A 72089-nucleotide genomic window follows, 5' to 3' on the forward strand; every position below is an offset into this window, starting at 1 on the left:
TACTGACCCTGACCTGTGATCTTTCTTTCCTTGACTTCATCTCAGCAATTGAAATTCTGCATTCTCTGCTATGCATTGCTTAAGAAAGAACCATCTGAAAGCTCTGCAAATTTGGAACATCTGATCTAGATTTGAAATACAATTCATCTTCGGCACTCCATGCAGAGGATTTATATGATACACACACACTTCGGTGTACCCACTTTGTGACAAGACAGAATCTCCAATTTCCGAAATCGAACTTAGATTGGCGGTTAATTTCACTCCGACACGCTTTTAGTGTGACATAGGCTACTAGGTAGTTTTCAGAGCTTTTTAGGACAAATGACCCGTGGTCGATTTTTTTTTAGCCACGATGAACCCACTCAACACATTGGCGACTCTCAAGTGTCGTGAAAATCTCGATGATTCAAATACGGACACAGGATACCAAAACGACAGTAAAATCAAATTAGTATCAGTGGACGAGAGTTTTCCAATTTAGTGGAGTCACCCACGATCGGTCATTCCTCTTAGTCGAACCGACCTATCTTTGATCTTAATTCGATTTTTAACTATGCCGTAATGATCTCTAAAGATGAGCACGATCGAGAAGTCGATTTTTGGTCGAATTCTCAAGTCTATTTGCCTTAAAGTCCTTAATAACTCACCCAACTAGTCTAGTTACCTCGTAAGTGGCCAACTCAGAGAAAAACACTGTAATCGCGTCGATGAAATGCCCAATTTAACCAATCGAAATCAGAGTCTAAAAATCAGGATGTCACACACTCAAAACAAGGTCTATTCGTACTGTCTAGTCAACACTGAAATTGCTATGATGAGCTTCCCATAAGATATCTTCTTTAATCTCTGCATCATCAATTACACACAATCATCCTCAGAACCTTAGCGTTCTGTCTTCAAAAATCTGAAAATCAACCTCTCTCTCATCTGCATTCTCTTATAAAGTCTCCTGAATTTCTGAATCTGTCCACTGAAGCGCTTTGATTCTGATCTGTACTCTCGGCTTAATTCGGAGGGTGGTCATAAGATTCAAAAGGTGGCCTACCTTAGATTTGAAAACCGAGTTTCGAACTTTCTCAAATAAGATCCAACCCTTGAGTACCAACTGTGCAACTAAGGACTCTCGACTCAGTGCATCTACGACCTTACTCACCTTTCCAGAGTGATACGAAATATCATAGTCATAATCCTTAAGGAGTTCCATCCAGCGATGCTGTCTCATTTTCAACTCCTTATGAAAGAATACTTACTTTAGACTTTGATAGTCATTGACGATATGAAATATTCCTCTGTACCGATAGTGCCTCTAAAATTCCAAACGAACATAACTACTGCAAGTTCTACGATGTGCGTTGAATAATTTAACTCACAAGATCTCAATTGACGGGACGCGTATGCAATAACTCTATCCTGCTGCATCAACAAGCAACCAAATCCTTTAAACGACGCATCACTACGGATCTCATAACTTCTAGGACCAGATGGAATGGTCAGCACAGGTACGGTAGTCAGCTTTTGCTTAAGCTCTTGAAAACTACACTCGCACTTACCTGTCCACACGAACTTTTCTTCCTTTTTCAGAAGTCTTGTCAACGGCGATGCTAACACTGAAAACCTTCCCACCAACCGTCTGTAATACCCTGCTAAATCCAGAAAACTTCTGATCTCTGTCACTGCAGTCAATCTCAGCTAACTAATCGCTGCTTCAATCTTGGACGGGGTCTACGGAGATTCATTTTCCTGAAATCACATGACCTAAGAGCGCAACATGAGTCATCCAAAACTCACACTTGCTAAACTTAGCATAAAATTAAGGAGTCCTCAAGGTCTGATGTACCATCCCTAACTGTCTCTTGTGCTCCTCAGCACTCTTTGAACACACTAGGATAACTTCAATGAAAATGATCACAACTGATTTAAGTACCATTAAACATTCTGCTCATTAGACCTGAACAAACATCTAAGGTGTCCATCAAACCACACGGCATTACAGTGAACTCATAATTGCTGTATCGAGTGCAAGATGCTAACTTCGGTATGTCTTTTTTCCTGATCCTCAACTGATGATACCCTGATCTCAAGTCGATCTTGGAGAATATAGACGTACAAATACAACGAATCAACTTTGTTCCTCACGAATAGAACGGGTGCTCCCCAAGGTGATGCACTGGAACGTATGAATCCCCTATCCAACACTTCCTGCATCTACACCTTCAGTTCTTTTAACTCAGGTAACGCCATCTGGTAAGGAGTCTTAGGGACTGGCTCTGTTCCGGGTACTAATTTCATCACGAACTCCATTTCTCTTTCTGATAGCAAACCTGACAGTTCTAGGCAGCCTTTGATCATCGTTTTCCAGCAAATTGCATCTCTCACGGGCATTTTGTAGAACAGTTTCAGGGCATTGTCATGGCGGCCGGTTCACATGCGACCCACGATCATCTTCGTGAATGAACGAACATCTGGGCATTGAAATTTGTCCAAAAATTCCCGAGTTTTATCTAGGTTTTCATTCCTAAGGTGTCCAGAGACTGTGGGACCGTCACGGGTCGCATGACTCGCACGTCTGAAGAAGTGCTTGGAGAGATGGGTGCAGGTTTCGGATGAACCAAGCCATGAAGAAGGGAACGAACGTGTGCAGGACCATATGAGATTTGGGAAAATGGCGCGAAATCTCATCATGACAACACACGCGGGACTTTATCTCGTGAAATAGTAAAATTATTGGATGATCAAGGCTGGCATGATGAAGGCATTTAATTCCGTAAAATTGGAATTTTCGGCTTGCTGTTTTGAGGAGCATAAATGTGCCTGAACAATTTGCAGATGACTATGATTTTCTTCAAAGTCAATAAACAAAAACCCTAAACTATTACACTAGTTATAAATTATCATAAACCAAGTTTTTTACCATAAAAAATTCCAAATTGATATACATATGATAAATTTACACTTAGTTAATTTTCATGAAATTTTACCATCAAGTTACTAAGTTGGATAACATGTAACAATTGATAGATGTACCAATTTAGAATTTTATCCTCAATTTATCACAAACGTACCAATTTGTGATTTTTCTTGATATTAACTCAATTCAATGGAAATTAATGAAGGACAATTGACTTTGTTTAGAGTTTTTTATGATAAAAAAATTAGTTTAAGATATATCATAGTTGTATCAATTTGAAATTTTTGGTGGTCAAAAACTTGATTTATGATAAATTTATCATAGGTATACCAAAATTTGAAGTTTTTCGTAATATTAACCTTATAATTTAAAGCATCTCTAGATTGAAACTAAATCTTGAAAGGTAGAGTTTTATTTATTTATTGGATACGAGGATGGAGACAATGCTAAGTTGCTTCAATCTGGTGGTTTTAAAAGGGTGAAATTGTCTATAAAGTTTCAAGGTCTTCCTCCATCCTTGGTGAACTAAGCGACAAAGAATGTAGGCCCTTGATCGAGAACATTACAATTAGAATAATTCTGTGACATCCCATATTTTCGGTCATGTTTTCTATTGAATAAATTTGGTATTTCATTGACGCATCTATAGGGCTATTCTCAGAACTGATCATTCTAGAGATAACTAGATTATCTGGGGAAACTATTGAGAATTTTAAGGCAAATAGACTTGAGAATTCGACTAGGAATCGGCTTCTCAACCGTGCTCATCTGTCGAAATCATTACGGCACAAATATAAATCGATTTGAGATCAGATATAGGTTGGTTTGACTGAGATGTGTGGCTAATTATGGGTGACACCATTAAATTGGAAAATTCTCGTCGACCAACACTAGATTGATTTTCTTATCATTTTGGTGCCTTGTGTCCGTATTTGAATCCTTGAAATTTACACGACAATCGAAAGTCGTCATTGAGTCGAGTGGGTTCATTGTGGCTTGAAGAAAATTGACCACGGGTCATTTGCACTGAAAAGTTTTGAAAGTTACCTAGTAGTCTAGGTCACGCTAAAAACGCGTCGAATGGAAATTAACCGTGAATTTGAGTCCGATTTCAGAAATTGAAGATTATGTCATGTCATAATAAATTCTAGGAACGTCGACTCAGTCTCAGAAGATTTTTCAGAGATTCCGAGATTTTACGGAAAACCATTCAAACGTCGTGAAAAATTAACAGAAATTCGAATTGGCAAAATTGAAGAGATTTTTTACTGTCAAGCCAAGCTATTTGATGATGGGGACTTGTAGAAATGTTATGGGCTTTTTCTTCGACGAAATTGGACGCCAAATTGGGGAATTTGGTAAGGAAATTAAGGTCCAAATTAGTGAAATTCGGAGCAATGGAAGAGAGCTGCATTTTTGGCTTCAATTTGGATTATTGGTGGGATTAAATGTTGAGAAAGTATTAGGGGACATGAAGATAATCTTGGGGGCTGGTGGGGACCAAATTAATGATGAAATGAGATATTTATTTTGGTTTTTGGCTTCAAGCTTCCCGTGCACGCTACCGCCAGTCCATATCTTCGTCGAGCGATCTCTCGCTTCAACAAAAAAAAAAAAAAGACGGGCCTCTTCTTCTCTTCTTTGAGACGAACCGCACGCTCAATCCCCACCGCATCCGCCGCTTCCTCACCCATCGAAGACTCCACCGAAGCCTCCAAATTGAATCCCAATGCGGACCTCACTCCACTGATACGTCTCCACGTTGAAGACTCCACCGAAGCCAGCTCACATCTCCCCTCTCCACCATGTTTATTTTCCTCCCAAGCCATGCGAACTTCACCCCACGTCCGGAGAAGAAGACTCAACGCGTCCTCAACGGTCAACTAGTGGAGTCTCTCCACCGGTTGGTTGACCCAACAAAGCCACCGAGCAAATCCACCGAATCAACCTCTTCATCCACGCGGCAGTCCATCACCACCGAAGTCCCTTTGCTCGATTTCTTCAGCCCATTAACGCCGTGGACTTCATCCGCTCGAAGACTCCACCGCTAGCTGCTTCTTCGTCCGTTTGTTCGCGGCCGCACGCGCTTGTAGCAACGCCCGAAGCAAGCTGCCAGCAATTCCGCAGCCCAAGCCCCGCATTCGAGTAGCTCAATTCAGTAGCCCATCTCGCGGGCCCAGCATCCACGCAAAGTGTTCAGCCTAGCTCGCATTGGTACAGCCCGTTCTCAGCACCTGAAGCCCAAGAAGACAGCCCTTGTTCAACCCAGTAAAGCCCAAGTAATTCCAGCTCAGCCCATTGGATCTCGGCCCAATTTAAGCCCATCTTGGGCCCGCAAAGCAGGCCCAAGCCCACAACCAGTAGCTCTGCAGAAGCCCAAGACCAAAGCTCAGCCTTGCCGAGTTGTGTTTTGCCGGTTCTAGGCCCAGCCCGAGTGTCCGTCGACGCCGCCGAAAATTCGAATTCGGCCGCCGTCGCGGTGTCCTAGTCCCCGCTTTTAATCAAGTGAGTAATCTCACTAATCATTGCTTAGTAGACTAATGATGCTTAAAGGTTAATTAGATTTAATTAAGTGCAATTAGGTGGTTAGATTAGAATGGATTAGTGATTATTAGTTAATTGCATTGCATATTAGTTAGGTGGTTAGTGTACTTAGCTAGAGAACTGCCTATACTATTTATTGAATGCATCTCGGGACTTTTCCCGACCCTTATCATGCTTCAATTAGGCATTACGGGCCTAAATTGATTTTTTAGTATTTATTTATTAAATTTTCGAAATTAATTATTTAATTATTTATTTTTCAGAAATTAGGCAAGGATAGCCGATGACCAAAATTTCGTGCTAATTGTCGTGGTGTAGTCCGTTTATTTATTTGAGCTCTACGTTGTGCTGAATTGAATTAATTGTGTAATTTGAGGAATTATTCCTACATTGATTAAGATTGAGTAATTGAGTTGCGGATGGCCTAGTATGATTATTTAGCGTCAATAATGCTTTGATGGGCTATTAAGTTGAGAAGTTTGTGAGAGTGAATTGAATATACTCTTGGCTAAGATCCATCGGGTACGTTAATATCGTGTGAAAATTGAGTGAGTTGATGAGTATGTGGGGATTTATCCCAAAATTGATTAGTGTCGGTATTCAATTAGAATTTGACTGTGAGAGGTTGTGAGTTGAATCTCGAAAGTTGCCCAAAGTATGGCTGTGCCAGTAGGGCTGAGTTCTGCGACTGAATTTGGAGTCGGTCGCGTTGGGCCGTAATCTGCCACCTGATATGGGTCGCGCCTGATAAGACCGTAATCTGCCACCTGATATGGGTTGCGCCTGATAAGGCTGTAATCTGCCACCTATTAAAGGTCGCGCCCATTGGGCCATAATTTGTCACCTAAAGATAGGTCGTGTCCTGTGGACTGTAATTTGTTGCCAAGAAATTTGATAGACTGTGCTCGTGAAGCCGTGAATAAGATTTGAGACTGAATAAGGGAGATGACCGGGGAATGGTCGGACTAACATGTAATCGACTAGGTCGATTGATCGAGATATCGATCTGTGATGTGATTACTATGGTGCGTATTGAATTGTGCTAATATGCAGGTGGAATTTGAGGCCAAGGTAAGTCCTCTAACCCATGCGTGTATAGGCAGCCCGGTTAGCGTATTGGTTTCCTAATCGAGTCTTAGTGGGGTAGAACTTGCTGAGACGTAGTCTTATCCAGGTTGTGGGACAACATTTCAGGACCCTAATGAGGAGCCTGAGGAGAAAGAACCCGAAGAGGAGCACCTAGAGGAGAACCCCGATGATGATTCGAGTATGACCCATATGAGGACTATGATCCCATCCTCTTTGTGAACCCTGTTTATAGGTGGTTGAGTGTGAGACTAGACCTTGGTGAATAGTATGGTAAAATACTATGAGGTGCTTATATAAAAGTGTGGTTGTGAATTTCAGTATGAAAATTATGGCCCTGCTTTTCTATCCCAATGTTTTATTGTCTGGGGATTTTTAATTGCTTCCGCATGTGCATATGAAAATGAAAGGGTCAGCGATATGTGCTGGGATATCGCAAATTTTTTTTATCGACCAAAGTGAGGGATGGGCGTGTGCCCGAGGATCAGGGAGTGACAAATTCCAACTGATCAAGTTTGTTATTATTTACAACTTGATAAACTCTTATTGTCAAAATTTTACTATGCCAAAGAAGTTGATATTAAGGAGATGCATAACAAACCAAAATTTATGTTCCAAAAATAATTTTTCTATTCCAGACTTATTTTTAGAATAAAAATCTGTTAGATAAAATTATTTCATTTTTCTATTTCTGAAATAGATTTTTGTTCCACAAATAAGTTTGGAACAGAAATTAGAAGTAAAATTTTTTTACTTTTATATTTCTAGAACAGAAATGAGAAACAAAAATTATTCTCATCGTTTGTTCTTACTATAAATCGGTCATCCATCTATCACCGTTGACTACCGTCCGCCGATCGCCACCACTTATTGCTCGCGCCAGCCGTAGGCCGCCATCAATCGCCCGCCATCACGTCGCCGCCACCACCGCCACCGTCATTGGTCGGTTGTCGATTGCTGCCGACCACCACCGGTCGCCGCCGTCCGAAAGAAAGAAATTTTATGTTATTATCAAACGAATTTTTATTTTGAAAGTATAAATTATATATTGTTATTAAACGAGTAATTTTGCTTAGAAATTCATCTATAAATAAATAAATAAATAAATCTATTTCTCTTCCAAAAATTAATTTTCTTGCCGTATGGTTATCATTCGCGCCTAAATGCTCGGAATTTGTATAGAGGATCAAAGCATACTCATAGGGCCAAGGTTGCTTGGAAGAGGTTCTTTTGGATTGGAGTATTGTCTCTTAGAATATAACATGTACGAGGATATTATTGTGGTGGGGCACAAGATAGACCAACATGCTTGGCCCTGTGGCTAGGCACCAGGCCATTAGGGGGTGAATGATAACCATTCTTGCTAGAAATTGATTTCTGTAGAGAAATAGATTTTTCTATTTCTATTTCTAGAAGAGTTTTTAAGGAAAAATAACCGTTTGATAACTACACAAAATTTCTTTCTTTTGGACGATGGTGATTGGCGACGACCGGCAACTGGTGGCGGCGGTGGCGGCGACGCCCAACGACCGGCGGCAATCGGCGTCCGGCGCCCGGCGTCGACTGGCAGTGGTGTGACATCCTGAATTTCCAATACTGTTTTCAACTGAATAAATTGGGCCTTTCATCGATACGTCTATAGTACTATTCTCAGAGCTAATCACTCATGAGATAACTAGACTATCTGGGAAAGTCACTAAGAGATTTTAATGCAATGGACTTGAGAATTCGACCAAAAGTCGACTATTCGACCGTGCTAGTCTGCAAGGGTCCTTACGGCATTGTCAAAATCGAGAAGAGATTAGGGATAGGTCGATTCGATTGAGATTTGTAATCAGAGTGTGGGTGATTCCACCTGATTTGCAAAATTCTCATCGATCGCACTAAATCGATTTTCGTCGTTTTGGGTACCCTATGCCCGTAATTGAAACCTTGAGATTTTCATGACCATCGAGCGTCACCAATGTGTCGAGTGGGTTCATAATGGCTCGAAGAAAATCGACCACGAGTCATTTGCACTAAAAATATCTGAAAACTACCCGGTAGTCTAGGTTACGCTAAAAACGCGCCTAAGTGAAATTAACCATGAATTCAGACCCGATTTCAGAAATTGAAAGTTCTGTGATATCACGATCTATTTTAGGAACGTTAACTCAGTCTCAGAAGATTTTTCGTAGATTCCAAGATTTTTACGGAAAATCGATTTGGACGTCGTGGAAATTAACGGAAATTCGTACGGGCCGAATTTAAGCGAATTTTGACTTGCAAGCCGAGCTATTTGATGAGGGGCACTTGTAGAAATCATGTGGAATTTTTCTACATCAAATTTGGACATCAAATTGAAGTATTTGGATGGAAATTAAAGCTTAAATTGAAGAATTCGGAATAAGGCATGGACAGCAACTTTGGCTTCAAAAATGGGATAATTGGTGGTTTATTTTATGGTATTATTGAGCAAGAAAGTATTAGGGGACATACAAGATATTATTGAAGACTTTTGGGAGCAAGCATTTATGGAATTTGAATCATCTTCTTGATTTTTCTTTATCCTTACCCCGCCGGTCTCCCTTGTGCGTGGATGACAACAGCTCATCCACACGCCCCAAAGTCCCACGGTCTGCCCTGCTTTTCTTTCATTTTTCCTCACTGAAGCTGTCCCAACTCTTTCTCTCTCTGTTTACAATCCACGAAGCCAGCAAAACCATCTCACCTACAGCTCCTCTGCCACTAAATTGCTTCAATTTCAGTAGCTCCATGGCCTGTGTTACCATCGTCCACGACACCCTCTCCCCTGCTTTGTCCGAATTCCTCATGTCAGCACACCCACCGACCCACTCAGCTTCTCCACACATCCAAGCTCGGCTCCTTCAGTCAACAATAGCAACAAGCGAAGCCTTTGGTTGACCGAGCAGCCTTGCCTTGCTTCCATTTGGCAGCGTCTGCTCTTTGTTCGGTCAACAAAGCCGAGTTGAAGACCACCGAGCGAAGCTGCTTCTCCTCTTTGCCGCGCCAATTGAAGCCAGCGAAGCCCCATGCGGATCCAGTAACTTCCACCGGTTCTGCTCCACCATCTCTTGTTTCTTCGGTCAATCTCCAGCCAGCGAAGCCCAAGCAGTTGACTAAAGCTGCTGCCCGTGTATCGCCCAGCGAAGCAATTGAAACGAGCCGCAGTTGACCGCTCATCTCTCCACGTCCACGCGTCTCCGCAGAAGCTCCCAACTCCCATCTCCACGGGTTTTCCCCTGCAGCCTAAACCACCGATCCTTCTGCGAAGCAACTGCCAGCATCGTCGCCCTTAGTCAAACCACAGCAACTTCTCCAACGCCAGCCTTCGATTGTTGACTCCTCACATGGGCTCATCTCCACGAAGCAGCGGCCACTCGTCCGCATGAGCTCCCCCAAGCGAAGCAGCACCTCCAGCGAATTCGGCCCAGCACGTTCGCACGTCTTCAGCCCAACGTCTTCTGACCCAGCAGCTCCTTTGAGCCTATCTACAGCTCGGCCCATAAGAAATCAGCCCATTTCAGCAGCTCCATTGAAGTCCAGCAAGCCCGGTGTTTAAGGCCCAATCCCAGCTCACTTGAAGTTCAGCCCAAGAGTTCAGCAACCCAAGCCCATGAAGCAACTAAACCCAAGCTCAGGCCCAAGTTCAGTCTAAGGCCAGAAATTTCTGTGGGCTTGCGAGGCTTGTAAGCCCGGCCCAAGTGTCCGTCGACGCCACCGAAAGTTCGGGTTTCAGCCGCCGTCGCGTCGCCGTCACGGTGATCCGGTCCCCGCTTTTAATCAAGTGAGTAATCTCACTAATCCTTACTTAGTAGACTAATGATGCTTAAGGGTTGATTAGATTTAACTAAGTGCAATTAGGTGGTTAGATTAGAGTAGATTAGTGATTATTAGATAATTGTGATGCATGTTAGGCAATTGAATTGTGCAATTAGCAAGTAGAGACATACTACTATTTATTGAATGCATTTCGAGATTTTTCCCGACCCTTATCGGGCTTCAATTACGCATTACGGGCCTAAATTGGATTTTTAGTATTTATTTATTAATTTTCAAAATTAATTATTTAATTATTTATTTTTCGGAAATTAGGTAAGGATAGCCGACGACTGAAATTTCATGCGATCGTCGTGGTGCGATCTGTTTATTTATTTGAGCTCTACGTTGTGCTCAATTGAATTAATTGTGCAATTTGAGGAATTATTCCTTAATTGAGTGAAATTGAATGATTGATCGGCAGATATTCGAGTATGGTTATTTAGCATTTATAATGCTTTGATGAGTTGTAAATCGGAAGGAATCGGGAGATTGAACTAAGAATACTCTTGGCTAAGACCGATCAGGTACGAGGTATAGACATACGTGGTTCGGTGATAAGGAAATCACTGGTGAAAATGGCGCCTTAAAGAACGCACGAGTGCTATCTATTACCTGCATCAATAAAGGCATACGTGGTTCGGTAATAAGGGAATCACTGGTGAAAACAGCGCCTTAAAAAACGCATGACTGCTCTGCTGTCTACTGTATGCCTCATTACAGACATGCGTGGTTCGGTGATTAAAAATATCACTCGTGAAAACGGCGCCTTAAAGAACGCACGAGTGCTGTCCAGTACATACGTCACCTTGGCGAAAACGACGCCCGAGAGCATTACTGTAACTCTGTGACTGAGAATGCAAATGGGAGGTTTTATATTGAGAAGTGATTGACTTGGAAATGGTCTAACTGACATGTAAATGATTTGATCCGTTGTCGTGAATTGACTGATAGAGTGAAAGTGACTTTGAATAGTCCGATTGACATGTAATCAACTAGGTCGATTGATCAAGATATCGATCTGTGATATGATTGCTAGGGTGCCTATTGAATTGTGCTAATATGTAGGTGGAATCTGAGACCAAGGTAAGTCCTTTGACCCATGCGTGTATAGGCAGCCCAGTTAGCGTATTGGTTTTCTAATCGAGTCTTAGTGAGATAGAACTTGTTGAGACGTAGTCTCATCCCGGTTGTGAGACAACATTTCAAGCTTGTAGATGAGCCAAGGAGGAAGAGCCGCAAGAGGATAATGAGCCAGCAAAAGATGAAGAGTTTGAGGGAAATAAGCTTAGTGAAGAAGAGTCAGAAGAGAATCAGGATGATCCTGAGTACAACCAGGATGATGACTGAGATCCCATACTCTTTTGTGAATCCTGTCTAAATGTGAATATAGTGAGACCATAATGTTATGAATAGTCTTGTGAATAGACTTTGAGTTATGCCACGTATAAAGGTTTGGTTGTGGATTTCAATATGAAAAATATAGCCTTACTATTCTATCTCATTGTTTTATTGTCTGGAGATTTATAACTACTTCCGCGTGTGCATATTAAAATGAAAAGGGTTGGCGATACTTAATTTTTGGATATCACATTATAAAATCGACTAAGGTAAGGGATATGTGTGTGCCTGAGGATCGAGGCGTGACAAGCGGCGTACGCGGATGATAGTCGGCGGCAACGAACAATGAGAAAAAAATTTTATTTCTGATTTCTATTCCAAAATTAGAGAAGTAGAAAAATCTTACTTCTGATTTCTATTCCAAACCTATTTCTAGAACCAAAATCTATTTCAGAAATAAAAAAATGAAATAATTTTATCAAACAATTTCTATTCCGAAACAAGTCGGAATAGAAAAATTGTTTCTAGAACAGAAATCGAGATTGTCATGCACCCCTAGGTCGCTAACCATTAGGGATCACACATGATATAGACTAGAATTAAAAAGTTTAGACACATAAATAAAATGCCTAGAATTACCTCAAAGCTCGAAAGCTCATAAAAATAATAATAATAATCAAGCTTGATTACATGATAGGTTGATGACAAAAATTAGCATAAAAAAAGTTATGCTACATAGGATTTTTCCATAAATTATCTTACAATATGATGATCAAGTTAAAGCATAAAATGGAAGATCACAGCTGCAACCCTCAATAAACATATGAACATCGGGGCAAAAACTGATCTGGACGTTCACGCTTTCTTTATCATGTCCTTGATGAAATCCTGTAATTGGAAAAGCAATAAATGGCGCATGCATTGTCAGTCAGAGTGCGCCAAATCATTTGAAGACAATAGAATTCTAGATGTTTAACTACATCCTCATACCATATATAGAACGTTAATTATCGTAAATACTATTCACAGGGATCTCTTCACTTAAAGAGCTCTCTAAACACACTATGATTATGCAACTTTTTAAGGTCCTGAGACAAAATAATAACCATTAACTTTTCGAGATTACACACAAACAACAAGAGAATCTTACTATGCCGAATCTGCAACAATGATCTCACATCCAGATTTGTACTTTAATGTAGAATACAAAGAGTCACAAAACTATAGTTTGAAAGTAATTTTTCCATGAGTTCACCTTAAGAATAGGAACTACCTTGAACTGCAAGTTTGACTTTAGGTTTTAGTCAAATGAAGAGATGGCGACAGGATTAAGAACAATGAACAAAATAATCAAAATAAACCAACAATCAGGAACAAAGAACAAGTATGTTGTCTAACTTCATCTCTAAGACCTTAATAGTGCCTCATCGTCATTGGCAAACACCATACAAGCGAATTTATAGCTGTAGGTATACTCAAAAGTCGCATGAGCATCATATCATACAGCCACAGCAAGAAACATTGCCACAGCACCCTAATCCATGCCATTCTGTTGCTAAAAGGCTAAAATACAGCAAGGTCACGCCATGCGCTACACTTGTTATACGCACAAGTAACCAATAATCGTTCCATCTGAGATAGCTAGTATAAACACCTAGAGGGGGGTGAATAGGTGCACAAACAATTTATCGAAATACGGAAGCGATTCTTAGCATATGATAGAAAGGAAATTCTCTCTTGATTAACAAAATGAAATACGATCGAGGTAGAGAGAGTGAGGAAGAGAAAATTGAACACAGGATTTATAGTGGTTCGGCTTATTCCAAGCCTACGTCCACTCTTCCGCACTGACAGCCCACCGGCTGGATTTTACTATGATCAAAAGAGAAGTTACAGCACAGCTTTGCCTTGATTCCACAGTGTAGATGTTCTACCACACCTCCTCAAGGTTTCTCACAAATATAGACTGTCTTTTGTATACAAGTATTCACTCAAAGGATTTTTCTAAACAAAAATGAGCTTCAGACTTTGGAATTCTTCTATCGCGCACTCCTTGAACAACTAAGACAATCTTCCTTATATACTCCTTTATGCCATCATACCCGTTGGCACTTACCAAAGGAATTCCTCCAATCTACCCGTTTGACGGAATCAATTAGGAAGATTGTTCAAGCTATTAAAGGAACGTGTTGATAGCCCATCAATCCTGTTCGTCCATACAATCAGGATCTCGGTTTCCATAAGCAGAACCTTCCAATAATATTTAGGCAATCACCGGATCTTCATTTATCGAATCAATCTTCGATCAATCAAAGGACTCCGTTTATGTCTTCTCCAGCCACGAGATCTTCTCCAGTTGATAAGGTTAAATCCTTAACGAAACATCCAGATTCGGGATAACCTTTCTTCAACGGATTAGAGACTGTCAATGAGGATAGACTTTGAGTCTTGAGTCCGGGCTGTCCGGAGATCTTCAGACTTTAAATAGCGTAGTCCGCAAGCCTTGAGACTAGATCGATGTAGAAACGTTTTGTCAACTTCAAAACACTTCAAGAAGATTTCTCCAACAATCTCCCCCTTTTTGATGGTGACAAAACTTTCCGCAGATTGGGATATCTTTGACCCGCAAAACATTTCTCAAACACATATGCATATCTTATAGAGATAAATGGCTAATGAGAATAACACTAGAATGCAACCACAGAAAATAGGTTAGTCAAGATATGATGAAGCCATTCATAAGATATCAATATTGGTTAATAGAAGTAGTCAAGTCCAAGTCTAGTTCAGTTCTCATCCAGACACAAACCAAAGTCAAACAGATTCAAACCACAAAACAATCCAACAAAAAAGTTTAATGAATGAAAAGTTTTTGATCAAATCTTGCATCTCTCCCCCTTTTTGTCATCATTAAAAAGGATGAGATGAAGTCAAGATTGCTTGGGAACGCGGACAAGCCGGAAATCTTCCATAGGCGGACGATGCCTTCCAGCCTTTTAAAGTCTTCCTTTAGCTGTGCAATCTCCTCACTCTTGGCATTGGCCTGATTCTGAACAGAGAGGGCTTGCATCTAATCATTCAATGAATAGGAAGAAGCTTGACCTTCATTCTTCAAGCTTTGAACTTCGCATCCCAAGGCATAAATCTGACCTCGCATCTCCAAAAGAATATCCATGATTCCGTGAAAATCTGCTCCATTATCGTTTGAGTACTTGCTTCGGCTCGATCTCGATGGAGTAAATGCAGACGATGGTAGATCAGCATAATCTTGCAGGTTTGACGATGAAACTTCATGACCTTCCTCTGGAAACTGAGATGCATAAACATCCTCTAGGTCTGCTGGTGATCGACTGACTCCTTCACTTGCATCAGGACATGAAGACTTCACACCTTTCTCCCGATCTCCCCCGTTTCCATGCCTACGGGTGGAGAAGAGTGTTCTTCAGTTCTCCTTCTTCTCTTCTTTCTTCTTTAGGTCTTTCCTCCTCTGTTTCTTTTTCAGCTTCTATTTCTTCTTCTTCCTTCTCCTCTCGCTTCTTTCGTCATTTGCTCCGATTCTTTCGTGGAACAGACGACTTAAATTCTTCAAAGCCAATGCAGAGATTGTGATGTCTTCCTCATCATCTTCATCCTCAACAAGGAGAGCTCTTCTTCTCTTGGATGGAGCAACCATGGGCTCCTTCCCTTTTCTTTTAGCCGCGGAAGATATTTGATGAGATTTTGCGGGAGTCTTCTCCTTGAATTTCTCCAACTCCTTGCTCAGTTCCTTCATACGCATTTTGGTCACCATTTTCAGACCTACCACCATATGATCGCATGATCGAACACAAAAGATTTGTGGAGGCTGAATATTCAGATGTCTGAATAACTTCGTAACAAGGCTTGGGTAAGGTTGTTGACCTCTGTCCTTCATCATTGCTCTATACATGTGAAACATCACAAAGTGTGAGGGAGAGAAAACCTTTTCTAAAGAGAATGGCATACATCGCTTGGCCTCGAACTTGAAACATCGGTCTTGGAAGTTGATTTCGGTCGGAGGCAATTAATCACAATCTTGTGAAGCAAGATGTTGAATGCACCCATCCTTAAGTAGGTGATCTTTTCATCCGTTCTCCCGTCCTTCACCGGTTCAAGTGTGGCCCGAGCAATGGAAACTTTGATTGGCTGATATCTTCTCTTTCTACTTCTAACACATCCGGCAAAGATATTCATATCCACAACATAGTCTTGGTCTTTAACGCTGAAAGAGAATCTATTCGCATCTAAAAAGCTTAGATTTGAATAGAAATATGCAGTTAATTCAGCATATGCCTCTGTAGAGTCAGAGCATAACTTTTCAAGTTGAAGATAATCTGAACTTTTCCTCAAGTTCATATTCACTTTGCATCCAGAAAATCAAAATCCACACTCCTAGGTTTATTACCCCACGCTTCAGCAATTTCGAGTATAGATCCTTTTGCTCCTTTGATCCGAACAAATCTCCCTTTTTCCTTGATTTTCAACCGCAACACCCATTTTCGGTTGAAATTGACTCGTATAATTTATCATCATCATTCCCATCTACAGATTCGGCCCCAAATACCACAAGGATCACTTGGGATATTTGCAAGGGTTTCCTCAGCCACCCATTTTCGAGCAATTCCCAAACTTTCCATTTTTCGCAGAAAGATATATTCGTTCCCATGTCCTTTGTCTTTAAGAAAATCATCAATGTAGTTCAAAGGAGTACGAATTCCTTTTAGGGCACGATATAACCGGTAAATATAAGTGGGCTTTTGAACTCTTACTGGGGTCTACATCCTCGATGATTTCTTCCGTTGTTCATGATCAACGCCTTGAGGACTAGATGGAGGAGAATAACACTGTTGAGAATGTTGTGGGCTCGCTTGCCGGGAGTCACTTCATCTTCGTAAGATCGAAGTGCGTAGGCCCCTCACTCATCCGCCGTGGTCCCCCGCTTGCGATTCTTGAGGACTTTCTTGAAGATGACATCTTTCTCGTTTTTGGAAGATTCCTTGCTTGACTTTCCCAGGAAAGATGACAACTTTTTGAGGATTAAACGAAGAAGACAAACGGGAATGGAGGATTGATGCTTTCTAGGGTTTTTTTTTTTGAGAGAAAAGTGAAGAGGGATCGACAGTGAACGATCGTTTAAAAAGAGGGATAAACGAACCGTCACAAAGGAAATAAAAGAATGCCTTTTCAAAATAACTGTTTTTTCCGCAAAAATAGCCATTTCAAAATAACTTCCTTTTTGAAAATGAAACGATGCAATATTTACGTCAATTAAATATAGCAACAATTTAAACACAGCCTGACAATCGTACCTTTTCAAGATGAGATTCAAGGGAGAAAGACTTACAGTCTGACGGACGTACCAAGACTGTCTTTCAGATAAAGTCTTGTAAGTCTGAGTCGGGAAGTCTTTAGACTTTGATATCCTCATACCTCAAAATGTTGAGTGGGAACGTATAGACTCAAATTGATTTTTTCTCCAAAGGCTTTGTGAATATATCTGCTAGTTGATTCTTTGAGTCAACAAATTGAATTGAAACATCTCCATTTTGAACATGGTCTCTAATAAAGTGATGTCGAATCTCTATATGCTTTGCTCTTGAGTGGAGAATTGGATTTTTGGTGAGGTTGATAGCGCTGGTATTGTCGCAATTAATCTCCGTGCATGAGTCTTCAATTTCAAAGTCTCTTAGCTGTTGTTTTATCCATAGAATTTGCGAACAGCAGCTTCCTGGCTACATACTCGCTTCGTTGTTGAAAGGGACACAAGTGCTTTGTTTCCTTGAAAACCAAGACACCGTCCCGCTTCCAAGCAACCGGCAAGTTCCCGAAGTGCTCTTTCTATCAACTCGCAACCGGCCAGATCTGCGTCTCGAATATCCTGGAAGATTAAAGTCTCCTTCTTAGGATACTAAAGACCGATGCTTGATGATGAAGCAACGTATTTAATGATGCGTTTCGCAGCACCGAGATGGGATTCTCTAGGATCCGATTGAAACCTAGCACGAGATGCAAACACTCAACAAGATGTCGTCTAGAGGCAGTAAGATAAAGGAGTGAACCAATGATGCTCTGTACAGCTTTTGATCAACTTTCTTCCATTCTTCATCTTTGTCTATCTTCAAAGAACTTGACATCGGTATGTCGGTCTTTTTGCACTTTTCCAGTCCAAATCTTTTGACAAGATCATTAACATATTTTTCTTGATAAATAAAAGTTCATTCCTTCAATTGTTTTATTTGAAGACCAAGAAAGAATGTTAACTCTCCCATCATACTCATTTCAAATTCATCCCGCATAGACTTAGAAAATTTCTTGCACATATTTTCATTAGAAGATCCAAAAATAATGTCATCCACATATATTTGAACAAGTAAGAAACTTTTGATCTCCTTTTTGATAAATAAAGTCATATCTATTTTACCTTTTACAAAACCATTTTGTATTAAAAACTTACTTAATCTGTCGTACCAAGCTCGAGGTGCTTGCTTTAAACCATACAAAGCATTTTTCAGTCGAAGACCGAAGTCCGGCTTCTTTGGGTCTTCAAACCCCGGTGGTTGTTCCACATAAACTTCCTCATGAATAAATCCATTTAGGAAGGTGCTTTTGACGTCCATTTGGAATAACTTGAAATTCTTATAACAAGCAAACGCAAGTAATAGTCGAATAGCTTCTAACCTTGCTACTGGAGCGTAAGTCTTATCATAGTCTATTCCTTCTTCTTGCGTATATCCCTTGGCCACGAGTCTTGCTTTGTTTCGTACAACTTTTCCTTTCTCATTCATCTTGTTTCGAACACCCATTTAGCTCCAATAACAGTTTTACCTTTTGGTTTGGATGTCAATTCCCGACATCATTAATGCTGAACTGTTCGAGCTCTTCTTGCATAGCTTCAATCCAGCTTTCATCGATAAAGCTTCTTCTATGCTTTTTGGTTCAATTTCAGAAACAAGAGCCACAAAGACTAGACTCTTCTCGCCTTTTGGATCTGGTGCGAATTCCTTCATTAATTTCGCCGATTATAAGATCTTTGGGATGACTGGACTTATGCTTCCAGTTACTTGTTGATTTTTCTGGATGATGATCTCTTTCTTTGTTTGGATCTTCACGAACATCCCGACGCTGGTTTTCCAGTCCGAGATGCTTCTTGAGTTGTAAGCTTTGGAAGATGGAGCGGGTTCGAGACTCTTCTTGATGAGTCGACTTGATTCATCTTGCGTTGAGTCTTGAAATTTGACATTCATTGACTCCTCCACAGATCGGCTCTTCTTGTTATAGACTCAAGGCTTTGCTTGATGTAGAATATCCAAGGAAGATACCTTCATCTGATCTTTCTTCAAACTTACCAACTCGATCTTTTGCATATTTCAATATAAAACATTTGCAACCGAATACATGAAAGTATGAAACAATAGGCTTCTTATCTTTGAACAATTCGTAAGAGGTTTTCTAAAATAGGTCTTAAGAAGACTCTATTGATGATATAACATGCTGTTGAAACAGCTTCAGCCCAAAATCGTGAAGAAATCTTGCTTTCAATTAAAAGAGTTCTAGCCATTTCTGAAGAGATCTGTTCTTTCTTTCCACAACTCCATTTTGCTTTGAGGAATATATGGAGAGGAGAACACATGATTAAAGCCAGATTCATCACAAAATTTTGTAAAATCTTGATTTTCAAATTCACCTCCATGATCTGTTCTTATACTTGAGATAACACATCCTTTTTTATTTTGAACCTTTTTAGCAAACTTTTCAAAATACGAGAAGGTTTCGGACTTACTTGCAAGGAAATATACCCAAGTAAAACGGGAGTAATCGTCCACAATTACTAGGCAATATTTCTTACCTCCAATATTCTATGTTCTGGTTGGTCTGAAGAGATCCATATGCAGCAACTGTAGTATATGATTAGTAGAGACATGATTTATTGGCTTAAATGAATTTCTTACCTGTTTTCCCAGAATACATGGAGTGCATGGATCAGTCTTTTGATAAGGTAATTTGGGTAGTCCTCGAACAAGCTGTTTTGATGAGATTTTGGCTAATTGCTTCATGTTGACATGACCAAGCTTTCTATGCCATAAGCTTGCTTCGTCTTGAATTGAGATAAAACATTGCGATTCATTTGGTTTCACATCCAGAAGATAGATGTTTCCATGTCTTCGACCCATGAAAGATCGAGTAGAGTCTTTACCGATTCCGTAACATATTCCTTCTTGAAAGAAGATCTTGAAACCAAGTATCACAAAGTTGACTAATGCTTTGAGAAGATTGTAATTGAGTCCTTCCACTAAGGAAACATTACTTATTGTGAGATTTCCAATTTTCATAGTTCCAAATCCCACAATACTTCCTTTGTTGTTTCCTCCAAATGAAACTTTTCCACCATTTACTTGAGCAAGCTTTATAAAACAATTTGAGTCTCCTGTCATGTGTCTTGAGCATCCCTTTGTCAAGATACCACTTTACCTTTTTCTTGACGGTGACCTGCATTTAAAAAAAAGAGTCTCAAGCTTTCTTTGGTACCCAAACTTTCTTGGGTCCTTTGGTGTTAGTAACATAAGTATTAGCCCATAATTTCTTAACGGGTTTCCAAACCATAGGACACTCTTTTTCAAAGTGATCCGGACTGTTGCATTTTGAACATCTGAGAGCATTTCTACCTACAGATTTTACAAAAACTTTCTTGAAGTGATTTTTGTAAACCTCTCTCGAGAGTCTTTTCTTAATTCTTTCTTTTACTTTAGGAAAATCAATCAAGGGAATTGTTTCTGCTGTCATACCTAGACCGGACTTATTGAAGTAAGGTCTTTGTGTTGAAAGAATTTTCTCAAGTTTTTCAGACCCTATTGAAAATTTCTTTGAGATATTTGATAAGTCTGTTTTTAAAAGAGCATTTTCTTTTAAAAGATTATCTTCATTTTCTTTAAGAGTGGAAACAAATCAAGTCTAGACTTTTAACTCTTTCTACTAAAACATTTTCCTTTTGCTTTAGAGCCGAGTTTTCCTTTTCGTTCGGAAATTCTTTTGAGATAAGTCTTAAGACTAAAACACGGTTCATCAATGTATTTAGAAACTTTGACAAGAATTTTAAAATTACTTGCCTCAAATTCACCGTCGAATCGAGTCCGATCCAGTCCGAGTCCGATTGTCGCCATCGACATAGATTGGCATATTCATTATCACTTTCTTCACACTCGTGTCATTCCGTGTTTCGGCTTTGAGAGCTTTTCGAAATTTTTCAGCCTTTCCTTTCTTCTTCTTCGAAGAGGACAGTTGGGTCCGATGTGTCCCTTTTCTTACATTCAAAGCAGACTATGTCTTTGTTTGGTTCCTCATCATCAACGGACTTGGTCCGCTGTCTTTGAAAGCTTTGATTCTTTGAGTTGAACCTTCTTCCTTTTCTATTCAGTTTTCTGAATCTTCTTATCATGAGAGCAAGCTCCTCATCGTCCATATCTTCTTCGTAATCTGTATCATCGAATCATCATTTGATTTTAATGCAATGGATTTCTTACCTTTTGGATCTTCATCTTCATTGATCCGTTCCACTTCATAAGATCGAAGAGTTCCAATTAGCTCGTCGACGAGATAGTGGCATAATTCTTTGCGTCTCTCTTATCGAAATCTTTATGTGATTCCAATCCTCGGAGAGTCCACGCAGCAGCTTGTTTACCTTCATGGGATCGAAGTTGGTTGACCTTGATTTTCAAGACCATTCACAATATCTCGAAACGACTAAACATGTCGATATAGATTCTCCGGTTTCATTCTCAAGGCTTCGTATTGACCGAGAAGAATGTTGATTCTTGTTTCCTTCACTCGACCTGTTCCTTCATAGGTGATATGCAATCGTCCCAAACTTCTTTTGCTGTACCACAAGAAGATATTCTATTATATTCAGTTGGTGATAAAGCACAATATAAGGAGTAAATTGCTTTTGCATCGAGTGCTTGTCTCTTGATTATTTCTTCCGAGACATTCCGCCGGTCTCATCAGTTTCTTTTCCTCTTTCGAGACTCGATGCAAAGTGGTAGGAGTAATTCCTTTTTCTACAACGTCCCATTCCAGAGGATCCTTTGATCGAAGGAAAGTTTTCATCTTGTTCTTCCAGATGTTGTAATCCTTTCCATCAAAGTAGGGTGGTCCGGGTATTGCTTTGCCCTTCCATTAGCCCCGGTGCTAGCATACTAGCCATGGATCTTTTACTACGAAGTAAAACACTTCAAATAAAGTAAGTACAATGTGCTCGATACCAATTGAGATAGCTAGTATAAACACCTAGAGGGGGTGAATAGGTGCACAAACAATTTATCGAAATACGGAAGCGATTCTTAGCATATGATAGAAAGGAAATTCTCTCTTGATTAACAAAATGAAATACGATCGAGGTAGAGAGAGTGAGGAAGAGAAAATTGAACACAGGATTTATAGTGGTTCGGCTTATTCCAAGCCTACGTCCACTCTTCCGCACTGACAGCCCACCGGCTGGATTTTACTATGATCAAAAGAGAAGTTACAGCACAGCTTTGCCTTGATTCCACAAAGTGTAGATGTTCTACCACACCTCCTCAAGGTTTCTCACAAATATAGACTCTCTTTTGTATACAAGTATTCGCTCAAAGGATTTGTCTAAACAAAAAGGAGCTTCGACTTTGGAATTCTTCTATCGCGCACTCCTTGAACAACTAAGACAGTCTTCCTTATATACTCATTTATGCCATCATACCCGTTGGCACTTACCAAAGGAATTCCTCCAATCTACCTGTTGGACGGAATCAATTAGGAAGATTGTTCAAGCTATTAAAGGAACGTGTTGATAGTCCATCAATCATGTTCGCCCATACAATCGGGATCTCGGTTTCCATAAGCGTAACCTTCCAATAATATTTAGGCAATCACCGGATCTTCATTTATCGAATCAATCTTCGATCAATCAAAGGACTCCGTTTATGTCTTCTCCAGCCACGAGATCTTCTCCAGTTGATAAGGTTAAATCCTTAACGAAACATCCAGTTCTGGATAACCTTTCTTCAACGGATTAGAGACTATCAATGAGGATAGACTTTGAGTCTTGAGTCTAGCTGTCCGGAGGTCTTCAGACTTTAAATAGCAAAGTCTGCAAGCCTTCAGACTAGACTGATAGAAACGTTTTGTCAACTTCAAAACATTTCAAGAAGATTTCTCAAACACCATCTCTACATGATGTACATGATTTTCAGAAAAGCAAGGAATCATAAGTTCAAAGTTTTCACCTAGTAGTGCAAAGGCATGAGAAGATTCAACAGGAAGAATCAATGCACGCAGATCTAATTTTAAGCCTGAGTAACCCGTGACCTGTGAGGCTTTGGAGCTGAAAATCAAATATTAGCATTCAGCATACATATATATGAACTAATCATAGATTCCACAATGTCATAAATAGATAATGAATGGAAAAGGAGGGGAAAAAAGGAGGAGAGAAATGATACTTCATGCAACAAGGTTCAACAAAACAAAGAAAAACATGAACCAACTAGATTTTATCATTGCAAAGAAAATTTATTTAACCATTTTTTCTATATATAATCACTTTCCAAAGCATACTAATTATCGCAGAGAGATGAAAAGGTTATGGTCCAATCAGTCTTTTGAAATATATGCAATTGAAGAGCACAAATTGGACAGTTGCTCGACCAAAGAACTATTTATGCTTAGTAATTCACAACAGGAATAACGAGTCTAACCGATGGATTATCAACTATTAAGATACTGCACTTCGTCTTTTTCCTTAACCAAGGACATGACATCCCATTTTTCAAATGGCAATCTGGCTAGGTGTACCGAGTCTAGAGGAAGCTACATATGATAGCAGGGCATCTGAAAATTAGCCAAAAAAGAAAAAAAATGGGTATTTGAAACTCTTGCCTTTTGTTTACTAGGCCAATTCTACACCAATTCATAGCAATCATTATAATAAGGCTGAACACCGCTCCCTTAGACAATCATACTCAATGAATGTCAATCTGGATAAGTGTATGCGCCATGTCAAGATGAGCACTCTTAAGCACCTTATCCTTGATGGAGAAAACTTCTGAATGGGTTCTTATTTATCCAATGGCCACTAGTTCTATGCTTGCAATTTTACTAGCCCTTAGTCATTCCAAAACATTCCATTGGGCCAGCTTTATTTACCAGGGAGTGCAGATAATTCTCCAGACCAAGGATACAACAACGTATCTTCACTGCAGCAAACAATTTACATATGGACTAGTGTGTGTATGTGTGTGTGTGTGTGAGAGAGAGAGAGAGAGAGAGAGTTGTTCAGTAAGATCTCCAATCACCGAAAGCTCCAGCTACAGTTCTTTTTATTGCTGGTTGAGAGAATGGATTGAGAAGAAGAAATATAAAGAGGCTTCCTGAATTCTTCTTAACCATTACGGAGGATCAGTGCTAGGAAGACCACCATATTAGGCACCAAAAGATCATTTTTTCGGGAAGGTCTTCAAGTGGCCAGCAAGCACAATGCTCAACTTCATTGATTGATAAAGAAAACTTTGGTTCAAAAGTAGGATATCGCTCATAGAAGCCTCTTAAAATGTATTTTTTGACTATGGGTCCGCTGAAAATGACCTACCATTTCCCTTAGGTTATCTAGTGTAAATAGGTGCAAACTGCAGTATAATAACATTCTTTCAAACAGACATTTCAACTGGTTAAAATGCTTGCTTGCCATTTATACCATTAGTGTTCCCTCGTTCATAAAAATCTCGCAGAAGAGAAATGGCTTCTGATGCCATTATTCCTCCATAACATTTGAAACCCTTTGATCCAGAATTCCCAATGCTGCAAGAGAAACAAGAAAAAAAAGTTGGAAACATTTATAAATCAGGCAGATGCATCACACATTGCTTTTGACTGGTAATCAGATTATTATTCGCAACATAACTATAAATTTCAAGATCTAAAGTATGACCCCCCCCGGTAACTTCTTGTTTAGATGCATCCTTGGTACATCTCTTGCTTCTTCCCCCATACTTGAGCTTATTCTTTCAAAATTAAAACTATGAAAGAAAAACAATGTCCTTAATCTAGATTACACAACTTCATGTACTGCTCAAATCACAATGAAACAGATCCTGTTTTCACTACGTTTTAACTTTCATGTCAACAAGGTCAGAGTAAAAAATTGATGAGCTCTGATCAAGCTCAGGAAACATGAAACCTTAGCTCATTACAGCGCAGACAAATAAAAAAATCAAGCTGGAAACACAAGCCATACCCCACCATTTAGTGGGCACATGCCTTCATGTATGCAAGAAGAGACAATTGCAACTATCAGACAAAAAATGAGATTTCTTTATCAAGTATGTTGCCTATGGCATATCAGAAAGCATAAATTTCCTCATAGTTAGAATATCATACTTCTTTGAAGATATTATATTTCTCGATTTAAACATGATAACATTCAAGGCATCAAAGAATCTCACTGTAGTGAAAAAAGTCAGGAAGAAGAAATGAAGAAATGAGGGGAGAGGGAAGAGGAAAAAGAAATTAATGTTAGCTTAACTTGTAGCACTTCTCAAAACTGTAAACTTTTTAGGCAAATAAAGAATACCAAAATGTTTAACAAGTCACAAAGAATTTAAGAAAAAGGAAACAAAGCGGTAAAAGAAAGAATAATTATAAACTTGACTTCTTGATGCTTCTAGAAACACCACTTTCTTCCATTTAGACAAAGGAAAGCATTGAAAGTATGGAAAATTAGTTCCATAAACCCATTCTTTTTAATGGTTATATGTTACAATATTCGACACGTGACAACATACACAATCGCTATGAACCCACATCCATCAGTTATCAACATAAGGAATCGAAACCTCAAGTAAGCTTTATTTGTCAATTGTCACATGTCATAATTTCAAAGTAAAGCTATGTCAATACAACACAAGCAGCAAAAGCAAGTTCAGAAACTGACCTAAAACATGCCTCAGAGCTACTTGAATGCAAAGACAGTATTGAGCCACAGCCTCCAAATTTATCATTTGCACAACCATAATATACTTCCTTTATACCAAGAAATGGCAAGAGTCATCCAATCATTTATAAATAATTTTTTTTACCATATTTCAGTTTTATTTCGGTATGATCAACAGATATACCAATGTTCGATAATGCTGCTGCACACATTATGCATGGTTCACATGTCACATAAAGGAAGCATGCTGAAAACTTCTCTGCAACTTCTGCAGCCGTAAATCCAGTCCTCTGCCACTGTACAAGAAGAATATCAAGAGCTTCCATCTCTGCATGTCTTGTTGCCTATGAAAGCACAAGGAGAAAAACAAAGCAAGCATATCAAAACTTAGGAGCTTTGTCAAAGAGACAGTTGCTCATAGTGTAGTTTCAACATAAATTTTGGAAATGCAATTCTTGAGAAATGTGTTTTCTCCATTAAGTTAACTGATTAAGAGTACATGTATGATTGATCATATACTACATTAAGTCAATAAGTTTTGCTCGCTTGAAGTTGCTGAGAATATCACATGGAAAAAGAGGCTTCTCATTGAATCAACCACCTCCACCTTTTCTAACAGTATTTTTAACTATACCCCTGTAGCAAGGTGCCTTTGTTTTTTTATTAAGCTCCACAAGATATTAACAGGGCCATAAACTTTTGGCATCAACTATCCATTACTATCCATAAATTCATCTATAGTAATGTCACCTCATGACTATAAATGAATACAGAAATATTCTATTAGATAAGAGATGATCTCAACCAGAACCAGGCTTAAACTAGTTGTGTAAATGGCCATTGTATGAAGAACTCTGCCCAAGGCGCAGATTCTGACGTGTTAAAAGGCAATAAAATGGTAGCAATGCATTTTTACACCATATAACTATAACAAAAGTCTAGCTACATACGGCCTAACAATGTTAAAAACTTCACACAAGCATATAAAGACCGCAATATGGTTACAGACATAGCACAACGGCAAATGAAAAACATAAAACATTGTGCATAATAAAGCAAGATTATTGTTATTGTTAAATGTAGCCATATTTTATGAAGGGTAATGGGAAAAAAAGCCCTTACAGCCTAACAATGCATGGAATATTCAACTCATTTAGAGATTTGCTCAAATATATTAATTTACTATCTAATAAATACATATTAAGGGAGAAACATAACATGATCGACAATAAACTACAAGTGGATAAATTGAGGTCAATTTGGAATAATAACAAAGTGCTGTTGGCCAAAATCCATATAAAAGGGTGGAGAAGTAATGATAAACATACATTCCGTGTCTCGTTAGTCCGGTTACTTCCTGCCGCAATAACGTTCCCATCTTCAACAATCACACAGCTATTCAATCAAAGAGTCCAATCTGAAATCATTCACTAATTAAGACTCAAATACTAATCATCTTAGTTAGAAAATAAAGTAACATATATGCAATGCACCTGGTTACTGAAAACCATTATCTTACCCAACTGGAACTTCAAGGCTGTCCAACGCATGCTTTGCCTTATATAAGAAAAGATATAGATCTTGTTACTTGTTAGGAGAAAAAAATATGAGAATGAGAGTCAAAATTCTCTCATGCATGTGTCACGGGCCGAAAGAGAGTCAACCCAAGAGGTTCCTGGAGGATGATCGCGACTTGTCACGCCCCGAACCTCGAGCACGTGCACATCCCACTGCGGTCGATAGAAATGCGACTTCCCAAGACACGTCGCCGACCCATTCTTTTTAATTGCACATGCGGAAGCGGATAAATAATCCCCAGACAAAACTCAATTGGGATAGAAAAGCAGGATCACATTTTTAAAACCAACCACATACTTTTTATACATATCAAACTAGTTCATTTACAGGACTAGGCTATTTACAAAAGATCTATAGAAGATCGGTCCTCAAAAACTAGGCTGTCCTAAGATCGGCTAGACGGGTCCATTCGCCAGCTCTTGGTCGGGATCGGCGAAGTCACAAATCCTCTCGGTGACCCTCACGGTCTACCAAAAAGCTCCGGAGGATCCGCCATCTAGGGACCTGAAATATTATCCCACAACCGGGATGAGACGATGTCTCAGCGAGTCCTACCCTCTAAAACTCAATTAGGAAGAAAATAAGCCCCAGGGTGCTCTAGCCACACAAAGAGAATTGAGGACTTACCTCGCCTCAGTCCATTCTTGCACGTCAGTACATTTCATAATTCAACCAAATCCGATCATTCACAATGATTCAATTCAATCATATTATCTATCTTTCCATACCGTCTCTCAAACCAGTCGTTAATGAGACATAAGCTTTCTAAAGCTGTAACTGATAGATAATATAATAGCTCGCCAGAAGCTGCCACAACATTCAATATAGTATACTATAGCTCACCAGAAGCTGCCGCAATATTCAATATGGTATACTATAGCTCACCAGAAGCTGCCGCAATATTCAATATAGTATACTATAGCTCACCAGAAGCTGCCGCAATATTCAATATATATCCATATCATAACTACTCGCCAAAGTTATCAATTCAACAATAACCCAATCCATACCTCAATTAAATCAATCAATCAATCCAATCGATTCAAACTAGTCATACAAATCAATTACGGTGCTAAAAGCTAACACCGGGTATTTTCAAGTTAAATACCACAACTTCATCAATTTCACACAATTCCACACTTTTGGAATTATTAACCATAATCATCAATCACTCAATTTCTCAATTTAAACATACAATTAACACAAACCAACCGCACCGCGCGATCGCGAAATTCTAACGACCGCCATCCCAAAGAAAATTTTCGAAATTATTAAATAATTAAATTTAATTCCGAAAATTAAATAATTAAATATTATATTATATTAATATAAAATAATAAAATAATATTTAAAAATTCGAAATAATTAATTAATTAAAATAATTAATTAGGGCTTAAATTAGATTACACTAATTTAAACATACAATTAGCCCTAATTAAACATCCATTAAACTAATCATACAACTAATCTAATTTATATTAAAATAATCTAATCTAACCACCTAAACCTAATTAGACTAATCTAAACACCCCTTAAGCATGATTAACTTGCTAAGCAAGGTTTAGAGGATAAACTCACTTTGGTTTTGCGTGCCGGTGAGTTCACAATGACCACGACGCCAAGGCGGTCGATAAACCCCAAAGCGGCGACACCAACGGAGGCCGGGAAGGGCTTGAAAACGGGCCACGAAGTCTGGAACTTTTGCTGTCTTACGCTTCGATCCGGACTGAATCTGCAGAGAAGAGACAAAGAACTTTAACAAATAAAACGGGCTGATCGGAGCTCCGGCGAGCGGGTGGGCTGGCAACCGGCGGCTCCGGGGGTCAAGGAAATCTTATTGGAGGTTGGTATGGGTGGAGGTAGGGTAGAAATGGGGTGAAATTGGCTGAAAACCGCAAAACGGGTGAAACGGGCGGAACCGGGCGAGTCCGGACGGTCCGGCAGCGGCGGCCGGGCGGCCGTACGGGACATCCGGAGAATCGTTCCGGCGAGCGGTGAGGTGCTCAGGAACGGGCTGGATGTCTTCTTCGGCGATGGGTGGCTTGTTAACTGATTCAACCGGGAAGTTAACTTTTTACTCAGATCTTTGGCGAAAGGTCGGCTGGAGCGTAAGCGGAACGAGGGGAAAACAAGGGAAAAAGAGGTCCGGCGGGCAAGAGGAAGCTTCGGGCGCTCCCTGCGGTGCTGTGGCTGTCGAACGGCGAGCTAGACGGCCGAGGACGCGGGACGAAGCGCGGCGGCGGCTGGACTCGCGGTTGCAGGGGAGATGCGACGAGCAAGCTAGCCGCTCCGATGGGCTCGCGGGCTTCGGACGGCTGCTGGTCGCTCTCCACCGGTTTCTCAAGCTTTTTCCCTTCCTCAACCATGGAGAAAGCGCCGCACGAGGGATTCAAGGAAGGAGAAGCTTCGGCTGAAGCAAGGGGCCCCAAGAGCTCTTCTAGCTTCAACACTTGTCAATCTCTCTCTCCTTGCCCCCACCATGGCCGGCCCACCCTTCAGCCTCTTTCTCTCTCCTCTAGCTCCCCTACAAGCTAGTTAATAGGTCCAAAATGAGGTGTGCCAAGGGGATTTCGAATTTTGAACATTTGTTCACTTAATTCACTCAATTGCCAATTAATTCCATCCAATTGAAGCTCAATTAAATCAACCCATGTGTCCTCGGCCTTCTCATGACATTTCTCCATCAAATGATCCAACTTGCATCCCGAAGATTCGATTAAAAACGGCTCTCTGACAATCCCGAACAAAAACGGCCTTACTTTGCTTTTCCGCCAAAAATCTCGGTTTGTAGAAAAAATCTTCTGGAGATGAGTCGACGTTCCTAAAATGAATTGTGACATGCTAGAACCTTCAATTTCTGAATCCGGATTTAAAATCACAGTTAATTTCAATCTGGCGCGATTTGAGCGCGTCCTAATCTACCGGGTGGCTTTTAGGAAATTTTCAGTGCAATTGACCCATGGTTGATTATTTTCAAGCCACGACATAATCTTCGACACATTGGCGACTTTCGATTGTCGTGAAAATCTCGAGGTTTCAAATACGAACACAGGGTACCCAAAACGACAGAATAATCAGTTCAGTGCCGGTCGACGAGGATATTGAAATCAGGTGGAATCACCCACACTCTAATTACATATCTCAGTCGAATCGACCTATTACTAATCTCTGTTCGATTCTGACAGTGTCGTAATGATCCTTGCAGATTTATACGGTCGAGCGGTCGGTTCATGGTCGATTCTTAAGCCTATTGCATTTAAATTCCTTAACGGCTTCACCTGATAGACTAGTTATCTCGTGAGTGATCAGCTCGGAGAATTGAACTATAAGCGTGTCGATGAAAAGTCCGTCTCATTTAATTGAAAACAGAATCAGAAATTTGGGATGTCACACGACTCACCCGTGGACCTTCTGCTTTCACTCGGATTCCCACCAAGCCTTCTCCCTGAAGTTTCCAAGGGCAAGCGAAACTGTCATTAAGTCATATTCTAGAAGTCTGTTCCATTATTTATGTCGGTAGACGGTAGTTGACATTATGTCAATAGTTGAGGTGGTGCGATCTCGCCCTTCGGATGAAAAGCAAATCAACGGATGTAATCCGAGGCCCTCAACTATAAAAAGGGTGTCCTCCATCATTTGTAATCATCCAATCCATTTCAGAAATATCAAAGTTTCTAGAGGACGATCACGACTCGCCCGTGGACCTCCTGCTCTCACTCGGATTCCCACCAAGCCTTCTCCCCGAAGTTTCCAAGGGCAGACGAAAGACGAAACTATCATCGAGTCATATTCTAGAAGTTTGTTCCATTATTTATATCAGTAGAAGGTAGTTAACATTATGTCGGTAGTTGAGGCGGTGCAATCTCACCCACTGGATGAAAAGTAGATCAATGGATGTAATTCGAGGCCCTCAACTATAAAAGGGGTGTCCTCCCTCATTTGTAATCATCCAATCCATTTCAGAAATATCAAAGTTTCTTTCCTTCTAGAACTCCTCTCTCTTAACTCTCTCTCTCTCTACGATTCGGGTATACGAGCAAGTGAGCGTTCGATCGAGCAAGACTTGGCTTGGGTGATCCAAAGTTGCCCGAGTCGCTATGCGGTCACGATCCCAATCGATCAGCCCGTGACAAGTGGTATCAGAGCAAAAGAGAGATTCGTTCGGGAGACCAAGGAGCGCCAACTGTTTGAAGGAATGTCGAGCCAAGAAGCTGTCATGGATGGAGAGGCCACGCAAATCAAGGAGACCCGTGGCTGAGCAAAGAAATGAGACGCCTCGATGGATGTCGTAGCTGCGTTCAATGAGAAGATAGGGAAGGTCCGGAGTGCCGTGCTGAAGCTCATGGAAGGTCTTGACGATGTGCGAGACCAGATCATGGAGGTTGAGAGTTTGCTTCGTGAAGACTTCACGACCGGCCTCAACGAAGTTACTGCCCCGTTGCACTACAAAGATGAAGCCCTTGAAGCATCAATCGATGTGTTGAAGGAGCGCGTCCAAGTGATCGAGGAAGAAAGCCCGCGTGGGGACGAGGTCAAAGCCATGAAGGCGGAGATCCAAGAGCTCAAGACCGAGCTTGCCCTGTGCAAGTTGAGCATCACCAACGGTGCGGTGCCTACCCAAGCGATGCCCAAAATTGAGGTGCCGAAGCCTAAATAGTTTAAAGTCAAATGATCCGCCAAGGAGGTGGACAACTTCGTCTGGAGCATGGAGCAATACTTTGTGCCATCAACATACAAGACGAGTCGATCAAGGTACAAACCACTTCCATGTTCCTTATTGATACGGCAATGCTTTGGTGGCACAATAGGTGTGATGAGGTTAGACGCGGCACCGATCCCGTGAGCACATGGGACGACTTCGTGAGAGAGTTTCGGAACTACTTTTTCCCCAAGTTTGCTCAGTAAGAAGCCCGTAACAAGCTCCATCGCCTCAAGCAAAGAGGTGCGATCTGAGAGTACGTGAGGGAGTTCACGGAGCTCAAACTTCAAATTCGCAACCTAAGCAAAGAGGAGGCTTTCGGAACGTTCATGGATGGGTTGAAGCCATGGGCACTTCTCGAGCTCAAGAGACAGGACGTGAGTAGTCTTGCGTGAGCGCTAAGCGTGGCTGAGTTGCTTGTCGACCTCACCAAAGCCGAACCAAGGAGTCAGCCAAGAGAGTGGTGGTTGGATCGATCCGAGGACGAAGCAAGAAGCACTCCTCGAGGCACGCATGATCAAGGCGGCCGAGCCAAAGCATGGGGAGAAGGAACTTCCAAGCCGTCCTTCCAAAGGGGTCGATCACCAACAGACTACACGAGTAAGTTCGATCAACCCCCGCCTTCTCCTTGCTTCATTTGTCAAGGTCCGCATTGGACCCAAAAGTGCCCGAAGAAGGGTCGAATCAACACCCTCCTTGCCATCGAGGAAGAAAAGGAGGAGCCCAAAGAAGACAAGCGGCAAATCCGGATTGGAACTGTGAGGATGATCAACTCGGTCCAAGCCCAATCGCCGTCCAAAGAGGAAGGAATTACATTGAACACGAACATGTTCTTCGTGGAGGTCGAAGTGTGCGGCCGAATGCTTTACGCTTTGGTCGACACCGACACATCGAACATGTTCATGTCAACCGAGGTAGCCAAAGCCTTGGGACTTCACGTGGAACCATCCGGGAAGTCGTACAAGCCCATTAATTCGAGCGACTCCATCGCGTAGGAGCAACTCCCGATGTGGATGTCAAGATTGGTGGATGGAAAGATAAGATGGCATTCGAGGTAATCCCTCTTGACAACTATAATCTCATCCTTGGTATACAATTTTTCCATAGTGTGGGACCCATGATCGACATGAGGACCAAGTACATGATGATTCTCGATCAAAAGTGCCCGTCGATGATTCCCATGATTAAAGGGGTGGTCGACACCAAGACCATCACGTCGATCCGACGCCTCGACAAGAGCTTGAAGGCTGTGATGCGCATCAACAAGCTGTCCGAGGTGAAGCCGAAAGTAGAGTTGGATCATACTCCAACACACGTCATGTCAATCCAAGTGCTTTTCCCTGAGGTTGAGAGCGCACTGCATGCTCCGTCCAAGCCGAAGATGGAGCTGCGTGCTAAGTCCGAGTTCATCATAGAAGGTTGCGGTCCATCATACGAGAGCGTCTGCACCAAACGAAACAAGAACAAGAAAGCTAGTGCCAAAGCTCGTAAGGCTACCTGTCGAGCTGTGAACGACGAGGACGTCACTCGATTGAGTGGGGGAGAATGTCACGGGCCGAAAGAGAGTCAACCCAAGAGGTTCCTGGAGGACGATCGCGACTCACCCGTGGACCTCCTGCTCTCACTCAGATTCCCACCAAGCCTTCTCCCTGAAGTTCCAAGGGCGGGCGAAACCGTCATTGAGTCATATTTTAGAAATCTGTTTCGTTATTTATGTCGGTAGACGGTAGTTGACATTATGTCGGTAGTTGAGGCGATGCGATCTCACCTGCCGGATGAAAAATAGATCAACGGATGTAATCCGAGGCCCTCAACTATAAAAGGGATGTCCTTCCTCATTTGTAATCATCCAATCCATTTCAGAAATATCAAAGTTCCTTTCCTTCCAAAACTCCTCTCTCTTGACTCTCTCTCTCTACGATCCGGGTATACGAGCGAGTGAGCGTTCAATCGAGCAAGGCTTGGCTTGGGTGATCCAAAGTTGCCCGAGTCGCCGCGCGGTCACGACCCCAATCGATCGGCCCATGACACATGCATATATAAAGGCAAATTCAAGAGGAAATCGGCATCACGTTGTCGGCAGTAAAAATGTTTCAGTATCATTATGCAGCTACCAATGGAACAAATGCATGTCTCACTACATACTCATCCTGTAATACAAATGTAAATCCCACCTAACAGTTAAACTGATATGGCTCTAACAATAGCACAGCAAAAACGAGAACTAATTTAAGAAACTACACGTTGCTCAGTCCAGAGTGTCTTATCATGGGTACCTCAGAGGCTTTTCTTTCGTTAATGAGCTTTCACTCAAACATTCAAGAAGCTTCCTGGCGTTTTTAGCTTCTGGGTCATTTTCCTTTACAAATGCTATGGCATATAAGGATAAAGAGAGATCCCTATTGTGAAGCCCTTGCAAATCAGAATTGACAATCAGCATCTTGGGATTTTGTCTCTATTCCACTGAATAACTTATGTAAACTCTGTGTTTCTAGTGATTTTTTTCTTTTTCCATATCCACACCACAGTGCCAAAGAAAATAACCACCCAACCAATTATCCATGGGTACAACCGATGTTCACATTATTCTCCAGCTCCAAGGAAATTTGGTTTTAAATTCTCCCTAGGTGCTAAAGTCAAAAGGTGGTAAAAGGATTCCACCGTCAAGCAAACACCTTTCCTGGTGGCTTGCCATCTCATTGCATTTTCTTCATTCCTCTCTGGTTTTGCCTCTTCAAAAGCCTTATGAAACTTAACATAGAGTCCTATCCCAGTGATCGAAGCTTCTGACAATTTTAATTGTCCTGGCAAACCTATCACTTGCTGCACATCTTTATAAATAGGCACATACTACAAATCCACATTTCCTAGACAACTCAAAGCACCCAAATCCATCCCTCCCTCCCTCTCAACCTACAGCACCCGGATTGACTCAGTTTTTTGCCTGAAAAGGGGACTAAGCCACCCCATGTACACCCAACTTCCCTTTGTTGCACTTTGCCTTGCTTGTTTTTCCTTTAAACCTAGACTACACCTACTTATTTCAATAAATTACCACCTATATACCTTCTAGGGATTGTTGCTAATTTTGCTGCATGTAATGTCGATTACCAATGGACGCACTACCAAGCATCCATAGAAAACACTTTCAAAGAAACATTTATTCAACATCTCTTGTCCAAATTCAACTATACATTCTTCAAGTTCCCACACAATTATAGCACCAAAGGAATCAAACTCAAACTTCAGCTCAAGTATTTCATCAACATAATACAATCGGCTGTGCCAGGCGTTACCTGATCTATAGCAAGCTGCATAAAACCCAGAACCTCAGGAGAGAATCGTTCACCCAAAGCTATGTTATCAGTTTCTATGGCTGCGGTCGGTGGTGGTAGTCTGTTGCCTCCACTCGGCAGTCTCCGTCACCTTTAGTTCGCTAGGTTGTTTTACGAAGAACTTCCTCTATTTGTCAGCTCCATTGGCAAGTGGCAATCTTCCACTCGTCAAGGCTCGCTGGTGTCGGATGAAAGATGAGCAATCAAGATATTGAAAATGGCGTCAATGGAGTTCCAAGTTTGCCTATGGTGAAGATAAGGAAGGAGCTTAGGAGTTATCAAAGAAAGAAGGTGGAGAGAGAATTAAAACAAAGAAAAAGAACGATAGAAGAAAGGATTACAAAAATTTATTTTAGGATATATATAGTCAACCTGGTTTAAGGGGAATTAATGAAAAGAAAAAAAAAAGGTTAAAGGGGATGCACGCGTGCATAATTAGGTGGTTATGCATAGATGCAAATGAGTATCTATTATGTGGTCCTTAAAGACCAATTATATTTCTACTATGATCAAAGGTAGTTTGGAAAGATGAAACTCAATTTTGACTTAGGCTCTATTTGTTTGAAGGAAAATATATTGCCAGAAAATTTCTATTTCCATTTTTTAGTGTTTGGTGTGGGAAAATAAGCTGGTCAAAGAAAAATGACTTCAGTCAACCAGAAAATACCAAGTTTAAAAATAAGGAAAATGACTTCCTAATTTTGAAGGTGGAAGTCATTTTCCAAAAAAGTATGGAGCACTATCCATACCCAAGTGTTTTGATAGATGACCAGGTAAAAAAAGGATTTTTTTTGGAGCATGCACATTCACTAGGAGACCACAGAATTCTTCAGACAAAACTAGCATAAACTGCCCATATGGGAAAATCGTGTTTCAATGGAGTCTAATTGATGTACCAACCAAGCAGTACCTCACCACACACTAGTACAAAATTCCATCATGGACTCGAGGTCCACAACGACAAGCCCTCTCCCCAATTGAGTTCGGACCAGAAATAAAGCGGGACAAGTGCGGGACAAGTGCAGTACAGAATCTGTACTTACGTGCTCGTTTAAGGTGCTCTCTTCATCATCTCTAATATACTGTTGTCATCTCTAGTATACATTTGCAAAAGAAGCTTATCCGGTAAGATGTTCAACACAATTTTCCCTGGGCAATTTTAATGAACACCTGGCAAGCTAATCATGGCAATGATAAACATACATTTCATGTCTCACTACACCAGTTTCTTCCTGCCAAAACGATGTTCGCATCCTCAACAATCACACAGCTGTTCAATCAAACCATAACATAAATAAATTTGAGATCATTCACTAATGAAGACTGAAATACTAATCATTTTAATAGAAAATAAACAATATATCTGAAATGCACCTAGTTACCGAAACCAGTTTCTTACATGACCGGAACTTCAATGCCGTGCTTTATACGAAAGAGGCAAATAGGTCTCGTTATTTGTTAGGAGAACAAATTATGAGGACAATAGGTAACTCGGGAAGAAATCAGCATCAAGTTGCCAACAGTAGAAATATTTCAGTATCAATATGCAGCTACTAATGGAATTAATCCATATCTTGCAGCTATAAGATCAAGATCTTGCAGGTCTGGTATAACATACTGGTCACAAACTTCCAAGTAATAATTATTAATACATACTGATCCTGTAATTCAGATGCAAATCCCACCTAACTATATGGCTCTAACAACACCAAAGCAAAAACAGCAACTAATATGAGAAACTACATGTTACTCATTCTAGTGTGTCTTATTATTGGTACCTCAGAAGTTAACCTTTCATTAATCAGGTTTCACTCAAAAATTTAAGAAGCATCTAGGAGTTTTAGCTTTCAGTCATTTTCCTTCATAAAAACCACAGCACATAAGGGTAAAAAAGAATCCTAAACTATTGCAAAAGCCTCAGAATTCAGAATCGACAATCAGCTTTTTGTGCTTTTGTCTCTGTTTCGCTAAATAGATTATGTCAACTCCGTGTTTCTTGTCATTATTTCTTTTTCAAATCCACAATTCACAGGGCGAAAGAAAATAAACACCTAATCAGTTATCCATGGACACAACCGATGTTCATATCACTCTCACACTCCAAGTAAATTTGGTTTTCAATTCTCCCTAGTTGCCAATGTCAAGATGTAGTTAAAAGACTCCACTATCGAGCAACCTTTCCTAGTCCTTGCCATCTCACTGCATCTTCTTCATTCCTCCATGGTCTTGCCTCTTCAAGCGCCTCATAAAACATAGAGACAGAACCCTCTATCCCAGTAATCGAATTTTTTCAGAATTCAATTCTCCTAACAAACCGACCACCCGCTGCACATCTGTATGATCAGTACATACTACACATCCACATTTCCTAAACACCTCGGAAGCACCCTCCCTCCCTCCCTCCCTCCCTCCCAACCTACAACACCCGGATTTGCTCAATTTTTCACCTGAGAAGGGAACTGAACCAACCCATGTACACCCTCCTTCCCATTATTTTAGTCTTCCTGGCTTGTCTTTCCTTCAAACCTAGGCTTCACCTACTTCTTTCAGTAAATTGCCACCTATGAAAACAAAGAAAGAAAAGCTATGCCTCTCCAGAGATTGTCGCTGATTTTGCAGCGTGCAAGTCAACAACCTATGAATTCACTATCCAGCATCCACAGACAAAACTTATGAAGAAAACACTGATTCAGCGTCTCTCGAACAAATTCAACAACATGCCCTTTAAGTTCCCACACAATTGCAGCACCAACCGAATCAAATTCAAAATCCATCTCAAGTATTACGTTAACTTAAACCAAAAAAAAGAAAAGGGGAACGTTGCCAGGCGTTACCTGATATATAGCAAGCTGCACGAAGCCCAAAACGAACCTCAGGAGAGAATCGTCATCAGTTTCCATGGCTTCGGGAAGACGAACTCCTGCCGTCCGTTCGTAGCCTCCGTTGGCAGGTGATGATCTTCCATTTCGTCGGAGATCGCTGGTGTGGGGGATGGAAGATGAGGCGTCGGTGGAGTTGGAAGTTTGGGCTATGGCGGAGGAGAAGAGCAAAGGAAGAAGCTTTAAAACAACGGGAAAAATCAAAGAAAAAGAAATAAAAAAGGTTTAAGAGGGGACGATGGGAGTGCATAATCAGACAGAAGGTTAAATTGTCGAGAAAGATGTCTCTTTTATTTCACAAAAAATTCAACATTTATAATTCTCAAAAAGTCAGTTTAAAAAAAAAAGGCATAACGGAAATAACTATGCCTTCAAATTTGTTATAAAATACATGTTCGAATTTACTTACAATAATAATAAAGCAAAGGGGGATCGCTCTAGGGTTCTATACCCAAGTATAAAATGGGGACTTGGATTGAGTGATGAATCCATGGGATAACTAAGTGCAAAGAAAGAGAAAGTGAAAATGAGAACAAAGATAGATAGAGAACTCACGAAGAGCGTTGTTGGGTGCGTGCATCTCTCTCGTATTTGATGCCTTCGTCCTTTGTATACTCTAATGGAAGTTTGTATCTTTCTCTTTCAAGTTGTCCCTCTACTCCACCAGCATCAAAATGCACATCCCAAGCCCCCTTATCTAGTTCTCTCCAAGGCTGATCATTTCCATCGTTGTAGTTGGCAAAGTCAACGCCAGTTGAAGTGGACACATGAAATACCTCAATGGATATATATGGGTAAAAGTGAGTACTAAACATCGAGTTATTGAGAAAAGAAAATGATAAGGGAATAAAAAAAAAGCATTATAATGGAGATCAGCTGAGTTCACTCACCTAAGAATTGCTTCCTTTGTAAGTTCCCATCATCCTAACAACAAAAGCAGCGAGCAAACACCGCCATACTCATCTCTACCAATCGAACTAGAAGTCCACATGATCTTGGTTCGCATGCCTCGAGGGAGAAAAGCTCATGATTTCTCTTTGGTACTATTTGATTTTGTTCCTCACCACTCACTTGACAATCTTGCAGGTCCTCATGTAGATTTGCTTCGCTCGAATTATCTTCATGCATGAGTGAACTCCCAGCTATTGAATTTGTTAATTCATGACCAACTTCATAGAGTAAAGCTAAATCTATCAACTGATTATCTTGAAGCTCAACTTTTAAATCATTCCCTAATTGCTCGCATATTATTCGAAATCCCCACTTTTTCACTTTCATCGAATGTGTAAGGCTAAACTCTACATAATTGCCATCAATTTGAGCAAAATCGACTCCTTCCCACATAGCGGTTCGTGCCATATAGGGAAGCCATATATGTTCTGAATGCAGCGGATAGGGGAACGGTAACTCTATTATTCTCTCCCTTTTACCATCAACATGTGCTAAAATCTTACCATTGGATTCAACATTATCGAGAATGACACAAATTGTCAATCCAAGAATCTTCTCATACAAGTCCTTTGAAACCATGAAAGATATGGAATCCTCTTCAATAGGGAAGACCCACTGCGGCATCTCTCTTTCACAAAGAACTGTGTTGAAACTTCTTTTATTCTGTTACAAAGATAGACCGATGGAAAGTATCCAAGTTAATATTAGTACCCAAATGAGAAGATCCATTGATGCTTGCATTAATATGTAAGTCTCATGCGATAGAAATCATCCCCATAAAAGTACGGGAGCCACCTATGTCACATGCATATACGTGCAGAACCACTTCATACTAGTTTGCTTTTTTTCTTAAGCCTTCGATCTTGCATTTTCTGCTATGGCAATATACAAGCACACAATGGACCCAGCATAATATACTCCACATCAATATGGTGTGTTCGTGTGTATGAGAGAGAGAGAGAGAGAGAGAGAGAGAGAGAGTATCTAACCTGGTGTGCGTTAAGCCCATCAGTCAAACTTTTACTGGCAAATTGATGAATTGAGGATAAGTCTTCATTCTTTTGTAGAGATTCACAATTATCCGCATAAAAATTCAAAAACGGGGGAAGCTCAGGAATCTTTTGTAATTGATGGCAATTTTCGACACTCAAAAAATACAAATGATCACGCTTTTTGATGGATGAAGGAAGGGCAATAATATTGTTCTCTGTCAGTTCTAATGTCTGCAAGAGTGGAAAACAGGAAAGATTCTCAAGAAACTCTACATCGGACAGATTACATCTTCTAAGGTCCAATTGGCGTAATTTTGAAAGTCCGGTCTTCATGCATGGATCAGCTGAATCCTCGTACTTTGGAAACCTGACTAAATTAGTGCAACCTTTAACTTGCAATTCTTCAAGGTTTTGTAACTTATAAATGCTAGACGGAAGACTAACCAAGTTCTTGCATTTATCCAAAAACAATTCCTTTAAAGAGACAAGATTTTCTATTGATGCAGGGAGTTCTTTAATAGCGGTCCCTTGTAATTGAAGCTGGTATAGGGCTTCGAGTTTATGTGGAATATCAGGGAACCTTTCAAACTTTGGGCAATTTTCAAGAGTGAGAGTTTGAAGATTTTTTGACTTGAGCTCATTTGGAAAAGTACTGAGTTTAGAACACCCCGAGAAATTCAACGCTCGTAACTTGTCATGATATGCGAGGGACTCGTGGGCTTCTACCAAGTTTTTGCAATTACAAAAATCCAATTCCTCGAGATTTGGAGTATATGAAAGGTCAGGAATACGAACTAGCCACTCACAGTAACTGAAAGTAAGGTACTTCAAATTTTGGAAATCCTGCAAATACAGCAAAAACAACTTGTGATAAACATTCTGAAAGGAATAAAAAGGGGTGCTTGAATAGGAATAAAACAACTTATGATGATGTGGCTTTCTCACATTTAAACTATGGGATTCCCATTTGAGAATAGGTCGCTACTGAAGCATATCCAATATTGATCTTTCAAGAAATTATTATATATTAGCTCATTAATCATAAATATTGGGCAATTTTTTTATTTAATGTATAGGCGATTTGCTTATTTAATGTAGAGGCAATTTGCTAGAGAGTCCATAAATAGGCATATGCTAGTTGTTGTACATAGACAGGGGAGTCAAACTCGTGAAATGATGGTAAAACAATATCAGAAGTCATTCACGATGTCCATAGTTTTATATTTGATCATTAATAATACAATAAATTATTTTTAAGGGCTTAGCTTGATTGAGGTTTTCAAATTTGGCTATGTAGCATGTGGGGGGAGATTGGGTTTCTCAAGGAAAGGATATGTCACAATTACATATCCTTCACTGTAATATGATCAATATTGATCGGTTGAATATATCATAATTACATATGCTGAGGCCACAACACTCTCCATGCGGAAGGAAGCAAGGAGCTTTGGTAGACTAGGCAACTCGAAACCTACTATTCAATTTCTGAGTAAATTTTCTAACCTATTAACTGACTTTTCATTTAAAGTCACTGTAAAGTGATTTCTTATAAATTATATGTTGTGTTTATTTATTACTAAACGCTTTCAAATTTTACCAGTAGTTACTAGAATATATATTTGGGGCAAAGCTTGCATGAAGGGGTGTCACGCGGTACGCGCACGATTTGGCTTTATCAATGATAACTCCTATGTTTTTACATTTTAGATATTATTTGAAAGAACTGAATAATATATAGGTACATAATATAAAAAAAATATAAAATAAAATCTGTTAGACAATTATTAAAAAAAATACAACCAATACCATTAAAAATCCCAAATTAGTATGTAGATTTACTCTAAACTAATTTTCATTTCACAAAAATCCTAAATTGGTACCACTATGACATAGTCAACTAGACTAATTTTCTTCAAACAAAAGAATCTCAATTTGGTACTCCCCACCAATTCTACCATCCATTAGCAGATAAGATTGTGCCGTGCGTCATGCATGTGGCAATCACAAAATTCAAATGAAGTATCATATGGCAAGCATGCGAATATAGGCCACATGACAAACTATGCCACACGTCATGCAACGTGACAACCATAGAAGCATAGTGAAGTGCCACATGGCAAGTGCAGAGGCGAGCCATTTGACAAAACCATTCCACGTGTGATGTCATATGGCAATCACAAGTACAAAGTGAAGTGCCATGTCGCTAGCATAGGAATGAAGACTCTGTTAGGTTTGGCTTTAACCATATATCGTAGATGAATACTTTCACAATGTCCTTGTAGGACGATGAATGAACTTTGAAAAACATTCGGAAGAAAATAAAAATTCCATGTACTTATTTCAAAATTTGGCTTTGACGTTTTATTAAGAAACTAGTGGAAATCCCCTACTGGATCACTCATATTGATTTAGTTGTGACACGTTATTGGCAAAATTCCTAACAAAAATTCTATTATGTCCCCTTACTAACAATGCCTTACTTGCATTCAAACCTTCGATTCACCTAGTTTTATTCATGCTAGGCAAATCCTTGCCATTTAGGAACGTGCATTGGGCACATGGCCTACTGCTAAACTAGCCATTTCTTTGGTGTTTTTATTTCTACATACATGTCAACAGCTAGGTTCATCATATTTTTATTTCCCTTTTGTTCGATCACTATACAATGTTTTTTTTTTTAAATAATAAAGTTCACACGAAAACAACCGATAGCAAATTGCATTTTGAATTTCTAGGTCGATTTGATCTGATTTTGAAATATATCTATGCTAATAGTTAGAGATATTAGGTACGAAAAGCATGAAAACTTTATCTATACTATATATAAGGTAAAGATGATCTCCCACTTTAAAAGATTTCAATCTTTTTCTTTTTTATATTCCTTCCATCAAGTATCCTCAATTATTTATTCTACATACATTATGTAATGGACATACACATGAAATTGATTATTTTATTTTTATCTCTTGCTATTTCAATATGAAAAAGTCAAATTTTCTAATGATGCAATGGCCTTCATAAAAAAAAAAATTTTCTCAAATCTTGCAATATCTTTCTCTTTCCACATGTATGTATAAAACTTCTCTGTATTGTGTATTTTATTGACAAAAATGTTTCCATTGAGTATTTCTAATGAAGTTTTTTGCTTACGTTATCAAATGTCAATTTTGGTTCACGTAAAAATATCTCTAATGCAAGTAATTAGGGTCATGTTGAAAGAAAATAGCGAAGTGGTGCCTGGAATAGAGGAACACCACTACCTTTTGCGTACTAGTACATATAATATGCATCTACGTATAAAAATTATGTAGATAATAAAAAATTATATGTTGATAATGCTCACCTTAAATTGTTTTAGAACTCTTGTGATATTGCCTTTACTCATATCAAGTCCCACCAATTTCTTTGGACTAGCAGAAAATTCTGGAATCTGATGAGTACATCCAGGCCATTCAAACCATCTAAGCTCATTAGGAAGACATATAGGACCTTGAAAAGAATCTTGCACATTGTGCAAGATGAGCAATCTCAACCTTCTCATGTTTGTAAAAGCTTCAGGACCAATACGCATCTCTGTCGGCTCAAGTAGTTCCAACACTATGGCTTTTATAGCACAATCTCCCTATATATACAAAATAGGTTATGCATTTTTAGTAATTAGAGTAAAAATAACTACCAAAATTTTGATCTTATTCACAAGTCTTACCATGTCATGTGACAGAACATCGGCAACATCATCATACAACCATAGTCTACTACGTCTTCTGGGATCATCTCGACATTCTTGGTTCACAATATCTTTACCCATCGCTTGAATCAAGTCATGCACTTTTAGGATTCTGAGCTCAAAGCGTATCAAGGACCTCTTAATGAGAGTATCAAATCCTACAACTGTTAGAAGATCGCAACTATCGAGAACTTTCTTTGTATACTCTTTTGTCTGCCCATTAAAGAAGCAAGCAATGTGGAGAAAGATCTCTTTCTCATTTTCATCTAGTCCATCATAACTCACTTTGAGCACATTAGTAATTTTCTTGTCAGGAATCCTAGAAAGTTTCATTAGTGTACTTTCCCATACATCTTCTGTTGTACCACATAATAAGGAACCCAGCACCTCAAGTGCTAAAGGAAGGCCTTTAGCATAATTTAGAGCACTATCCAATAGATCTGTTCTGATTTGGTACGTTTGAAGAGCATGCTTAGTAAGCAGATCATGAGCTTGACTGTCATCAAGTGCTTTAACTTCATACACATAATATTGATCTATTTGGTGACAAGTTAGTAAATGTTTATCTCTTGTGGTAACGATGATCCTACTTCCATTACCAAACCACTTGCCTTCTGCTAAAGTATTCAACTGGTGCAAGTCATCCACATCATCGAGGATGAGGAGAACTTTTTTGCGACCTAGTCTGCGTTGTATTAGCTGAATACCTCCATCAACATTGGATACTTCTAACCTTTGTTGTGGTAATAGTATATCATTTAGCAATATTTCTTGCAAAGTAACTAAACCCTTGGTACCTTCTGAAGTTTCTCGAATATTTTCCAGAAAACATGAACCCTCAAATTTTCTGAATATAGCATTGTAAAGAGCTTTCGCTAAACTTGTCTTCCCTATACCTCCTTGTCCCCAAATTCCCACCATGAGAACACCATCATCAGACTCAAGATTTAACATAGATTTCAGCTTAACAACTCGGGAGTCTATCCCAACTGGATGCTTAGCAACATGCAAAGGTGTTTGAGCTAGGTAAGTGGAGATCTTCTCCACAATTTCTTGAATAAGCTCTGACTCATCTCTGACAAAAACGGAAAAAAGAAGTTGTAGCATCATTTTAGGGATTTGAATAAGCAAATAACGAGCAAACCCTAGCTAACAGTAACGGAGCAGTGCGTCACATTTTCAGATAATCACGGCCGAAACAATACGTATTCCCACCGAGTTGAATTAGACCTCTAAGAGCTCCACACCAATCAAAATAAGTTCAAGGTTTTGACTTTTAGTTTTCCAAGTGAACTTGTTCTTTTGATTTATATATGACGATTTACTTATTTTTCGTTCCGACTATCATATGTGATTTATTTATGCTCTTAATAAAGAAGAAGCGTTATACTGGACTTTAAACGGTGATTAAAATTTCGATTCCGAAACTTTTAAATTCCCCAAAGCATGATACTATTGCTGCACGTGGCCTGTGAACATTAATTATCTTGTATCACGCGTTGCGAACTTTTTGATTCCTTCCACAGAAATGGGTAAGTACAATAACACTACTTAAACATTTTATCCCTTGGCCGATCAAGTTTTAATCTTTTATTCTGTTCAGATGTGTCAGTGAATTTTTCAGCCGATAAAGTTCCAGTGTCGATTTTCTATTGTTAGAAAAAACCAAGTGTCTGTTCTATGGATAGCCACATGTGACTTTTTGAACTCAAAATGCCAGTTGTAACGAGTTTAGGACGTGGTCGACCAAAATCGAAAATCTATGGAACTCAATTTTACCAAAATGAAACGAGAATACCTCAGTAGCCCACTGATAAAATGTCTAGAACTTTTATTACGCTTCGAGGAGGGCGACAAGGATCCTAAAGAAAGAGCTACAGACCTTACCCGAATGAAACAGGGCTTAGCAAAAGCTAAAGGCAGGATTATATTAGTGGATGCCTAAAAATAGGTTTCTTTTCGTGCTAGTGAATTTTAATATATATTGGTAAGTGTCAAAAAAGAAAATATTAGTAAAAAAGAAATCGCTGACTTTCTCTTTCAAATAACTTGTTAGTGACTTACCAATAGTATTATAAAATCACCAACAACTTTTTAAAAATTTCACATTACCCATTTCGTACTAACTTACTAAATTTGATTTGCATAAGTCATGGCCTTCAATTTTCTAACTTTTATTTGAAATTACTAACACAAATTAGAGTGATTTACCATCTTTGATCATGTTAAATAATTGCTTACCAGTTTTGGATTACCTACTCTCACTTCAGCTACTTATCAATGTTTACTTGATCTTTTAATTTGCCAACTTTTCTATTGGGTTACTAGCTCTTATTTGAGTTTCTCATTAGCTCATTTTGAAATTGTCAACCTTAATTTAATTGACTTACCAATTTTTCTTCAATTAAGTTACCAACTAATTTTAGGTTAACGATTCTCGTTTGAGTTATTGTCAAGTTTAGTTTTTCTTTTAATTATCAATTTTTCTTATCTTTTGCCAAATTTTATTTATCTTTCTTAACTACACTTAGATTCACGAATTCTTTCATGAAATTACTAACTTAAACTTAATTGGCTTAAGAATCTTTAGAAATCATAAGATGAAACATCCATACATATACTTAAAGGCATGTGTGCATCGATTTATTTATTTTATCTATTTATTGTTTTAAAAATAATATCATACTTACTTGTAAAGATTACTTTTCTTACAAATAATATGGACTGCACTCTACTTACCCATCATTCAAATGCCATCCGGACAAATTCCCAGCATCGGAAAGAGCTTTCTTCCATCTCTTCACATTCTCTGATTCCATCCCGAACTTGGACTCGTGCTTAGCCAAAGCTCTCTGATAACTATTTTTGCACCCTCTCACTTCTCTTGGATCCACTTTGTAAAACACTGGTAGAACAGTGAGGTTCTTTTGCTCCTTGCACTCTATAATCTTCACTAGCTCTTTTAAGCACCACCTTGAGGAAGTGTAGTTCTCAGAGAAAACAACGATTGCGATGCATGATTCTTCAATGGCCTTCATAAGCACCGGCGATATTTGGTCCCCCTTTTTCAGTTCCTCACTATCTCGAAAAGTGTAAATTCCAATCCGATATAAAGCTTGGTAGAGATGGCCGATAAAGTTGTTACGTAGGTCGGCACCTCTAAAACTCAAGAAAACATCGTAATTCTTTTCAGGTTTCGATGAAGAAGCCATTGGACGATGGAGTTCAAGAATCGGCAATGATTAGAAGCTGAAAATTTGAAACTGTTTGTTCAGGTAGTTCATTCACTAATTAATCTTCTTGTTGATTTATTCTTATACTAGAGGACGAAGATGCATGACCTTTTTTTTGGGTAGGGTAGACAAAGAATAATATTAAAACTTTGGAAAATGAAGACCACGTGACACAAGATTCTTGTGGCCGACAAAAGTAGGGACTAGTAATAGATCACAAACCGCCAAACAAGTCTAGAGCGGTGGATTCTCGTGATCAAGGTCATAGACTCATAAAAATAACTTTGGTGGTCTTCCTCGAAATTTCATCCCCAATTTTTGAGAAGTTATTTTTTCCTTGCTATATTATAATTTACCACATGACCACTCAAGAGATATATAGTTACATGCACAATCAAGTGTAACAGAAAAAATAACATTGGATCTGTTAATAATAGTAGAACATTTGGAAAACATGGTGCTTAAGTATGGACCAAGATATTTAATAGATATAAACACATGGACTTCTTTTCACCACCCCATTATTCCGATTCTCTTATTGATCCAAGCTTCTTTGTGGCCAACAAAAGGAGTGGAGAAACCACTGGGGGGTGTTGGATTTTTCTAATCTGATCATAGGCTTACTAATTAAGAAAAATTTGCTCACTTCCTCGAAATGGCATCCCCAACCTTTGATTGGTTTCTTCTTTACTAGGTAATAATTTAATACATGACTACTCAAATAATATATGACACATGTCACGACAACAATACTTTCTAATACTTAGATAATCACAACATTCCTCACCAAATGTCAAAAGAATCCGTTTTTCAAAGTTTGTACCTCTAAACTTGTGTTGACACAATTTTTTGCTTGAGACTTTTCATTCTTTCACGAGAAAATTAAAATGGAGTTCGTTGATAGTGATGCAATTGGATCCTTAATAACAAACAACATTTGCTCAGCTTAGTCCCACACTAGCATCTTTTATTGCATTTTTCTGCATTTGGAAATCAGACATATTTATGTTGTGGCATAATGCATTTGAATTAAACAAAGCTTGTTTGCGTCAAATAAAACAAGGGCTCGACTATGAACTTCATATTAATTGGCCCGATGGATGGCTCGACATGCGAGATTAACTAGAATTAGAAACTCCAAAATCGTAGGAGTTAGCTTCAATTTCATGATAGCGTGATTGGACGCAACTCCAAGATAGTGAAATCGGTCCTAACTCCTTGCTGTGGAGTTAGATATGATTTGGACAAGGTGGATCAAACTCAGAGAATTGTGGAAGTTTGGATCAGAGAACTTCAAGATGAGGGTTAGATGAGTCGAGGCTGGCCAAGAGAGCGGACTGTTACAAAAAATCAACCGGTTTTTGCAGAGGATTTTTGAAGGAGCAAAATACGGGCAAGAGATTTGGATTACACAAAAAAAAAAAATAAAACATAAGCTGGCCAAGGATGAGATAAGAGAGGAAAACAGGAAGCGGGTCATTCGGCGATTGATTGAGGAAACTCTGACCGAGAGCTTCGGAGACAGAATGAGGAAAAGATTCGGTGGTTCCTTTTAAAAAGAGAAAAATACAAGAGATGGGGACTCTTTAATAAAGCAAAACCGATAGTGAGCTTCGAGGGCGGGTGGCTTTCGTGGCTGGGGAATCCAAACAGGGAGATTTTTACTAAGAATTTGGAAAGCAATGGAAAATCAGAATCCTCTTAAAAAGATTCGGTGGTTCCTTTTAAAAAGAGAAAAACACAAGAGATGGGGACTCTTTAATAAAGCAAAACCGATCGTGAGCTTCGAGGGCGGGTGGCTTTCGTGGCTGGGGAATCTAAACAGGGAGATTTTTTACTAAGAATTTGGAAAGCAATGGAAAATCAGAATCCGCCAAGATAAGATAACGAGGAGCGGAAGGAAAAAGCTTGAGAGTCAAAAAGTGTACGATTCGTTTCTCCCGCTATTTTGATATGAAATTCGCTATGCTTAATCCTTTGCACATGAACTTGTCTAAAGGCGATGTTGCCTAACTGTTCCTTATGCATGATTGTAATAGACAGCGTATGTTTCGTCCATGTTCAGCCCCTTGAAGTATCTTGGATTGACCTTGTTGTTTGTTTGCGTGATTTTGCTTCATCCAGCACGCTACTGTTGATTTAATTTGCTTTTAGATTAAATTCAGTGTTTGTGTAGTTTATAATTTGCAGTTCTCAAAAGTATTCTAATTGCGTTTTAATGAGAAAATTGTCCAAAAAATCCTAAACATATAACACACAGCCAATTCAGTCATAAATTTTTCAATTGTACTTAGTTCTAGCCTTTTTGACAACTTGCCAATTTAGTCCTGTGTGTTACGGTTAGCGCTGACATTGACTTGCAATTCCTTTTTATAATTTTATGAACATTTTCTTTTTCCCTTCACTAGCCATCACCGGGCCTCATCAATGGCTGGTGGAGGTGCTAGCCCCAAGCGAGAGTTGCCCTCACCTGCCTTAGGTCAGAGACACCGGCAATTGAACAATTAATTTTGCTTATTTTTCAGAAAATAATGAACACCATAAAAACGGCACTAACCTTTTGCAAATCATCTTAGTAAGTTTTTAGATGACAAAGTATATGAAGGATAACTTTGGTAAAATTATGTGCTAAACCTTGTAATAATAAACGTTTCCTTGGATCTTTCACAATTATCTAGATATATATTGAAAAATCAAAACATAGAAATGACATATCAAATCTTTAAATCACACTAAGTTCTTCTTATTATGGCATAGAAAATTTACCATCATATCGAATTTCTCAAAAATCATTTCAACATCTTCCCTATGTTGTTAGACAATTCATATAAAACTTAATGCGGAAATTCATAACAAATCAATGATCTTTGAACTTCATGATTTTCACAAATAGATTCAGACAAACCTTTATCCATAGCGCTACGCTTGAACTTGATCCAAAAGAAGAAAATCGATTTCTCTCCCTTAACCCACTAAACCTTAATGTATTCAATTGATGGAGGAGAGAATACGTTCTTTTGTTACTGTTGTTCGTATGTGGGTGGAGAGAGGACCGGACTCTTTATACGTTCGTTGAAAAGGTGCCTTCCATCAAAGCGATATACCCTTTCGTTTTATTAGAGTCGTACCTTCTCATAACCAATATTATTTATACCATTTCAATCATTATTAAACCATATAATAAATCACATAATATGGGCCACAATAATTCTTACATTCTCCCACTTGGCCCATATGATTCTCCTTTCATGGTTTAATGAAGACTATAATGTGCACAATAAGATTATGCTATAAAATTTTCATTAAATTGTCAATCACATAATAGTCACAATTAAGTAAAGAAAACTAATGCGAGTCATAGCGGTTATATGTCATTAATCGACATAGTCCCTTCTATGTACTACAACTATAGCACTTTACTTAACATGATCCATAAATGAGAAGTACAGTAATAGTCCAACCATAATGTTTCTTTAGAAACTATCCTGTTTAACATTCATCTATTTCCATAATGTATACTAAACAGAAAACAGGAAATATCAGAAACATTTAAGTGAGCTCAAAGTGTCAAATACATAAACTTAATACAGTCATAATACAAACATTAATGACGTCCAATAATGCCCATCCTTTCAACATGCTCATTAAATGTTTTGGGCGGCAATCCTTTTGTTAAGGGATCTGCTATCATAAGATTGGTGCTAATGTGCTCAATTGACACTCTTTGTTTCTGAACTTCTTCTTTGACAGACAAGTATTTGATCTCCATATGCTTAGCACCCTTAGAATACTTGTCGTTTTTAGAGAAGAAAACTGCTGTAGAGTTATCACAATAGATTTTCAGCGGCTTGGCAATACTGTCGACAATCACAAGCCTTGAAATAAAATTCCGCAGCCATAATCCATGAATTGTGGCCTCAAAGCATGCCACAAATTCAGCTTCCATAGTGGATGCAGCAATAAGCGGCGCTTCGCACTCTTCCATGAAATTGCCCCTCCAGCTAGAAGAAACAAGTAACCAAATGTTGATTTTCTTGTATCGGCACATCCGGCTAAGTCTGAATCTGAATATTCAATCACCTCAAGATGATCAGATCTTTTATAAGTGAGCATATGATTCTTCGTTCCTTGCAAGTATCTAAGAACTTTCTTTGCAGCTTTCTAATGATCAATTCCAGGATTACTTTGATACCTACCCAGCATTCCGACAGCAAAACTGATGTCTGGTCTGGTGCAAGTTTGTGCATACATTAAGCTTCCCACAATAGATGCATAAGGAATATTATTCATTTGTTCTCGTTCCAATTCACTTTTTGGACATTGCATAAGGCTAAATTTATCACCTTTCTGAATTGGAACTATTCTGCTGAACATTTACTCATATTAAATCTCTCTAAAATTTTCTCAATGTAGGCTTTTACGAGACAATCCTAATAATCCTTGTAATCTATCACGAAATATTTCTATTCCTATCACATATGTTGCCTCTCCCATATCCTTCATTTCAAAATTCTTAGAGAGAAATTTATTGGTTTCATGTAACAAACCAAGATCATTAGTAGCAAGCAAAATATCAAACATATAGAAGTACAAAAATAAACTTGCTCCCACTAATCTTCATATATATACACCGATCAACGGTGTTTTCCTTAAATCCAAATGAAATTATGGTATCGTTAAACTTAAGATACCATTGTCAGGAAGCTTGTTTAAGTCCATATATTGACTTCTTTAATTTACATATCATGTGTTCCTTTCCTTTAACTAAAAAGCCTTCGGGTTGGTCCATATAAACCTCTTCCTCTAAATTCCCATTAAGAAATGCGGTTTTTACATCCATTTGGTGTAACTCCAAGTCATAATAAGCCACCAAAGCCATAATGATTCTAAGTGAGTCCTTCTTAGAGACTCGTGAAAATGTCTCTTTATAGTCAATGCTTTCTTTCTGAGTAAAACCCTTTACAACAAGTCTGGCTTTATGTCGTTCAATATTGCCTTTTGAGTTGCGCTTGGTCTTAAAGACCCATTTACACCCGACCTTCTTACATCCTTTAGGCAATTCAACAATATCCCAAACTTGATTTTGATGCATGGATTTTAACTCTTCTTCCATGGCATTAAACCATTCATTAGAATCTTCACATTCCATGGCTTGGGAAAATGAATCTGGATCATTTCCAATTCCTAAGTCAATTTCGACTCTTGTAGATAAACCATATAGTCATCGAAATAGCCGACCTCTTTTCTCTTTGAGATCTCCTTAATGCTATTTCTTGTGACTCGGCTATTGGAGGTTCATTATTGACATCTCCATTATTGAGTGTTTGTTGTTCTCGATTATTGTTAGATTGTACTACAATATCAGAAACAACAACTTTAGAAGCTTTAGGCATAGGAACTTCTACCCTTACTTCTTGAATGCAAGCATCACGCATTCTTTCACTCCCACTGATGTCACAATTCTCAATGAACCTAGCATTTCCAGATTCAACAATTCTTGTACTATGATTAGGACAATAAAATTTATACCCTTTGGATTTCTCTGCATAACCAATGAAATAACCACTGGTCGTTCTTGAATCCAATTTCCTTTCATCTAGATTGTAAATTCTTACTTCTGCTTGACAACCCCAAACATGCAGGTGTCGTAAACTAGGTTTCCTTCTCGTCCACAGTTCAAATGGAGTCTTTGGAACTGCCTTACTAGGAACCCTATTTAATAAGTACATAGAAGTCTTTAAAGCATACATCCACAAAGACAAGGGTAAAGATGAATGACTCATCATACTCCTAACAATTTCCATTAAAGTACGGTTACGCCTTTCTGCTACACCATTTTATTGTGGTGTACCTGGCATTGTGTATTGAGCACAAATGCCATGTCTTTCAAGGAATTTAGCAAATGGACCTGGACATTGTCCCGATTCATCATACTTTCCATAATATTCACCACCTCTATCCGATCTTACTATTTTCACATTTCTATCTAATTGCCTCCCAACCTCTTTAATATACACTTCAAGTGCATTTAATGATTGAGACTTATCATGCAATAGATAAATGTAACCATAACGTGAAAAATCATCAATAAAGGTTATGAAATAGCTTTCATTACTAAAAGATGGAACATCGAAAGGACCACATATGTCAGTATGTATAATCTCAAGAAGCTCTTTGCTTCTTGTGGCACCTCTCTTAGTGTGTTTTGTTTGTTTACCTTTAATACAATCAATACACACTCCAAGGTCAGTAAAATCCAAATTTGGAAGAATTTTATTCTTCACTAATTTTTGCATTCTTTCTTTGGATATATGACCCAAACGTTTATGCCACAAGTAAGCAGAATTTTCATTCACCAAACTTCGTTTAGTGCCAACATTATGATGTAAGGTCATTAATGTCTCAACAAAAGTATTATCAAGTCTAAATTTGTAGAGACCATCACATAAAGTTTCAGTTCCAATAAGAGTATCACTCTTAAATAGACTAAAAGATTCAGATCCAAACTTACAATAAAATCCCGCCACATCAAGTCTTGGCAAAGAAACTAAATTGCAAAAAAATGTAGGTACATAAAGGGTTCGAAACAAATCCAAATAATGCCCAAGTATCTAAGATCAAATGATAAGTGACAATGCCTTCAACTGGAGCTTTGTCTCTACATTCCCGTAATCACATAACTTTCATTTGGCTTTATAGTTTGGATCGTAAGAAATCCCTGCATCGTATTTGACACATGAGTGGTGGCACCAGAATCAATCCACCAAGTATTATAAGAAACTTTAGTAAAGTTTGATTCAAAACATACTAAGGCATAAGGCTTACCTTTCTTTTCGAACCAAGCCTTACATTGCAGACAATCTTTCTTCAAGTGTCCAATTTTGTTGCAAAAATGACACTTAATAAGACTGTGTTCCTTCTTGTGGATTTGAGAAGCCTTTGAAGAGTCATTCAGGACGTGTAGTCCTTTCTTCTTGCTCCTTCCACCTTTCCTCTTAAAATTCTTTTGAACTTCTTGATGACTTGAGAGATGAACATAATGAGCCTTTTGATTCTTTATCCTTGTTTCCTCTTGAACTAACATATTGGCCAATTCGTTTACATTCCACTTATCCTTTATAGTGTTGTAATTCATTTGAAATGGCCCATATTGCTCATGAGGCAAGGAATTAAGTATAAATTGTACTAAAAAGTACTCATCCACATTCATTCCCAAAGTCCTTAACTTTGCTGCTAGATTGGTCATCTCAAGTATATGCTCATGCATGGTACGCGAACCATCATATTTCATGGTGGTCAGTGTGCTCATCAGTGTACCAGCAAGTGACTTATCAGCAGTTTGAGAACACTCTTCCACAAAGTTCATAAATTCCTTAGCATTGTTAGTCTTGGGAAGAGAAGTCTTTAAGTTGTTTGCAACTGTCATTCGCATGAACATTAAGCTCAGTCTGTTCAATCTTTCCCAAGCTTTATGGAAAGACTTTTCATCATTGCTACTTTCATCAGTAATAGCAGCTGGTTTCTCAGCTTGAAGTGCTAAATCAAGATCCAGGACACCTAAGTGAAACTGGACTTGTTCATTCCAATCAGGAAAATTTACCCCATTGAATAAGGGAACAGATGAGGCGTGCGAATGGAGTGAAACAGGTACAGATACTACAAATGTGTAAGTAAATACTCATACATTAATGCTTTGAGAATATCACCTAATCAGATTCAAACTAAACTACACATGCACATCATAGTTCTCCTTTGGGCGATCCTATGATATACAAATATATATAAACCATAATGATGCTAATAACTTTTATTTGATAATTGTAAATATATCTTATTAAAATTTATTTGTTATCTTTGGATATACAAACAAATTTAACAAATCATATTAATTATCAACCATCATGTTCATGAATTATAAGAAAATAATTAACCTTTGGGTTAATCCCTAAGTTCTTATACTAAATGAACTTCAATATACCCATAACTCCAATAATGATATAAAACATATCAATTTCATATATAGCATCAATTAATCATGGGTAATTGAATAAAATAATTTACAATATCAAAAATTCAAAAGACTTCGAAGTTCGGCTACTTTGGTGACTAACAAACCTTTCATAATATGAATTTTTTTAACATTGTAAAATACAAATATTTACCAAATTTGCACACAAGGACAAAAACTTAATCAAAGCATAAGGGCAAAGTCGTAAAATCAAAATTTCATAAGTGCAGAATCATAAATTTAATATCCAGGGGCAAAATGGTAAATCATCAGCAATGGCAGAATTGTAATTATCAATTAAACAAGGGCATCACAACAAATAAATTGCAAGAAGGACAAAATTGGAATTTTAAAAATGGCATAGGGGCAAAAACGTAAATAAGGCGCGGGGACGTCGGGCACGTGCCTCGCACGCTCGCGTCCAACGCGCGGGTGCGTGCGTTGCACGCGCCTGCAACCGCGCGGGAAGCCCCGCGCGCATGACGGCGCGTGGCGCGTGGGTTCCACGCGCCTGCAACCGCAGCGCGCGCGTGGAGCCCACATGCCTTCTTCCTCGCTCACAGACGCGATTCTTCACCGTTTTTCGTTGTTCCGCCGTGGTTTCGCCGGCCGTTTCTTCTCCGGTAGCCCATCCCAGACACAAATAAAATAATGGGTTTTCTGGAGTATGCCGGCACGACCACATGGGTTTAAGTTTCGGCGAAAATGACCAAGAAATTGGCCCCAAATCAAAGCAAAATTTCCCCAAAACGCAAACCCTATCCACCGCGACTTGCGCTGCTCGATTAGCCTCCGGTGAACACCAATATACCGGAAAAACTCATGGCTAATGTTCCTCATGACAGTGCGACGGTGTGGGTCCGAAATCAAGCGGTGGGTTGCCGGATTTTACCTGGAACCGGCGAGTTTCTTCCTTGCCCTCAAAATTCCGAATTCCTCCATTTTTGTCCTTAAAATTCGAATTACTCCATTTTTGTCCTTTTCTCCATAAAACATTCCACCCTTCGAATTTTCTTTAATAGAACCTTTCAAAACATTTCAACAACAACAAATACTACGAAGAGGATCGTTCAATGAATCATCAAACATAAATCATAATATTTCTTTAAATGGAAAAATCATGAGATCATAAACCAAAAGCTCTGATACCAACTGTTAGACAATTCATATAAAACTTAATGCGGAAATTCATAACAAATCAATGATCTTTGAACTTCATGATTTTCACAAATAGATTCAGACAAACCTTTATCCATAGCGCTACGCTTGAACTTGATCCAAAAGAAGAAATCTGATTTCTCTCCCTTAACCCACTAAACCTTAATGTATTCAATTGATGGAGGAGAGAATACGTTCTTTTGTTACTGTTGTTCGTATGTGGGTGGAGAGAGGACCGGACTCTTTTATACGTTCGTTGAAAAGGTGCCTTCCATCAAAGCGATATACCCTTTCGTTTTATTAGAGTCGTACCTTCTCATAACCAATATTATTTATACCATTTCAATCATTATTAAACCATATAATAAATCACATAATATGGACCACAATAATTCTTACATATGTATCCATACTCTTTGTTGCAGGATTTGTCTTTCTTGCATTAGTGTCTGTGAGGGATTTGTAGTCTCCCATGTTGCACATGATCAAGCGATCAAGTTGGTGTTCAAGCCTTATGAAATTTTTAGGCTTCAGGCATATTAAAAATATATGATATAATAAAAATTTCTACATTGGTTAACAAAATCCCATTAAAGTTGTCTCTATGTGGTGTATAAATAGTTTATATTTGCTTGATCACATAAATCAAATCTTTTGGAGATTGAAATTCTAGATAATAAAACTATTGTGGACTCATGTGGAAATTGGTACAACTAAATTGTTAATCATACATAATGTCTTATGCTGAATTATGTGGATCAACATTGCTGACAATATTTAGTTTTTACTCCCGTTTATATTTAAATTCTCCATTCTCAATCATATAAATGTAATGGGCAAGATTTATAAAATTAATGAGCCAGTAATAGCTCATTCACAATTTTTTTTTTGTGAGAAAATGTTAGACGCTTTCAAAGCATCATGTCATCAACCACCAACTCCAATAATTCGGTTTGTTTCCACATGCATTTCCCACTGCAATTATTCGGTCTGTGTCCGCATGCTTTTTGCCAGTGCAATTATTCGGTCTATTTCCACATGCTTTTCCCGACTGCAATTATTCCGTCTTCGATCTTCTTCGCTCCATGTCCTAGGTGCTTTTCACGACCAAAGTCCAATCTTGGAGGCTATTACTTGCGTCTAACAAGTAAGAAATTATTAAATGAAAAGTATGTATATGGTAAACTAAATCTAAATCCGAAAAGTTGAAGAGATTCTTGTGAAGTCCAACATTTTTAATGGTTCAAATTCAATTTAGTTTATAGACTAAGTTCACTCAATAATTTTTCTAGATAAATAACCATGCTATGGTTTCTCAATTATTCTTTTGACAATTTGACGGAAATAATACCACTTGTCTAATCTCGATATGCTAAATCTCCTATGTCGAAAGGATGGACATCACATAGGACCCACCTTATCTAATGTGGATGATTCAATCATCCTTTGTAAATCAAAATCATTAAATGAAGGCATCATCATAATGTTGCAAGCGGATAAGATTTTTAGCCATGCTCCTAATCCCTCAATCGCAGTAGATGATCTTGTGGGCAAAGAATGAGTTCTAATGCTCACGATCTATTGTAGGTGTCAGAGGATTTTGCTTAGCAAGTACCTCAAAAATTGAACTTAACCCGTGGAAGATTATAAATTCTCATAATAAATTCTCAACTTGAAATTTTTTGTCGTCAAATCCAAGTCAAGTTCAAACATTTTGAGTGTACTATTGGTCCAGTTGTGCATTGTACAAAGCTTTCTTCACCATGAGACAAGGCATCTTCTTTTTCACTTAGCACCAAAAGAAAACAAGAGTGATGACTTTTAAGTCAAGCCTATGAAATTTTTCCATAGTGGTGGGAAAAAGTTTCCAACTTTAATAGTTAGAGGAATGGCCACACTTTGAGATAGTCATAAAGAATGTGAATGCCCATAAGACAACTGGGATGTAACCTTTTGACATGGGCTACTTCTAACTTGGTTCTTCCTTATACGTGGCGATATACCATGCACCGAATTTAATATACCATCATTTTTTATAGGAAATTTCTCGTTCTTCACTATAAATACCATACAAATTATTTGATAGTTAATTTCACAACCGAAGAACTATAGCTTTGCTATCTCCGATAGCAATGTATCAAATTCTCACCTACCACCTTACATTCAAGTCCCTTAACATTGCCCAAATCTCCTCTCACGTTCTCTACTTCATCCATCCAAATAAGGGTATTACTCGTATACAACACTTACCCTCTCCAACCAAAAGAATTACGTTTGAACCTCAGGACAAGGTCCTCTATGATCACCGTTTGTAGTTGATGGGTATTACCGTGAGTAACACTTATCCTCTCTTGTGAAAAGATTCGCTTGAGAACCTCTACAATCATCGGTCTCTCTCCCCTCCCAAAAACCATATATGGAAGCCATCATATAAATTCTCTTGGCAAAAGAATCGCGTGCAAGCCTTAGGACAAGTCCTCTATAATCACAGGTCTCTTCCCCTCCCAAAACCATATTTGAAAATCATTCTATAAATCAAGTTACCTTGAATCTTAATTATCATGAAGACATGACAACAAAGAAAAAGAGACCACGAGTTTATATATTTTCCAAAATCAACCTATCCACAATTGATGTTAGTTTATAATACCTTTTTCTCAAGACCACTTGTATAAATGTTTTTTTGACACTAATGATGTATGCTATAGTTATCAAAAGAAAATTCTAAAAATGCATACTGTTGTTGAATCCAAGTCAAATATGAACGTCTTGAGCATACTGTCAGTCCTGCTGCCCACTTAACAAGGTTTCCTTCACCATGAGGAACAACATCTTCTTTTTCTCTTAGCACCACAAAAAAAAAAAGTGACGACTTTTAAGCCAATCCAATGAAATTTTTCCAAAGTGGAGGGAAAAAGTTTCCAGCTTTACTAGTGGAATGATGCTTTGAGATAGTCATGAAGATTGTGAATAGCTAGGAGATAATTGGGAGATGACACTTCCAGCTTTTTTACGATGAAAAGGTTAAGCTAACAATGGTAAGGAAAAGCATTAACACCAAGCCAGATCTACAAAGTTGTACATTCAATAGTTCATTGTCATGGACTCATGGTGGCCTTCAATTACTTTTGCATTCTTTAGTATTTGCCTTGCACGAGGGTTTAAAATTTTCTCAACGGATACAAGTACTTCTCTCTTTGCAATTATTATTGAAGGCACCTCATTTTTTACCAATGTTTGACCACGCAAACTATTCTTGGATAGCACTTGCTCCGGTAGAAAATTTCTTGATTTCAAATGTGTGGAAGCCTTGAGTGTTGAAAAAAAGAGTTCTTTGAAATTACGATCAATTGGTGTAATTGGGTTGTGCTCTGCAAGAACAAAAATGCCCAATTTGCGCGCATCGAATTGCCCGATAACAGATATCACAACTTTCAACCACAACCGTCCGATCTTGACAATGTCAAGAAAATTGTGATTTCCCAGATCAAGTGATAATCTAAGCTATATCTAGTCACAACTAAAGCCTTGAGAATTAGGTTAATCAGAATTTTAATGAGAAAGATATTGTGACCTTTTACCATGACCATTCTTTCAACCAAGTTTGCGGAAATCCATGATCCCGACACTTTTCCAAATATCGGACATAATTTTCAAAAAATTCAGGTCATGAGCTTTCTGTGAATGTGAATGACGGGCGAATTGGCCAGAAAAGAAATAATGGGTCAAAGTTCGGACAAATATAAAAATAGAATAAGTGATTTTTCAAAACAAAAAAATGGAAAATTTGTTCTAGGCGGTGGCACTCCTAACAAGCAAATGTCGCATGGAGTTTGCAGGGCCAGGCCCACGGCCCGCATTGAGGGCCCTGTACAATATCTCAATGACGGCGTGCAGTGGCCCAATGGCCTTCAGTAAGGCCGGAGGTCCCTTATGCAGCATTATCCTCTACATATACAAGTTTATATATAGATAATGTCAACACCATGATGTGCGTGCTATTGTAGAATTTCCTTATTCTACTTATAGAGAACAAGATACTGAGTGGGAAAGTGTTAGACTTAAAAGAACCTTTAAATGTTGGTGAACAATCGAGGGACATGGGATAATCGAGGTGATTAGACGAACCTAATAGAAGGAGAACAACTTTGGTAATATGAGTGCGTCAATATGCTTGGAAGGACCTAAGTATAGAAGATGAACAGATTGAGATTAGGTGAAATCTCCAAGTTTGGATGTATCGCGTTGTGAATGAAGTTTACATTATGACAGAATAGATAGTACTCCAAGTACCTAGAAACAAACTCTAAATCGATTCGATTCAAATTCTAGTTGATGCTTTGAAGCCAATTGTTTCAGGCCTTGGAATTCACTTAGAGACGCTGTGAAAAAGTCAGATGAGGTTTGATGTTTTTACCTAAGTAGAGGGAGTGTCACGCAACTTCATGGAAGCCATTTGATCTGTTTTGGGAAAGATTTATTAATTTGCTCCATATATGTTGGAGAAAGGATTTAAATTGATCTCTTGATCTCATGATTGATACGGTAAATCGTAGATTTGGAATATTTTTAGGGATATGATATTGTATATATTTTCTTCTAATTTCATTTCTTGTATAATAAATACAGACGCATACTTGTATATTGAAAGTGATAAGAAATACAAAAAAGACTTTCTCCATTGTTCCACATTTCCTTTTACGGTATCAAAGCAGTGTTTCTGATCCACCTTCCGCAAAAAAAATTTCCTTCTTCTTGGATTGCCTTCGATCCGTTTTTGTTTTTTGTTGTTGCAAATCACTACCTGCAAAACAAAATCAGCACTATTAGAAAGGAATTCAATCTTTCATCCAGTCTTTCGTTCAATATGCAGAACCCAAGCAGTAAATTCAAGACCCGATCCTACCTACAATGGAGGAATCATATGATCAAATCTCGGAACAAGTCAAGTAGGTTGCTCAACATCCATCTACTCCCGTTACGAACCGATTCTCTACTTCAGTTCAATGCCCGTATGCACTGTGGATTCCTATGCAGGGCCCATGGGCCACTGGACCCAATCAATGGGCCTCTAGGTCCAGTCAACAATGGGCGAACTATGGCCCACAGCACACTAGCGGAGATCCAGACACGATTTCTCCAAGTCACAGACCCAAATTGAACTCAGGTGGGTTGGGAGCAAATCCCTACCCGAGTTTCCCACTTGGATTCATGGCGCTGGTTTTTCTAACCATTGTCGGCCGCCCAAAGCCTAGTGAGCCTCTTTATGTATCACCGGCTGATGGGCCGAAGTTGCGGCTAATTACCCTTCAGCTCATTGGACTAGAGCACTACTCAACCTGGGCGAGAGACTTCCAACAAGCCCTTGTCCTGAAGGACAAGCACAGATTCCTAACGAATCCATCCCATGCTTGGCCAACGCCTGCATGTAGCACCATTGGTGCAAGGGCAACCAATTAGTCTGAACTTGGATTGGAAATTGCGTTGCACTGGAGGTCACGGCTGGGTTTCCCCCGACTGAAGATGAAAAGAAAATGTGGGACGACATCAAGGAAATGTATGGCAAACTCAATCGGGTTAAGGTTTTTTCACTCACCCAAGCTCTCTCAGAGTTGAAGCAAGGGAATCTCTCAATAACCAATTGGATGAGCCGTACATATGACCACATTCCTATACACTGCTTCATAGAAGACTTGGGTTGCTTTCTCAATTTACTTGCAGTTAGCATAGAACGTGATATGAGTAGCACATACAAATACGCTAAGGCAGATCCTGACTTGAAAACGTGACCATGAATCTGCACACCAAGAGGAAAAGACAATGCATTTGCACAGGCACTCAATGCACAGGTACTCGGATTAGATACAACACCAGACTTGAACAGGAGCGCTTAGAGAGATGGGTGCAGGTTTCAGATGAACCAAGTCATGAACAATATGAACGTGTGCAGGAGCATTTAAGGTTTGGGAAAATGGCGCGAAATCTCGTCATGCCGACAGGCTCCTCTGCTCCTGTCGTCCCCATAGGCAGGACCCGTAGGACGTTATCTCATGAAATTGTGAAAATTATTGGATGATCAAGGCTGATACAACGAAGGCATTTAATTCGGTAAATTGGGATTTTTCGGCTTGCTATTTTGAGAAGCATAAAAGTGCCTAAGCAATTTGCGGATTACTTTATGATTTTCTTCAAAGTCGATAACCGAAGACCCTAAACTGTTACACTAGTGATATATTATCCTAGACTAATTTTTTTACCACAAAATATCCCAAATTAATACACATATGAGAAATTTACCATCAATTAATTTTCATCAAAATTTGTCATCGAATTGTTGAGTTTGATAATACGTGACAATTAATGAGTATACAAGTTTAGAGTTTTATCCTCAAATTATCACAAATGTACTAGCTTGTGACTTTTCGTAATATTAACCTAATTTAATGAACATTAATAAAAGGTAAATTTTACATAGTTGACCCATTTTGGATTTTTTGTAGTCAAAAAATTAGTTTAAAATAAAGTTGTCACAAGCATATTGATTTAAGGTTTTTGGTGGACAAAAACTTAATTTATGATAAATTTATCATAAGTATATTAGAGTTTGAAATTTTTCATAATATTAACCATATATTTTAAAGCATCTCTTGGTTGAAACTGAATCTTCAAAAACAGAGTTTTTTTTACCGGATACGAGGATGAATACAGTGCTGAGTTGCTTCAATATAGCGGGTTTTAAAAGTGGAAAATTGTCTGTAAATTTCAAGCACTTCTTCCCTGACTAAGGGACAAAGAATGTAGGTCCTTGATTGGGAAGATTACAACTAGAATAATTCCAACTGATCAAGTTTGTTATTATCTACAGCTTGATAAACTCTTACTGTCAAGTTTTTACCATGCCAAAGACGTTGATATTAAATGCTCAGCACTTGCGTAGAGGGTCAGAGAATACTCATAGGGCCAAGGTTGCTCCGAAGAGGTTCGTTTGCGTAGGATTGGAGTCTTGTCTCTTGGAATAGAACATGTACATGCAAGGGGATATTTTATTGGTGGGGCACGAAGAAGGACATGCTTGGGGCTGTGGCTAGGCACCAGGCCATTAGGTTGCTGACCATTAGGGATCACACATGATACAGACTAGAAATACGCCTAGAATTACCTCAAAGCTCGAAAGCTCATTAGAAGAAAAAAAAAAATCAAGCCCGATTACAGAATAGGTTGATGACAAAAATTAGCATAAAAAAAGTTATGCCTACACAGGATTTTGCCATAAATTATCTTACAATATGATAATCAAGTCAAAGCATAAAATGGAAGATCACAGCTGCAACCCTCAATAAACACATGAATATTGGGGCAAAAACTGATCTGGACATTCACGCTTTCTTTATCAGGTCCTTGATGAAATCCTGTAATTGGAAAAGCAGTAAATGGCGCATGCATTGCTAGTCAGAGTGCACTAAATCATTTGAAGACATTTTGTGGAATTCTAGATGTTTAACAACATCCTCATACCATATATAGAATGCTAATCATCGTAAATACTATTCATAGGGATCTCTCTACCTAAAGAGCTGTCTGAACACACTATGATTATGCAACTTCTTAAGATCTTGAGACAAAATAATAACCATTAACTGTTTCTGAGATCACACACAAACAGCAGAGAAATCTTACTATACCAGAATCTGCAACAATGACCTCACATCCAGATTTGCACTTTAATGTAGAATACAAAGAGTCACAAAACTATAGTTTAAAAGTAATTTTGCGATGAGTTCACCTTAAGAATGGGAACTATCTTGAACTGCGAGTTTGACTTTGGGTTTTAGTCGAACGAAGAGATGAACTGACAGGATTAAGAACAATGAACAAAATAATCAAAATAAACCAACAATAAGGGACGAAAAACAAGGATGTTGTCTGACTTCATCTCTAAGACCTTAATAGTGCCTCATTGTCATTGACAAACACTGTACAAGGGAATTTATGGCTGTAGGTATACCTAAAAGTCGCATGAGCATCATACCATACTGCCACAGCAAGAAACATTGCCAGGGCCCAAATCCATGCCATTCTGTTGCTAACAGGCTAAAATACAGCAAGGTCACACCATGCACTACACTTGTTATATGCACAAGTTACCAATAATCGTTCCATCTTTACATGATGTACATGATGTTCAGAAAAGCAAGGAATCATAAGTTCAAAGGTCTTACATAGTAGTGCAAAGGCATGAGAAGATTCAACAGGAAGAATCAATGCACATAGATCTAATTTAAGCCTGAGTAACCCGTGACCTGTGAGGCTTTGGAGCTGGAAATCAAATATTAGCATTCAGCATACATATATGTGAACAAATCATAGATTCCACAATGTCATAAATAGAAAATGAATGGAAAAGGAGGAGAAGAAAGGAGAAGAGATATGACACTTCATGCAACAAGGTTCAACAAAACAAAGAAAAAAACATGAACCAAAAAACATGAACCAACTAGATGTTATCATTGCAAAGAAAAATTATTTAACCATCTTTTCTACATATAATGCGTTTCCAAAGCATACTAATTATCGCAGAGGCATGAAAAGGTTATGGTCCAATCAGTCTCTTGAAAATATTTGCAATTGACAAGCACAAATTGGACAGTTGCTCACAGTTGCTCGACCAAGAACCATTTATTCTTAGCAATCCACAATAGGAATTATGAGTCTAACTGATGGATCAACAGTTGCTCAACCAAGAACCATTTATGCTTAGTAATTCACAAAAGGAATAATGAGTCTAACTGATGGATTATCAACCATTAAGGTACTGCACTTCGTCTTTTTCCTTAACCAAGGACATGACATCCCATTTTTCAAATGGCAATCTAGCTAGGTGTACTGAGTCTAGAGGTAAGCGACATATAATAGCAGGGCATCTGAAAATTAGCCAAAAAAGAAAAAAATTGGTGTCTGAAACTCTGCCTTTTGTTTACTAGGCCAATTCTACACCAATTCATAGCAATCATCATAAGGCTGAACACTGCTCCACCCAGACAACTATACTCAATGAGCGTCAGTCTGGAAAAGTGTATGCACCATGTCAAGATGAGCACTCTTAAGCACCTTATCCTTGATGGGGAAAACTTCTGAATGGGTTCTTATCCAACCAATGACCCACTAGTTCTATGCTTGCAATCTGACTAGCCCTCAGTCATTACAAAACATTCCATTGGGCCAGCTTTATTTACCAGGGAGTGCAGATAATTCTCCAGACCAAGGATACAACAACATATCTTCACTGCAGCAAACAATTTACCTATGGACGAGTGTGCGAGTGAGAGAGAGAGAGTTGTTCAGTAAGATCTGCAATCACCGAAAGCCCCATCTACAGTTCTGTCTATTGCTGGTTTGAGAGAATTGATTGAAAAGTAGAAATATAAAGAGGCTTCCTGAATCTTCTTAACCATTACGGAAGGGATCAATGCTAGGAAGAACACCGTATTAGGCACTAAAAGATAAATTTTTCAGCAAGGGTCTCTCAAGGAGATGTTGCCAGCAAGCACAATGCTCAAAGAAAACTTTGGTTCAAAGGTAGAATTTCTCTATTATGCTTATAGAAGCCTCTTAAAATGTATCTTATAACTATGGGTCCATTGAAAATGAAATACCATTTCCCTTAGGCTATCTAATGCAAATAGGTGCAAACTGCAGTATAATAACATTCTTTCAAATAGACATTTCAACTGGTTAAAATGATTGACTGCCACTTATACCATTAGGGTTCCCTTGTTCATAAAAATCTCGCAGAAGAGAAATGGCTTCTGATGCCATTATTCCTCCATAACATTTGAAACCCTTTGATCCAGAATTCCCAATGCTGCAAGAGAAACAAGAAAAAAAAGTTGGAAACATTCATAAATGAGGCAGATGCATCACAGAATTTTGACTCATAATCAGATTATTAATTGCAACATAACCATAAATTTCAAGCTCTAAAGTAAGAGATTTCATGGTTTTTTTCCCTTTAACTTCTTGTTTAGATGCATGTCGGTACATCTCTTCCTTCTCCCCCCAGTACTTGAGCTTATTCTTTCAAAATAAACACTTTGAAAGAAAAACAATGTCCATAATTGAGATCACACAACTGCATGTACTGCTCAAATCACAATGAAACAGATCCTGTTTTCACTACGTTTTAACTTTTTATGTCAACAAAGTCGGAGTAAAAAATCGATGAGCTCTCATCAAGCCTAGGAAACATGAAACGTTAGCTCATTCCAGCGCAGACAGATAAAAAAATCATACTGGAAACACAAGCCATACCCACCATTTAGCAGGCACATGCTCTCATATATGCAAGAAGAGAATTGCAACTATTAGACAAAAAATGAGATTTCTTTATCAAGTACGTTGCCTATGGCATATCAGAAAACATAAATTTCCTCATAGCTAGAATATCATACTTCTTTGAAGATACTATATTTCTTGATCTAAAAACACGATAAAATTAAAGACAACAAAGAATCTCGCCTTAGTGAAAAAAGTCTGGAAGAAGAAATGAAGAAACAAGGGGGAGAAGGAAAAGGAAAAAAAACTAATGTTACCTTAACTTGTGGCACTTCCCAGAATTGTAAACTTTTTAGGGCAAATAAAGAAACGGAAATGTCTAATCGCAAATAATTTAAGAAAAGGGAAAAGAACAATTATAAACTTGACTTCTTGATGCTTCCAGAAACACCACTTTCTTTAGATGAAGGAAAGCACTGAAAATGTGGAAAATTACTTCCATAAAACTCCATTTATTTTAAGGGTTATATGTTACAATATTCGACACGCGACAACATATGCAATCGCTATGAACCCACATCCATCAATTATCAACATAAGGAATCAGAAACCTCCAGTAAGCTTTAGTTGTCAATTTTCATGTCACAATTTCAAAGTGAAACCTATGTAGATACAACACCAGCAGCAAAAGCAAGTTCAGAAACTGACCTAATGCATGCCTCAGACCTACTTGAATGCAACGACAGTATTGAGCCACAGCCTCCAAATTTATCATTTGCACAACCATAGTATACTTCCTTTATACCTAAAAAGGGCAAGAGTCATCCAATCATTTGTAAATAAACAAATTTTAGCAGAGTTCAGTTTTATTTCAGTATGATCAACAAATATACCAATGATTGATAATGCTGCTGCACACATTATGCATGGTTCACATGTCACGTAAAGGGAGCATGCTGCAAACTTCTCTGCAACTTCTGCAGCTGTAAATCCAGTCCCCTGCCACTGTACAAGAAGAACATCAAGAGCTTCCATCTCTGCATGTCTTGTTGCCTATGAAAGCACAAGGAGAAAAACAAAGCAAGCATATCAAAACGTAGGAGCTTTGTCAAAGAGACAGTTGCTCATAGTGTAATTTCAACATAAATTTTGGAAATGCAATTCTTGAGAAATGTGTTTTTCCATTAAGTTAACTGATTAAGAGCACATATAAGAATGATCAAGGCATATACTACATTAAGTCAACAAGTTCTGGTCACTTGAAGTTACTGAGAATCTCACATGGAAAAAGAGGCTTCTCATTGAATCAGCCACCTCCACCTTTTCTAACAGTATTTTTATATATACCCCCGTAGCAAGGTGCCTTTGTTTTTATATTAAGCTCCACAAGATACCAACAGGGCCATAAATTTTTGGTATCAACTATCCATTACTATCTGAAAAATCATCTATAGTAATGTCACCTCATAACTATAAATTATTACAGAAATATTCTATTAGATAAGAGATGATCTCAACCAGAACCAGGCTTAAACTAGTTGTGTAAATGGCCATTGTATGAGGAACTCTGCCCAAGGAGCAGATTCTGACATCTTAAAAGGCAATAAAATGGTCCCAATGCATTTTCACACCATATAACTATAACAAAAGTCTAGCTACATACGGTCTAACAATGTTTAGGAACTTCACATAAGTAGATAAAGACCATAATATGGTCACAGACATAGCACAACAGCAAATGAAAAACATAAAACATTGTGCATAATAAAGCAAGATCATTGTTATTGTTAGCCGTAGCCATATTTTATGAAGGGCAATGGGAACAAAAGCCCTTACAACCTAACAATGCATGGAATATTCAACTTATTAACAGATTTAACCAGCTATTGTTTTATTATCTGATAAATACATATTAAGGGAGAAACATAAAATGATCGACAATAAACTATAAGTGGATAATTCGAAGTTATCAATTTAGAATGCTAACAAAGTGCTGTTGGCCAAAATCTATATAATGGGGTGGAGAAGTACTGATAAACATACATTTCGTGTCTCGTTAGTCCGGTTTCTTCCTGCCGCAATAACGTTCCCATCCTCAACAATCACACAGCTGTTCAATCAAAGAGTCCAATCTGAAATCATTCACTAATTAAGACTGAAATACTAATTATCTTAATTAAAAATGCGCAATGCACCTGGTAACTGAAAACCAGTATCTTACCCAACTGGAACTTCAAGGCTATCCAACGCAAGCTTTGCCTTATACAAGCAAAGAAATAGATCTTGTTAATTGTTAGGAGAAAAAATATGAGGATAAGCGTGCATGAATGCATAAAGGCAAATTCAAGAGAAAATCAACATCACTTTGCCTGCAGTAAAAATGTTTCAGTATCATTATGCATAAAGGTTAATTGTTAGGAGAACAAATGCATGTATCATAGTTATATAATCAAGATATTGCGGTCCAATATAATATACTGGTCACTAACTTCCAAGCAATGGTTATCATCGCATACTCATCCTGTAATACAGATGCAAATCCTGCCTAACATTTAAACTAATATGGCTCTAACAACAGCACAGCAAAAACAAGAACCAATTTGAAAAACTACATGTTGCTCGTTCCAGTATGTCCTATCATTGGCACCTCAGAGGCTTTTCTTTCGTTAATGAGGTTTCACTCAAACATTCAAGAACCTTCCTAGAGTTTTAGCTTCTGGGTCTTTTTCCTTTACAAATGCTATGGCATATAAGGATAAAGAGAGATCCCTAAAACTGTTGTGAAACCCTCGCAAATCAGAAATTGACAATCGCCATCTTGTGATTTTGTCTCTATTCTACTGAATAACTTATGTAGACTCCATGTTTCTTATATTTTTTCTTTTTCCATATCCACACCACAGGCCCAAAGAAAATAACCACCCAACCAATTATCCATGGGTACAACTGATGTTCACATTATTCACGTGTTTCAAGTAAATTTGGTTTTAAATTCTCCCTAGGTGCTAAAGTCAAAAGGTGGTAAAAGGATTCAACCGTTAAAACAAACACCTTTCCTGGTGGCTTGCCATCTCATTGCATCTTCTTCATTCCTCTCTGGTTTTGCCTATTCAAAAGCCTTATGAAACCTAACACAGTCCTTCCCAGAGATTGAAGCTTCTGACAATTTAATTGTCCTGGCAAACCTATCACCCGCTGCACATCTTTATGATAGGTACATACTACACATCCACATTTCCTAGACACCTCAAAAGCACCCAAATTTATCCCTCCCTCCCTCCAAACCTACGGCACCTGGATTGGCTCTGTTTTTTGCCTGAAAAGGGTACTAAACCATCCGATGTACACCCAACTTCCCTTAGTTGCACTCTGCCTTGCTTGTTTTTCCTTTAAACCTAGACTTCACCTACTTATTTCAATAAATCACCCACTATGAAAAGAGAGAAAAAACTTATATCTTATAGGGATTGTTGCTGATTTTGCAACTTGTAATGTCAAGTACCAATGGATGCACTACCAAGCATCCACAGACAATACTTACAAATTAACACTTATTCAAAGTCTCTTGTCCAAATTCAATTATACATTAAGTTCACACGCAATTATAGCAACAAAGGAATCAGACTCAAACTTCAGCTCAAGTATTACATCAATGTAATACAATTTGGCCGTGCCAGGTGTTACCTGATCTATAGCGAGCTGCATATAACCCAGAATCTCAGGAGAGAATTGTTCACCCGAAGCTACGTTATCAGTTTCCATGACTTCGGTCAGTGGTGGTAGTCCGTTGCCTCCACTCACCTATCTCCCGTCTCTAGGCTGTTTTACAAAAAACTTCTTTTGGTCATCGGCTCCATTGGCAAGTGGCAATCTTCCACTCATCAAGGCTCGCCAGTGTTGAATGAAAGATGAGCAATCAAGATATTGAATTTGGCATTGATGGAGTTCAAAGTTTGCCTATGGTGAAGATAAGGAAGGAGCTTAGAAGTTATCAAATAAAGAAGCTAGAGAGAGAACTAAAAACAAAGAAAAAGAATGATAGAAGAAAGAATTACAGAAATTTATTTTAGGATATATATAGTTAACCTGGTTTAAGGGAAAAGAAGTTCAAGGGGATGCATGCATGCATAATTAGGTGGTATGCATAGATGCAAATGAGTAATTATTTATGAAGTATGCGGTCCTTAATGACCAATTATATTTCTACTAAGATGAGAGGGTACTTTGGAAAGACGAAACTCGATTTTGACTGAGGCTCTATTTGTTTGAAGGGAAATATTTTATTAGAAAACTTCTTTTTCCATTTTTTAGTGTTTGGTGTGGGAAAATAAGCTGGTCAAAGAAAATGACTTCCGTCAACGAGAAAATACCAAATTTAAAAATGAGGGAATGATTTCCTAATTTTAAAGGTGGAGGTCATTTTCCAAAAAACGCTATGGAGCATTATCCATACTTAAGTGCTTTGACAGATGACCAGGTTAAAAAAGGATTTTTTTCGGAGTATACGCACTCGAGTGAGCATGCATGGTCACTAGGAGACCACAGAACTCAAGACAAAACTAACATAAACTGCTCAAATGAGAAAATCATGTTTCAATGTGATTCAAAGCCTGATACAGAGTCTAGTTGATGCACGTTGATGGGCCTAGCAATACGTCACCACGCACCAATACAAAATTCAATCATGGATTCAGAGGTCCACATAGCCCGACAAGCCCTCTCACCGATTTAAGACCACGAACAAAGCAGGACAAGTGCAGGTACAGAATCTATACTTTTATGCTCATTTCGGGTCCTCTCTACATCATTCATAATATACTGTTGTCGTCTCTAGTATACATTCGCAAAAGGTGCTTATCCAGCAAGATATTCAACGTAATTTTCTCTGGGTAATTTTAACGAACACCTGGCGGGCTAATCATGGCAACCGCTACAATAACACATACCCTCAATTGCCAGCCATCTCCATAGAACCAGTCCCACAAAACAAACCGAAAAGACCCCCTAACATCCCAAAATTAAATTCCCAGAATCAGGGTAAATTTCTCTATCGATCCATCGTTTGGAAAAACTGGCAGCGAAGTGCAGGGAAGGATCATTATATGAAAGGCCTGAGAAGCTCAGACATTTATGGGCTCACCAAGATCAGAATGACAGAACGATGAGGAGATTCGAGTCGTGAAGGACCGCTAACGACGAAACAGAGAAGGAAGACGATACCCGCAGCGCTCGATTCAGTGGAGCAGAGGAATGGCGCGCCACGGAGGAGAATTGCACTGAGAAGGAGAGACGAAAACTTGGAGTGTTTTGTTTGTTGGGTCCAAAACTTTTACTTTCGAGGTCAACTTTTCAGGTTTCCCCTAGAACAGGCAATACAACTTTCTGCATATTCTCTAGACCTAATACCCTCAAAAACCTCCAACTTTTTAACTCTTATCCTAGTTCTACCTTTTATCTCATAAAAACCTCCTAACTCTTGGTCATATTCCAATTCTACCCTCAATTTTTTTATCCCACCAAGAACTCCCAACTTTAAATCAATTCTTGATTTTACCTTAAACCTTTTTTTGTATTTGAAAAT

General features: G+C 38.7%; 3 protein-coding genes across 18 annotated transcripts; all 3 read right to left on the bottom strand.

Moving 5' to 3' along the window:
- Positions 1–12318: 12318 nt before the first annotated feature.
- Positions 12319–47133, bottom strand: LOC108959853 (TMV resistance protein N). The gene is made up of 7 exons (XM_039312776.1): positions 46577–47133; positions 43817–44912; positions 43454–43732; positions 40108–40953; positions 39058–39781; positions 38723–38943; positions 12319–12589 (listed from the first exon to the last, which is right to left on the bottom strand). Exons 1-5 carry the CDS (start codon positions 47047–47049, stop codon positions 39092–39094), a joined length of 3384 nt encoding a protein of 1127 aa, XP_039168710.1. The 5' UTR covers positions 47050–47133; the 3' UTR covers positions 12319–12589; positions 38723–38943; positions 39058–39091.
- On the bottom strand, positions 12848–38173 carry LOC104444781 (tRNA-specific adenosine deaminase subunit TAD2-like). 8 transcript variants are annotated; one of them, XM_039312780.1, is made up of 7 exons: positions 38160–38173; positions 27196–27233; positions 27005–27071; positions 25861–26012; positions 25677–25773; positions 22913–23072; positions 12848–13330 (listed from the first exon to the last, which is right to left on the bottom strand). In XM_039312780.1, exons 3-7 carry the CDS (start codon positions 27052–27054, stop codon positions 13265–13267), a joined length of 525 nt encoding a protein of 174 aa, XP_039168714.1. In that variant the 5' UTR covers positions 27055–27071; positions 27196–27233; positions 38160–38173; the 3' UTR covers positions 12848–13264. The 8 variants fall into 8 exon arrangements, with proteins under 8 accessions (XP_039168714.1, XP_039168717.1, XP_039168720.1 ...); XM_039312783.1 differs by having other exon boundaries at positions 27170–27233; XM_039312786.1 differs by having other exon boundaries at positions 27005–27093; positions 27170–27233; positions 38160–38172.
- A 16238-nt stretch (positions 47134–63371) lies between the features above and the next one.
- LOC104444733 (tRNA-specific adenosine deaminase TAD2-like) lies at positions 63372–71903 on the bottom strand. Of its 9 annotated transcripts, XR_005551249.1 has the most exons (10): positions 71729–71903; positions 70193–70465; positions 68730–68767; positions 68552–68618; positions 67402–67561; positions 67217–67313; positions 65995–66098; positions 64456–64552; positions 64020–64085; positions 63421–63645 (listed from the first exon to the last, which is right to left on the bottom strand). XR_005551249.1 is itself a non-coding variant. In XM_039312777.1 (8 exons), exons 2-8 carry the CDS (start codon positions 70268–70270, stop codon positions 64515–64517), a joined length of 582 nt encoding a protein of 193 aa, XP_039168711.1. In that variant the 5' UTR covers positions 70271–70465; positions 71729–71903; the 3' UTR covers positions 63372–64514. The 9 variants fall into 9 exon arrangements, 2 of the variants coding, with proteins under 2 accessions (XP_039168711.1, XP_039168712.1); XR_005551252.1 differs by lacking the exon at positions 65995–66098 and having other exon boundaries at positions 63372–63645; XR_005551248.1 differs by having other exon boundaries at positions 63372–64085.
- Between the last annotated feature and the right edge of the window lie 186 nt (positions 71904–72089).

This window comes from Eucalyptus grandis, chromosome 5 (genome assembly GCF_016545825.1).
Source record: "Eucalyptus grandis isolate ANBG69807.140 chromosome 5, ASM1654582v1, whole genome shotgun sequence".
Classification (NCBI taxonomy): domain Eukaryota; kingdom Viridiplantae; phylum Streptophyta; class Magnoliopsida; order Myrtales; family Myrtaceae; genus Eucalyptus; species Eucalyptus grandis.

What these genes read in the sequence shown, in the direction of transcription:
- LOC104444781 (XM_039312780.1), bottom strand. Translation starts at nt 27,054, where the DNA reads ATGGGAACGTTATTGCGGCAGGAAGTAACCGGACTAACGAGACACGGA. An exon ending in AGCAGCATTATCGAACATTG is followed by an intron (nt 25,774 to 25,860) that starts GTATATCTGTTG and finishes TGCCATTTCTTG; the next exon opens with GTATAAAGGAAGTATATTAT. An exon ending in ATGTACATCATGTAGAGATG is followed by an intron (nt 13,331 to 22,912) that starts GTGTTTGAGAAA and finishes CTATCTCAGATG; the next exon opens with GAACGATTATTGGTTACTTG.
- LOC108959853 (XM_039312776.1), bottom strand. Translation starts at nt 47,049, where the DNA reads ATGGCTTCTTCATCGAAACCTGAAAAGAATTACGATGTTTTCTTGAGT. An exon ending in GGATGGCATTTGAATGATGG is followed by an intron (nt 44,913 to 46,576) that starts GTAAGTAGAGTG and finishes CGTTTTTGTCAG; the next exon opens with AGATGAGTCAGAGCTTATTC. An exon ending in ATGTTCTGTCACATGACATG is followed by an intron (nt 43,733 to 43,816) that starts GTAAGACTTGTG and finishes TTGTATATATAG; the next exon opens with GGAGATTGTGCTATAAAAGC.
- LOC104444733 (XM_039312777.1), bottom strand. Translation starts at nt 70,270, where the DNA reads ATGGAAACTGATAACGTAGCTTCGGGTGAACAATTCTCTCCTGAGATT. An exon ending in AGCAGCATTATCAATCATTG is followed by an intron (nt 67,314 to 67,401) that starts GTATATTTGTTG and finishes TGCCCTTTTTAG; the next exon opens with GTATAAAGGAAGTATACTAT. An exon ending in TGAACAAGGGAACCCTAATG is followed by an intron (nt 64,553 to 65,994) that starts GTATAAGTGGCA and finishes TTTGATTTCCAG; the next exon opens with CTCCAAAGCCTCACAGGTCA.